The sequence below is a fragment of the Vombatus ursinus genome, unplaced genomic scaffold (assembly GCF_900497805.2).
Source record: "Vombatus ursinus unplaced genomic scaffold, bare-nosed wombat genome assembly UNPS02000580.1, whole genome shotgun sequence".
Classification (NCBI taxonomy): Eukaryota; Metazoa; Chordata; class Mammalia; order Diprotodontia; family Vombatidae; genus Vombatus; species Vombatus ursinus.
In genome coordinates, this window is record NW_020940358.1 from 30,113,166 (window position 1) to 30,182,355 (window position 69,190).

The window sequence follows — 69,190 nt, forward strand, 5'->3', positions numbered from 1 at the left end:
CCATTTTTAGGGAAGGGACTACCAGACTCGATGACAGTAAGATGAAATTCAGTGGGCATGATAAATGTCACTGACACAATAAACATTTAAATGTTTGCATGAGCCAGACACTGTAAAGTCTCAACACTTGGATTCAAAAACATCACCTTCAAAAGTACAAGATTGGGGAGGCATAATCAAATAGCAGTTTGTCTGAAAAAGAGTTAGAATTTTAGTGGACTGCAAATTTATTATTAGGGCAGCCAAGTGGTACAGTGGATAGAGTGCCTGACCTCGACTCAGGAAGACCTGAATTCATATCCAACCTGAGACACAAGCTGTGTGACTCTGGGCAGGTCACTTAACTCTATTTGCCTCAGTTTCCTCATCTGTAAAATGAGGAGAAGGAAATGGCAAAACCACTCCAGTATCTTTGCCAAGAAAACTCCAAATGGGGTCACAAAGAGTCAGGCACAACTGAAAACAACCGAACAACAATGACAACAAAGCTTATTATGAGTCAGCAGTATGACAGGGCATAAGCTAATTTGATCCTGAGCAGCAGCGAGAGGCATAGCTTTTAGTAATAAAGAAGTGATAGTTCCTTTGTACTTTGGTCAGTAAGACCATATTGATTGTATCCAGGTCCAGGAACCACAGTTTAGGAAGGATATTTTAAGAGCTAGAGAGTGTCCATAGGAGAGCAACCAGGATAGTGAAGGGTCTGGCATCCATGTCATATGAAGATCATTTGAAAGAATTGGGCATGGTTAGACTGGAGAAGACTCTGGAGGAGAAAGAGAGAAAGAGGAAAGAGCACTGGCCTTGGAGTCAGATGATCTGAGACCATTCTTACCTTTGACACTTTGGGTAAGTCACATTACCCTGGGGCCTCAGTTTCTTCAATTATAAAATGAGGGGGTCGAACTAGAAGTCCTTTGAGGTCCCTTCCATCTGTAAGTCTATGGATCCTCCTCTAATATGGCCGCCTTCCAGTATTTGAAAGGTTATTGTGTAGAAGATGGATTCAATTTGTCCTGTTTAGCCAGAGTCAGATTCAGAAGCAAAGAATGGAAGCTACAAAAAGGGGGTGGGGGGGCACAGATCAGGAAAGACTTCCTAGAAGAATTTCCTAAAAGTGAGTGTGCATTGGAGGCTTCAAGCTCAAAAAGGTTTGATGACCACCTGTCAGATATGTCAGAGGAGGTTCTGTCACATATGGATTGGACTAAAGGGCTACTGCGATTTCTTCTAATTCTACAACTTGTTTGAGTATATCCATTGGCACTTGAATGTAATAATTATAAATGGCAAGCGGACTAGAGTAGGCTAGAGTGAAGCTCATAGACAATGTATCCTCCAACCTCTCTGAAGCATCTCAAAGAGTAACTTCTTATTCCCATAGTCCTTTGTATCTGTCTGTTACAATCTGAACACAGGTTGGTTTTGTTTTTGTTTTGTTTTGTTTTGTTTTGTTTTGGTGGGGGAAGGATTTGTGGAACCAAGAGTTATGGTGATAATGAATGGAATATACCAAAAACAAGATCCCTATTCAAGATTCCTGTTCCATTCAAAAGAGACTAAACAGAAGTCCACATGCATTTGAGAAATTGATGACAGACAACTTTAGCAGCACTATTCCCCCCCCAATATCCAGAAACAAAAACTGGAAAACGAAGTGAATATCCATCAATTGCTGAACAAATGATATCCAGTATGATAAATTATGTTGGATTTGGAGTCAGAAAATCTGGGTTCAGATCCCAGCTCTGCTACTACTAACTATATGACTTTGAGCAAGTAAATCTCTGGGTCTCAGTTTCCTCATCTGTGCAATGAGGGGGTTGGGATAGATGACTTTCCAGCTCCAAATCTAGTAATACTTTGATCCTAAGGGACCAGGAAGATGTATAATCCTTACTCCTTATATAACAGAAGGCATTTTTTTTTTGTTATTGTTGTTGCTTTAAACCCAGGAATCCAAGCTTCCTGCTACCTGATTTTCATTAAAAGGGCTGAATCTTGAGCAAGTGAGTCATTGAGAATTCTCTTCACTCACCTTCCCAATGAGGGACCGTCATTGTTGAGAAGGGAGGAAATGAAGTGAATGCTTTAAGGCAGAAAAAGAAATATCACCTAACCTGGGGAGTGGAGTTAGAGGGACCGAAGTCTTTTTCCTTTGAAGAGGAGGGGTTGTAGGAGGAAGTCGTCTGGTTCCTAGAGGTTTCTGACTTCTGACTTCATCCCCAGCCTCAGGGAACTGAAACCCCAGCAGAGTCCTGTAGAAATTGGCCCAGACATTGTGAAACCAAGTCATCCTTTCAGAGTTTCCAGTGGGGGCTCTTGTGCACATGAAGCCAAGGGGCTCAATGACTACTCTGTCATGAAGGTGAAGAAAGAGTGACCGACAGTCCAAGGAATTGGTGGACTCAGACTGTTGAGAATCAGGACACCCGGGTGCCACTCTAGTTCAGCAGGTTCTCAATGACTGTTTACTTCAAGAGATCATTCTTTCATGTCTCCTCAATTGAAAATAAAAAGACCTGCCCCATCCCCCCCTTCTTACAATTAGCAAATTGTTAACAGGGTCTAAATCCCTATCTTAAACTAGTAGTTTTGTGGTTTTTTTTCCCTTCATGGAAGGTAGCTGGGAAATGTGCCTTCAACTGGCATTTTGGTGGGGGGTGGGAGGGAGGGAGGAGAGAGCCCTCTTTTTTTTATTTACCAGCAAAAACATTATTGTTACTGAAACTAAATTCTGCTTTTTCCAATTATATCCACTGCTCTTCTGGTCTCCAGTCTTTAGATGCCAAGTTTTAACCCAGAACAAAAGTTGCTGTCGGAGCTGATTTATAATCTCATGAATATAGGGATTTATAACCCAAATCTGCTGACGGGCCTGAAACTAGGTTGCCCCTCCTGGGTGCACCATGCACCCAGGCTGTGGCTGTTGCAGTAGCAGGATGAAGCTAGGGCCAGAATCCACACTTCCTATCTACCTCTTAACCTTCCTTAGGGGGCTCAGATTAACCCAGCTCCTGGGAACCTGGGGGGGAGGGGAGAGGAAGGTGTGGGTGGGGAATGGGAGTGGCTACTAAATTGAAGGCTCTTCCTTTTTTTCCACCTTCCTACTTTGTGCCTGGACTTTGAAGGGTTTTTCTTGGACCTGGGGGAATTGACTGGTGGGAAGGAAGAAAGACTGAGACACCTCCTCAGTAAGGCTGGGCCAGAAATTATTTTAGAGCTGATTTCTGGATTTGAATTCTCCTCCCCTTCCCCCAAGAGACTCCTGTTAGGTTTCTTTTATCTGAATATCTTGGCTTAACCAATTTTTAACCAAATTTTCCAGGTGTCCCTGGAGGTAAAAAAAAATACATTTCAAAATGAATGGCCTCAATCCATGCCCTGGGCCATGCCATGATGGTGCTGAAGTCCAGACCCTAAAGTTTTTGTATTTTTTTTTTATCACTGGGCTGAACTTGTTGATTAGGGCAGACAGTCTTTGTTCCTCTCTGGTTGTGGATGTTTGAGCCTACCAGAACTTCCCCCATGGAAGCTCCAAATTTTTTCAGTGAAAAGATTGCGGAAAGGCAGGATCCAATGGGGAAGAAATGATAAGGGAATGGCTTCTGGAATAAGGAAAGTCTGATTTTAGTGGGAACCTCTCAACCCTAGAAGGATCATCTCTCCCTGTCTTCCCAGAATGAAGATAAATCTCTTTCGATTTCCATCTCTGCCAGAAGCTTCTTGCCATGTGGCCTGTGAACTGTTTTGAAATTCTCAGACCCACCCAACCTGGGTTTCTGAGTCCTCTAGCAGCTTTCTGGGAGCCTCCAGCTTTGCCCTAAATCCTACGGCCTGCCACAGCAGCAAAACATCTTTTTTTGGGGGGGGGAGTTTGAAGAGAATTGGGTGAGTCAAATCCCCTGCGGCAAATGCTAGTTCCCCCCCCCCCCCAACAGGCAGCATTATAGCCAGTGGGGTTGATTGGGAGAAAGACGTCTGTGAAGAAGTAAAGGGACAGCAACCCCGGGAGAGGGCAGCATCTGACTGGGAAGGGGGCGGGGGGATGGGGAGACAGTTGACTTCAGGGAAAAGTGGGGGTGCTTCAGAGGTGCTGGCTGTAAACAATCTCGGGAAACTCTAGGTGCGAGGTGACCCAGTGGGCCATTGGCCCCCAGTTGGGCTGGAACTCGGCTCAGCCCCCTTTCTTGGCGAGCTCTCCCATCCCTCCCTCCTTTCCTCCCCCCACTCTGGGTCGGGGCCTGACGTCAGGAGGGGGAGGTGGAGGGAACTGGAGCTGCCGAGAGGGAGCGGGAGAAGCAACGGCACGGGGAACCCCGCGACCCGGAGCCGAGCCGAGAAAGGGAGAGGAGCCCCGGGCCAGGGAGGGAAGGAGGGAGGGAAGGAAGGAAGGAGGGACAGAGAGGGAGAGAGTGGGAGGAAGGCAGGCTGGGAGGAGGAGGAGAAGGAGGAGAGAGCTGCCGCCAGAGCTGGAGAGACGCGAGGGCGGCGCCCGGGGATTTGAGCCGAGAAAAGCCGAGCGAGCTTAAGAGGTAAGTGGGACCTGAGCTGCGCGGGACGGAGCGGGGGGTGTTGAGGGGCTCTTCCCTGCGCTCTGCGCCGGGGCAGGCACTGGTCGCCAGGAGCTGCTTTGTGCCCTATCCATGGAACCACCCTCGCGGAGGAGGGGCTGGGTTTGGGGGGCCCAGGATGCTGTGGCGCCCCCATAGCTCTGGCACAAGTGTTCCCGGGGGGCTCTCCCCCGATCTCATCCCTCTGACGCCGCGTCACCCTTGGCACAGCGCGCCCTGAGCTCGGCGCTCCTGAGTGACCTAGTCCAGTGGCTGAGGAGGCGGAGGAGAATTGCTAGGGTCTTAAGAGAGGCACCCGGATCCTGCTTTCTTGCTAGGGTCCGATATCCAGGGGAAGGTCGTGTTGGGGCTGCCTGTGAACCGAGGCAGGTAGCGTCTCTCCCCTTTAATATTCTTGAAGACCCCTGACTCCTCCTCCCCGGTTGTCCTCTTTTCCCCTCGGCTTGGTCCCAGCTGGCCCCTGAGAGTTGCCCCCCGTCTCGCTCCCCCCACCTCTCGCCACTAGCGATGGAAAGTTTGGGGCGGGCTCCAGCTATGGCCGGTGCCGTGAGATCGGATTTCCCCACGGTACCCCCCCTTTCCTCCGCCTCCAGTACTTCCCGGGGGGCTGAGCCCGCGAGTGAGTAGAGTGGATAGGAGACAGGCTCTCTCCCCTAGACTCCCGAGTCCCTGATTCTGAAGACGATCTTTTGCTTGCTACGACTCAGAACCCAGAGAGAGGGTAGGTTGCTTGCTCCAGCCTCCACCCCCTAGGGAGTTGTGAGCACCTCGGGGCGAAGTGACCGGGGCGGGGGAGGGGGATCTCCTTCTGGATCTTGGAGCACCCACTTCTCCCCCTCCCCGCATGGATCTGTTGCGGGTGGGAAAGGGGTGAGAGGGTACTGGCCGCTGTTCGTGAGTTGAGAGGAGGAGCTGGGGGAGGGGGCGCCGTTGTTGGACTGGATTATGCGGGCTAGCTTCTTGGGCTCAGCTCCTCCCTGAGGTAGTGGGGGGACATATAAGGAGTAATGGGGGGTCTAGGGGGTGGGGGAGGAGTAAAAGTGCCCCCCCCATGTGCTAGGGTTTATGCCGGCAGGGGGCGTACGCTGGCCATGCCTCCGCCACGCTCCCGGCTCCGCGGCTTTGTTTGGATTCAAATCCCCGGAGCTGTGGGGTGGGGGTGGGGGTTTGCAAGCTCTCTCTAAAGACCCTTTTTTGAGGGGAGGGCCCCACCTCCCGTGTCACCCTGCTCCAGGACATTACCTGCTCCTCCTCCCCCTCCTCCCACCCCAGGATGAGGGAATGGTGAGCTGCCCCTCCCAGAGGCGAGGGTCCCCGGGGTGAGCAGTCCACAACTTGGGGATCTTAGCCCAGCCTTGGTTCTGTGCTTGCTGAGCGCCAGGTCCGCCCCGCCCCTCCAAGCTCCCTTCAGGTCCTAGGTGGAACCCCCCTTTCGTGTCGTCTTTGTATGAACAGAGGGGAGTTGTTTGATTAGCGCTGAATCCTCCCGGTTTTCCCCCTACTCTTTTGGCTGGTGTCTTCCTGGGAGGCTGCCCAAGGGACCGACAGGATGAGGCCCTGGTCATTTCCACGCCCATCCCACCCACTTCCTGCCTCCCTTCTGGGGGGAACAAAGGGGGATTTAGTAAGCTGGGCCCTGTCACCTCTAGGCCTGCACTCCTGTTCTGCTTCTGTGCAGCTGGTCAGGTCGAGGGGCTGGAGCTATTGTTTCTGTCCTGTGGGAAGGCAGGGTCAAAGGTGGGGGGAGGTAAAGATGACAGGCTTCTCGGTCACAGCTCCTCAAATAAGACCCCTTGGAAAACTGAATGACTCCCCTCCTCTCTAGTGGAAACTGGGCAATTCTGGGTGGACAGGAGTTGACAGAGCTCTTGAGATGGGATGGAAAGCTGGGAGCTTTGGAGAGGCTGGTCCTGCTTCCAGAGCAGATAAAAACCAAACCATTCAATAGTGGAGAGAGGGTGGGAGGAGGGGCTACTTTCCCCCCTTTTTATTTTTTAAACAACTTCCTGTGGAAGGGGGAGGGGAGGGGCAGGAGGAGAGGGTTAAAGCCAGGAACTGCTCCTTGGAGTCTAGGAGGATAGGAAGTGTTCCCCCCCCCACCAGCTGACTCAGCCACCCACCCCCCTCCTAGATAAAGAGCAGGAAGACCTTTTGGGGGGAGGGAGGAGAAAGGAAAAAGACTGGGACCACCCCTCTCAATAAAAAGAACCACTGGACCAGAGGTAGTGGTCTTAGGTAGATACCCCTATCAGGTGGTTGGCTAGTGCTTGCTTTGTGTGGTCTTTTGAATTGACCACTCCCTGCAATTTCTGATTTGCCGTCCCTGGCCCTGCTCCTGACTCTTTCTCTTTCCTTAGGTAGGGCTTCGGGTGCAGAGCCAAGGGCCAGGGGGCAGGCACCATGGGCCCATGCTTGGGCATCTGGCTGGTGGCATCGGCACTGCTGGGCCTGGGCTCTGGGGACAATGCCTGGTGGAACCCTGTGCCTAGGAAGACCGTGTCCTATGGGGGTGAGTGCCTCAGGCTGTGGGGGACAATGAGTAAGTGGGGAGTGGGAGGAATAAGCAAGAACTGCTTCTTTCCCTCCACTCTAACTCCTTGCCTTGTTCTCTGATCCCCACTGACTCTTGGTGTTGCATGCTTTCTAAGAAACCTTTGTGGGTAGCTCAAGGGACAGAGAGACAGGAGCAAAACAGAAGTCTTGGGGTCTCTGCCTGACATTTTCCGTGCTCTTGAAAGCATCAGCCCTCTCCCAGGCTTGGCTGTTTCTGTTATGTTGAGAGGTTTTATATTGCAAAATCACTTCCCTGCATTCTATGCTTCTTGAATACCCAGGATACTAAAGTTTACAGCTTGAAGATGACCAGTCCAACTCCATTAATTTGCAGATAAGGAAACTGAGGCCTCCAAGGGGTGGTGATTTTCAAAGCCACAAAGGTAGTAAGTCACAAACTCTGGCCTTGAACTTGCATACTCTGATTCCAAAGGCAGTGTTCATTCCATTGTACCAGCTGCTTGTAATGCTGGAAGACTAAGGAAAAAACCTAGAGCCAGTGCGAGGGGAAGGCTGTAGGATGTACAACCATACTTCATCCAGTTGCTACTCCACAGCCTTCCCTCCCCTCCCCCCCAGTACTCTAGGGAGCCTGCTTACCTTTTCAACTTCTTATTGATCAGAGCCCTTACTTCCTTTCTGTAGTGGCACACCAGACACAGTATGAGACTGACAGGGGGCCCCTGTGGTAGCTTCCTTCCCTATTTCCCCTAACCTGTGGCAGCCAGGTGATGTCAGGTGTTTGTGTCACCTGTAGGCCCTGGGGATCTCAGGATGAGATCATCTCCCACAGGCCCCATGTTGGATGGTAATGAAGCCCTCCCATGCCAGCCTGTGTCCGGCTACGTCATTGGCTCTAGAGGCCAAGGGGATGGGTAGAGAAGGACCCTGAGGACAGACTGGTGGCTATTTTGAGGACCCGTGAATGAGTGAATGCTGTAGACCAGCTTTGCCTGTTGTACTTTCCAGGTGACTAGGGGCAAAACAGGCTTCAGTACCTAACTTTTGGCCTAGGCCCCTGTCCCATTTTTATGTCTTACGCTCCCAAACTTTATAGCGCCCTGATCTTCTTTCTGCTAATGCCTTCTCTCCTCTCTGTCTCCAGCCACTCTGATTTCCTTCCCACATGTTCTGTCCCCCTATAGGGATAGGGACTGGGATCTGTGATTTCATTGGTATAGGGAACACCTAGGTGAGGAAACTCCTTTACCTATGCGGATGCTCACCTTCGCTGCCTTCTTAAAATCTTAAGAAGACGTTAACGTTAAGATGTTAGTGTTGAGATGTTAAGTGACTTGCTTAGGATCACATGGACTTTGCGTCAGAGATACCTGACTTGACCCATATCTTACTGGCTCCAAGGCTAGCTTGTTAGCTTTATGGTTTCAGCTATTGTGGGTTCTAGTTACCATTTTCTACTTTCGTATCCATTGTATCTCAGGAGGGGAATAGTTCAGTGATGGAATTGGGTCTCTTCTGATACTGTGACTCCATTTTTCCAGCTTTGCACCCCATTCTTGGGTGAGGGCATAAGGAAGGTCTTATAGATATCACGTCTAAGGCCAGAGCCTGGCTGGACTCTAGCATCAGATGGGTGTGCAAAGGAGGAAGCGGGAGTGGAGGAAAGGAAGTTGGGAGGGGGAAGGTCTCCCCTCACCGGAGGTGCCGCTGACCCTGAGCGCCGTCTGTCTGATAGCTTCCTTTGGCTAGAGGCTGTGGCCGGGATATCCTTCCTTCCTCCTTACTAGTTATGATTTACTTCCTCCCAAGCCTGGGAAAGGGTGAGAGACCTAGGTGGAGCTTCTGGGAGCTGAGGGCTGCTCCTACCAGTGCCTCCCCTTGCTTAAGACTGGTAAAGCACCACGAACTGCTTTGACTGTAAGGTGGGAGCTAATAATAGTGGGGAAAGTGGGCAGATTATTAATTTTGGTTTTTGCAGGGGAAGCTAGGAGGTGACAAGCACAGGGGAGAGCAAGGCCTCTGCCTTCTCCCCACTCCCTTCCTCTCCACTGACCACCTTCATTGTCACACAGAGTTGGCAGCTGTGGTGAGGCGGTTCTCTCAAGTGGGCATCCAAGACTTTCTAACGTTGACCCTGGCTGAGAGCAATGGGGTTCTCTACGTGGGGGCCCGAGAAGCCCTTTTTGCCCTCAGCTTGGAGACCCTGGAGCTACAGTCAGCGGTGAGAGGCAGGAGAAGTGAGAATGACTCAAGGTGGAGGGGACCTGGGGTTTGGATGGGGATAAGGCACATTGAGCTAGTGCTAATTGACACCTTCCCCCCACTTTCTCCTTGTCCCTAGATCACATGGGAGGCTACAGTGGAGAAGAAGGCTGAATGTATCCAGAAGGGGAAGAGCAACCAGGTGGGAGATTCTTATGGCATTGATGGGCATGAAGGATGGGAGAACAATGGAGGGGGAAGTTGGAGACCTTAGGTCCCTTTTCTGAATATCTGATCTCACTTTATTTTTAAGAACTTACGTTTCTTCCTTCCCCCCATGCTTCCCGTGCCCTCACTGTTGCTTTCTTTAGCTGTACTTTGCCCCATGTCACTTGCCCTTTGCCCTTTATAGAATGTTTCTCTCTTCCTAGACGGAGTGTTTCAACTTTATCCGCTTCCTGCAGCCATACAACTCTTCCCATTTGTATACCTGTGGTACCTATGCCTTCCAGCCAAAGTGCACCTACATTGTGAGTACTGTCCTCCTGAGAGCCTGCACTCCTTCTCGAGACCTCTGAGACTGCTGCCTCTAAGTCTTGGTCTTCTTTTCCATCCTAGGATGTACTCACCTTCTCTCTGGAGCATGGGGAGCTTGAGGATGGGAAGGGCAAATGTCCCTATGACCCAGCCAAAGGCCACACTGGCCTCATTGTGGGTAAGTGGCTGTACCTTGATGGACATTGGGATCGTAAGGAATTAGCCCTTGTTTGTGATGCTCATCTGGAATCCTAAACTGGGTTATCCTTTGTCTCCCATAGATGGTGAGCTATATTCAGCAACACTCAACAACTTTCTGGGTACAGAACCAGTAATTCTGCGCAACCTGGGGCCTCACTATTCCATGAAGAATGAGTACCTTTACTCTTGGCTCAATGGTGAGCCCTGTGATGGGAGCTTGGCTGGTGGGGTGCTGTGTGTCTGAAGGATCAGGGACGACCTCGGCTCTGAGATGGAGTGGCCAGATATTTCCCTGCACTAACTCTTCCCTCCCTTTGCCAACAGAACCCCATTTTGTTGGCTCTGCCTATGTGCCAGAGAGTGTGGGGAGCCCCACCGGTGATGATGACAAGATCTACTTCTTCTTCAGTGAGCGGGCCGTGGAATACAACTGCTATGCAGAGCAGGTGGTGGCTCGTGTGGCTCGAGTGTGCAAGGTACACAAGTCAGTAAGATGGGACACTGGCTGGAGGAGGGAGCCAGGATAGAGGTCTGAAGAGAAAGCCGCAAAGGCCGGGCCTTCATCTGGATGCTCAGGCCCTCTTAGAACTGCTGGAGATCAGGGCTTCCACAGGGACGAGTTTGGTGAGGCTGCCTCATTAGATTCCTTCCTTCCCTGACATAGGGAGATATGGGAGGGGCACGGACACTGCAGAGGAAATGGACCACATTCTTGAAGGCCCGGCTGGTATGTGCTGCTCCTGATCGGCAGCTCTACTTCAATCAGCTTCAGGCCCTGCACACGCTGCGAGAAGCAAACTGGCTCAATACAACCTTCTTTGGGGTCTTTCGGGCCCGATGGTAAGTCAGAGGAAGGGATGTCCAAATCTGGGAAAGAGCAGCAGGTTAGGGAACACTGAAACATCCAGGTAGTCAGCTGTCCTCTATCCAGGTGCCAGGGCAGTAATAACCCACATTTCTGAAGTGATTTAAAAATCAATAAGGGAAGAGAAGGCTGAGTATCAGATATTGTTGCTATGTAAGCATTTCAGGGATCTTGGGCCTGGGAGAGCAAGTTGAGTACTAGGTAGCAGCAGAAGTGTGAAATGGTGAAAAGAACACTGGCTTTGGAATCAAAAGACATGATGTTTAGACCCTGGCTATGCTACCACCTTTGTGACCATTTAATCTCTGTGGGCCTCAGTTTCTTCAGCTGTAAAATGAAGGGTTGTACTAGATGATCTTTAAGGGTTTCTTTTAGTTTTAAATTCCTGTGGTCCTAAGAATTATGTTGGGCTTCTAATTCTAGAATGTGTTCCAAATTCTGAACTCTGGAATTTTGTTAGTTCTAAACTTAATGTAGGTAGAGCAGCAGTAATAATTTTTTTGGCCCAGACCAGTGATTTCACTGGTGTAGGGGAGCTGCTGGTGAATGAGATGTGTTTAGTTTTAGGTAATTATCTGCCCAGGGTGACAGAGCTAGTTATGTGTTAGAGGTTGTCCCTGAACCCAAGTCTTCCTGACTCTGAGGACAGACCTCTACTGACTACAACAGAATGCCTCTCAATGATGACCACATTTCACATTTATATAACAATGTAAAGCTTTATCAATGAACAAAAATGTATTATGGTGCCAAGCACTGCAGATACAAAGACAGAAATCCCTGTTCTTGAGGTCATGTAAAAATATGTACAGTATTAATAGAAAACATATACAAGGTAGTTCAGGGAAGAAAGGCTCAAGCAGTTTGGGGATCAGGAAAGGTTTACAAATGCTTTCCAAGTAGCAGTCCTGTGAGGTGCATAGCATAATTATGACATCTTCATTTTCTAGGCCCAGGGAGGTTGCATCACAAGGGGAATAAGTATCAGAGCCAGGACATACCCACATAGGGCTTCTGCTTCTAAGACCAGTATTCTTTTCGCTAAACCCCTCTCAAGAGCCAGATTTAACATTTTCATCTCCTTCCTTGCTCCTCAGGGGAGATGTGGACCTGTCAGCTGTGTGCCAGTACCAACTAGAAGACATTCAGCGAGTGTTTGAGGGGCCCTACAAAGAGTATCAGCAACAAGCACAGAAGTGGGGTCCTTATACTGACCCAGTCCCTAGTCCTCGGCCTGGCTCAGTGAGTCTTAGATGTCCTTGAGTCCATGGTGGGAGGAAAGCAGATGGCAGGGGACCCTTGTACTTGCTGCCTACCGCTGGTCCTTGGGCTGGGAAGCCTGCTAGTGGCTACCAGCCCTACCCTTGGGGATGACAGTCTTCCCTCTCCCCTTTCCCAGTGCATCAACAATTGGCACCGACGTCATGGCTACACCAGTTCTCTGGAGTTGCCTGATAACACCCTTAACTTTGCCAAGAAACACCCCCTGATGGAGGGACAGGTGGGACCTCGGTGGGGTCGACCCCTGCTGGTGAAGAAGGATACCAATTTCACTCACCTGGTGGCTGATCAAGTGAAGGGGCTTGATGACGTGACCTATTATGTGCTGTTCATTGGGACAGGTATGGTTTTAAGAGGTGTGGGATTAGAGGTATCAGGGGTGTCCTCTATGAAAGGGATAACATATGAACCTTTACTTTTTTCTTTTAAAATGTTTATTGCAGCTCTTTTTACATCACTGTCTCTTCCCCAAACCACTGTACCATCTCCCACCCCATCCCCCAACCCCTCCTTTCTAACAAATGTAAAGTCAAAACAAAACAAATCAAAACTCTGGCTGTTTCTGCAAATGTATGCCTCATTCTGTACCTATATAATCCACCACTGTTCTATTGAGAGGTAGAAGGCATGCTTCACTATCAGCTTTCTGAAGTCATGACTGGATACTGCTCTGATCAGAGATCTGGAGTCCTTTAACACTTTTTCATTTTACATGCAAATCATGCAAATTCTGGTTTTGTTCACTTTGCATCAGTTCATTTAGTTCATGCGAAATTGCTTGGAATTCTTCACATTTATCATTCCTTATGGTACAATAATAATTTCATTACACTAATATATCACATTTAGTTCAGCTATTCCCCAACTAATGGGCACCCACTTTCCTCTTAGTTCTTTGCCAATACAAAAAGTTCTCCTGTAAGTATTTCAGTGTGTGGAACCTTCCCTTTTGTCTTTGACCTCCTTGGAGGTATATGTCTAGTGGTGGTATCACTGGGTCAAAAGGTATGTACAGTTGAGTGACTTTTAAAGTATAATTTCAAATTGTTTTCCAGAAGTTGGATCAATTCAGAACTCTACCAATAAGTACATTAATGTGCCTGTCTTCCCACAGACCCGTCAACATTTGCCATTTCCATTTTTGCCAATATGATTGAGTATAAGGTGAAACTTCAGAGTTGTTTTAATTGGCATTTATCATTAATGATTTGGAGCATTCCTTTATATGGTTGTTGAAAGCTTATATTTCTTTCTTTGAAATGCTTTTGACTTGCCTGTTATTTGACCCCTTATTTATTGGGGATTGTTACTCCCTTTTTTCTTCGCTTTGTTCGCATCAGAGGATGGCTGGCTGTACAAGGCTGTGAACTTGGGTGCTTGGGTCCATGTGATTGAGGAGCTACAGGTGTTTGATAAGGAATCAGTAGAGAGCCTTGTCCTGTCCTATGATAAGGTAGCACCAACTCTCTATATCCCATTTACTGATACCTAGACCAATTGTATCTTCCTATATTTTCATCTCTTATTTTATTTTCCTTTTACTCCTTTCCCAAACCTTTTCTTTTGAAGTTCTCTTCTCTCTCTAAGTCACCCCCTGGGACTAAGAACTTCCTTCTCCACCCTTTTACCCTTGCTGTCTCCTAAGGTTCTGACTTGTCTCCTCCCTCTGTCTTTTATTTTATTTAGTCCTGGCAGCATTTCTGCAGGGAGTGGGCTCCTGATGACCCTCTTCTTTCCCTGCCTTCCCCCACAGAAGCTGCTCTTTGCTGGTTCACGATCACAGCTGGCTCAACTTCCCCTAGCTGACTGCAGCAAGTACAGATCCTGTGCTGACTGCATTCTTTCCCGTGATCCCTACTGTGTTTGGAGCACCAACACCAGTCGATGTGTGCCCCTTCATGGTCACCTTAAGTGAGTTGTACTCCATGTCCCAAGAGGGTAAGAAGTGGAGAGCTGGAGTGGTGGGTGCTCTTCCTAACTCTGGCTTCCCCCTCCCTTGCTAGATCTCCATTTATCCAGGATGTGGTGAATTCAAATACAGGCCTTTGCAACCTTCGACCTAGCAAGAAAGGTAAGTTGCCTTTTTGTTCAAAGGCAGGTGGAATGGTATCTACCATGATTATATTAGGTACTACAGATTATTCTCTATGTAGAATATAGAATTCTCTATATAGAATGTTCTCACTTCTAGAAGATTACTGAATTGGGTTGAGTGGGCAATGGCGAGAAGTAGCAGCCCATGTCCCCGCTATCCCCAAAGTTTCTTACACTAAATCCTCCTATTATTCTTTCTCCTACAGTTAAAATCACTCCCAAGAACATCACTGTGGTGTCAGGAACAGATTTAGTGCTCCCATGTCGCCTCTCCTCCAACCTAGCACATGCTCGTTGGACTTTTGGGGGCCGAGAACTGCCAGCTGAGCAGCCTGGGTCACTGCTCTATGATGTCCGACTGCAGGCCCTGGTGGTATTGGCAGCCCAGCCCCGCCATGCTGGTGCCTATCATTGTTTCTCTGAGGAGCAGGGAGCACGGCTGGCTGCTGAGGGCTACCTGGTGGCAGTAGTAGCTGGTCCATCAGTGACACTGGAAGCCCGAGCCCCCTTGGAGAATCTGGGGTTGGTATGGCTTGCAGTAGTGGCCCTAGGGGCCTTGTGCTTGGTATTGTTGCTTCTAGTGTTATCACTTCGACGAAGATTGCGTGAAGAATTAGAGAAAGGGGCTAAAGCAGCTGAGAGAACACTGGTATACCCACTGGAGTTGCCCAAGGAGCCCACCAGTCCCCCCTTCCAACCTGGCACTGATACTGATGAGAAACTCTGGGACCCAGTTGGTTATTACTACTCAGATGGCTCACTAAAGATTGTACCTGGTCATGCCCGCTGCCAGCCTGGTGGAGGACCCCCCTCGCCGCCTCCTGGAATCCCAGGCCAGCCCCTGCCTTCTCCAACCCGACTTCACTTGGGGGGTGGACGCAGCTCAAATGCCAATGGTTATGTGCGACTACAGCTAGGAGGAGATGATCGGGCAGGACCTGTGCATCCTTTGCCTGAGTTAGCAGATGAACTGAGGCGAAAACTGCAGCAGCGCCAGCCACTGCCTGACTCAAACCCTGAAGAGTCATCTGTATGAGAGGAGCCCCCCCAAAATGGGGGGGTGCAGCTCCGACTTTTGCACAGGCACCAGCTACCTCAGGGACATGGCTGCAGGCACCCTGCTTTGCCTGGGATAGACAGGGAATTGCCTTGTCTAGTTTGGCTCCTACCCAGCAACCTGCTCTGCCATGGGGACCTGCCCTGCTCACCGTGGGCTCTGCCATGTGGGTTTGCTCTGTACTGGGTTTTTGCCTTCTGGTCACCAACCCCACAAATGGCCTCTTCTTCCTTACATAGAGAGGAGGCCAAGGATCCTGCAGACAGACCTTTGGCCCCAGCAGCCAAAATCTTTTCAAGACAGAAATTCCAGGTGTGTGTGTGTGTGTGTGTGCACATGTGTGTGGGTGTGTGTGTCTGTGCATATGTGTGTACGTTTGTATGTAATGTGACTTTCCTGTTTCTGTCTAGTCTTCCCTGGCCTGGGGTCCTGCTAAGGGCTTCTTCCTGGACCTATGAAGGGGAAGAGGCCTGGGGTTGTACCACTCTGCCTTCTTTGCCCCCACCTGCCCAGAGGCCTGTGATGGTATATAACCCCTTCTCAAGGGAATGGGGAATAGTGGGGCAGAGATGTACATATGGGGGTGGGGAAGGGAGGTAGGGTTGTACCCCCTTATGAAAGTAAATGCTCAGGGGTGGGCCTGGGCCTATTCTTAGGGCTGTGAATGTTTTAAGAGTCGGGAGGGAGGTGGGGCCCTTTTGTTGGGGGTGTGGGGAGGGGTTCCTACTTGGCCTTCTGGGGCTCAGTGGTATTTTATACTTGTGGGGAGGGAGTGGGAAAGGAGGGGGATTGTAGCTTATCACTACAGCCTCTCCCAGCAGGAGGAATAGGGGTCCTGACAGTGTAATTTATTGTGTCCCTGCATATTTATTTGTTGTAAATATTTGAATATTTTTATATTGCAAAATAAAACAAAAAATAATCCTAAGCCCAGTTGCTGGGGTGGTTGTCATAGATCTGTTTAGACCCTTCTAGAGTTTGAAAGCAGGGAGATGTGATGATGGCTAAGCACTGAAGGGAAGGCTTGGTGGGAAAAGGAGCTGGGAGCTCTAAGGAGCTAAGCAGGGGGTGGACGATGGGGGGGGAGCCCTTCCTTGTTCCAGAATCATAGGGTGGCGAATTGGACTGTCGGCCCTCTGCCCTGCTGTGCTCTTTGTGGGGAGCGGGGGCAGCTCTGGCTCCAGTTGTTTCCCACAGTGGTGGCCAGGAAGCTGGGAACCAGGCAGCCACAGCCTCTTGGGAGCCAGCTTTGGCTTTGGGCCAATGGGAGAGGTCAGGGTAATAGGAGGTGGGGGTGGGGATAGAAGGAAAGAGTGAGACTTCCCAGAAACTGTTAAGGATTAGAGGGAGGCAAAGGAGGGTAACTTCCTAGAAACAGAGTAAGGCTGTGCGTGTGTGTGTACATTGGTGTGTGAAAGGTTGGGGCTCAAAAGCAATTTAGGGAAAGGAGGGAAGATCTTAACCCTTTAGGCACCAGGGTGAGTGATGTCTGGTCTCCAGCCTAGTCTAACTCCATAAACTTTGGCTTGAATGATGACCCCTCTCGAAGTACAGTCATATTTTCTGTCCTACTTCTCTCTGACCAAAAATCCTTACCAACTGCTTCAATTTCTATGAACACTTAGAATTCGTCCTTCCCCTTCCCCAGTACAAATTCAGGAGTTCAGGAAAAAAAAATTCCTATTAAATGGAATTGAGGGTGTGAGTATTAAGGAAGTCAAGTTACTACATTCATTTAACAAATACTTAATATGAATTTAATTTATTGAGTGCCTACTATGTATAAAGTATTACAAGTTTGATTTCAGGGAAGAAACATACATACTTAAAGTGTGACGTTCCCTACCTTTTAATGTAGTTAATGGAGATCACATGTACACACCTAACTACTGAGCAGTTTAAAGTATATTTAAGAAGTAAGGTGTGAATGCTGGATGGAGGAGATCAAGACTTAATAGAAATGGGGGGATTTTGATAGGTGAAATATTAAAAGTGAGTGGGAGGAAAGGAAGACATGTTTCCAAGGGGAACAGCTTTGGGTAAAAGTGCCCAAAGACAGGAAAGGCAAATTTTATGTTTGAAAATTACTTGAGGGTTTTGTAGGGTAGCAGTTTGACATAAGACTATGAAAAGCTGGTAGGGCGCAGACTGTGGTAATGGTAACTCTTTGATGTAAGAGGATCTGGGGTTCCCTAGACCTTAGCTATTAGCTAGCACAAAGGAATACCATTTTTTGAGAACAGGCAGAATTTTGACATCTTGGACAGTTATCTCACTTAGCTTCCCCTTTGGAACGATCCTGTGGGCTTTGGGGGAAAAAGGGACTATAATTCACTGAGAGGTAATAGTGATAGATATAGTGGGATGAACACCAGACCTAGAATAAAGAGATCTCATTCATTTTACAGATGAGGCAACTAAGGCCCAGAGGGCTTAAAAGTTACAAATTTGGTGGAAAGGGCCTTAGCAGTCATCTAATTTGAGCCCTAATACAAGGTCCCACAGGTGACAAACCTCAGAGGCAAGGTGCCAGTGCTCTTTCCACTATGTCCTAGGGTGCCTCCGTAAAATGATCAGGCGTAAAGTGATCAACCTCCCACACCCGTAAAAGGAGACAATGTATGCAAAGTGCTGTGCAAACCTTAAAGGATATACAGATGCAGCCTATTATTACCTATAAAATGGGAAAAACAACACTGGTATTGCCTCTTTGCCTTCTCTCAGATTATCTCCAATTTAGCAGGTATACTTATATACCTGGTATGTATCTAGCTTTTTGCATCTTTACCCCATTAGGCTGCAAACTCCTAGAAAGTAGAGCTGTTTTAGTCTTTTTCTGTTGCCCCCGTGCTTGGCACAGCGCTTACACACAGGAGGCGCTTAATAAATGCTTGCTGACCGGCCTGTACATGTGTAGTCTCCTATCAGAAGTACCCCGGGGCAGGCCTCATTCGCAGTGCTGTTAGAGGCCTGTGAGATTATCATTACCAGGACAGTAGCGATCCCATGGTGGTTTTGGGTCCGTAAGGGTTAGGGTGGGTTGCCTGGGCCTCTGCAGACATTCTCGCTGTCCAGCCTGAGGCCCTGTAGGAGAAGCACATCCCACGGGCTGGAGCAGGATCGCAGGCGCAGGCGCAGTCCTGACCGGAGCCTCCCCGCCCCTCCCTCTCCTCCCAGTCCGGCCACGCCCCTTCCCGCCACTGACGATCCTAGCGCGCCCTCCGCTGGACACAGGATTTCGGGTTCCCCACGTCCCGCCCCTTCTCCCCCGCGACTTTGATTGGCTCACGGGGCCACACCTTCGCCTTCCGATTGGTCGTCCGAGACTGGCATCGGACGGTAAGATGGCAGCTGGCTGCTCAGTGCACCTACCGTAGAAAGTGTGGGGTCCGGGCTGGGAAAGCAGAAGAGTCGTTACCTCAAGCCTCAGCAGGCTGGCGCTCCGGTTACCTGCGCATGTCCCTGTCTGGCTACTGCCGGAAAACCACTTTGGCGACTAACAACAGCGTGAGCTCCGGGGTACAAGGGGCGGCAGGACGCAGTGACGCATCGTGACGTACGCGTTCCGACGCAGCGTGACGTGACGCAGCGTGACGCAAAGGCGCTCCCATCCCCTCTTTGCTCCTCCGGGGCTGCTTAGTAGCTCTCTTAGGGTGCACTGCCTCCTGAGGATATGGCGGCGCCCCGAACCTGCGGGGACGCCTCCTGTTGCTCTCACCAGAGCACTGTGCCCGGCGTGCAGCAGTCCCTGGAAGAAATGGACTTCGAGAGAGGTGGGGGGGGGCAGGAGCGAGGCCGCTCCGCTCGAGTCTGCAGCGGGAGGCCGCGGAGCTTTCGGACAGGCCCCGGATGTGTGGAAATGAGGGACAGCTCCAGCCCTTCATCCTCACGCTGTCTGCATCCTCTGCATCTACTGGCAGTGGGACCAGTCTATCTAGTATCCTACCAACACTAGAAAGGGGTTTAAAAGTTTCTTTAATGTATTTTTTTTTCTGTATAGCCGAGGAAGAACAGAGGGATTACAGGTGGAGGGACCTCAGCCGTCATCGACCCCCTCCCCCCCTCCCCATGGTTGTTCAGAGGCAGAGGTCTGAGCTCTGAGCAGTGCTGGCAAGTGGGCAGGCCTCTGCTCAATGTGGATTGGATTAAATCCAGTCATTTCACTTCATCAAACACTTTATTAAGCACCTACCAAATGTACCGGGCACGGTGCCCCGCTCTGGGCTACAAAGACAAAAACAAGTTGTCCCTGCTTTCTAGGAGCTTATTGGGGGGGAGGGAACAATAATAGCTGGAGGGATTAAAAATTTAGATTTATATATGTATATGTCCTATGCATGTGTATGTACATATACGTCTATGTCGATGTATATGTACATACATGTATGTGTATGCAGGATATATATATATGTGTGTGTGTATATATATATATATATATAGCCTGGTTCACTATCTCCACGTATATATGTGTGTGTGTATATGTATGTATGTATATGTATAGCTTTAGCTATTACCATTCTCGTGTTCTGTTTTTGAGGTGAGAGGGTTGGGAGGGGGAGAGGAAGGCATTGTCCCTTCCATGTGGGCCATAACAGGAAAGATAGCCTAATACAGTGGAGAGAAGACTGACATGACAGCCACTTACTCTGAGACCTTGAACAAGTCACTTTTCTGGACCTCTATTTCCTCCTTTCTACAATGAGGTGGCTAGGTTGGGGGGGCACCGTATGTTTAGTTCCCTTCTAGTTTTTACCTGCTATGACACCTATGAATGCCTTGTAACCTTGTCCTGATTTTCCCTTTGGGTCTCATCTGAAGGGATGGTAAAAGTGTTTGGTTCTAGCTGACTCTTCATGACTCCTTGGACTATAGATTGTCCATGGGATTTTCTTGGCAAAGATACTGGAGTGGTTTGCTATTTCCTTCTCCAGTGGGTCATCTTTTTCAGAACTCTTCACTATGACCTGTTCTGTCTTGGGTAACCCTGCATGGTATAGCTCATAGTTTTATTGAGCTATGCAAGCCTCTCTGCCATGACAAGGCATTGACCCTAGAGGGATGGTAAAAGTACACTTGGATTTTTTCCCTTATTAGACTATAAGTTTCATAAGGGCCTTTTTATATCTAAACTCCTGTTGTTAAACTTTTATTTCATTGCTTTATAATAAATTTGATTATTCAGATGTTAAAGAGTAGAATTAAAATCACTGAACAAAGAACTGGACCAGTTTCTCTCAAGTTCTGCCTCTTTGCTCCTAGCTTCCCCTGCAAGATATAATAAACAAAATCCAAGGCCTTAGGCTTTAAATCTGGAACTTGGAGGTCAAAAGGTAACTGACCTTGGAGAGTGGCAAAAAATGAAATCCATATGTCTCATGCTCTGAAACTCTTTTCGCAGGAATCTGGTCAGCAGCACTGAATGGAGACCTAGGACGGGTGAAACATTTCATTCAGAAGGAAACAGATCCCAGTCAACCTGACCCTTCTGGATACACTGCCTTGGTAAATTTGACATCTTAAAGAATTTGAGAAGAAATAATCCTCTTAGGTTCTAGATTTGGACAAGGCAGAAGGAGAGGCTTGAATTAAGGGAAGAAAGGCAACTCTAGAGAAGGGACATTAAATCAGCACAAAAGGACTTACTAGATGGAAGAGAGTTGTTAAAAATAATTCAGGGAGACAGAGTCAAGATGGTAGAGTAAGAGGAAGCAATTGAGCCTAGCTTGCTACTATGTCTTCTCTACACTGATCTAGAAAACACACCAGTCCACATTCTGAATGGGAAAACCAAGAAAAAGTCACAGTGAGTCATTTTTCCAGCCCAGGGCAGCTTTGGAGAAGTGTGCAGACACTGGGAATGGGGGCTGGCTAGGAGCTTGGATGGTGGTGGCTGGAAGCATTCTGAGATCCAGGGACAGAAAAGAGATCTCAGAATTAGTACTAGGTGCAGAAATGTGTTCCATCTGGCAGCTGTGTCACCTATTACCTGGGTTCTGGTCATAGATTCAGGACAGGGAACATCTGTCAAGAACATAGGCCTCGTGCACTGAATAAGGAACAAGTTCTGAAAACCTACCTGTATGTGTCTGATCCCAAAAACATAGAAGAAAGGCGTAGCCTTTAGCCCAGAGTCTAAGCCTGCACTGTAATAACTTGGGCAAGAGTCCCAGATGAAAAGGGAGTTGGCAGTTTAGTTGCTCCATACCTGCAGAATCTCCCAGTGAACTAATAGTAACTGAGTCTGATAATAAGTAGTCTTCTGAAACTCTTATCCATACTGAAGCCAACAGACTCAAACAGGGTCAGGAAATTGAAGAGCTTAGTCTAAGACAGCAGTGAACAGATCTCTCCCCAGATTATACCACTTTGGGAGCACTGAAAACTTGCAGGTTCTCAGACTGAGCTGTGAAAACAACAGAAGGATTTAAAAGGATAGAAGTGTAGGCCAGACATCCCCAGGATTATAGAGCCCAGCACTATCATAAAGCCTGAAGTCAAGAAGTAAGCTGGAAGAATGAGTAAATAAAAAAAGAACCCTCCACCATAAATATTGTATATTGTATATTGTATATATTGTAACAGGAAATTCAAGACACTAAAAAGAAAAAGAATTATTTGAAAACATCTGCAAGCAAAGCTTCCAAGAAAAATGTAGCTTACACACAAGTCCAGCAAGAATTCCCCAAACAATTAAAAGTTAAAAAAAAAAGAGAGAGCTAAAGATGATTTTTAAAAAATAAACAAATGAGAGCTATGGAAGAAAGATTAAAGAGACTCAACAGCTTGGAAAAACAGGTTTTAAAAAAAGAAAACCTTACCAAAGAAAATAATTCCTTGAAAATTTGAAGAAAATATGAACTATCTCATTGGAAAAACAACTAACCTAGGGGCAGCTAGGTAGCGCGGTGGATAGAGCACCTGCCCTGAAGTCAGGAGGAACTGAGTTCAAAATCTGGTCTCAGACCAAACACTTGACACTTACTAGCTGTGTGACCCTTGGCAAGCCACTTAACCCCAATTGCCTAAAAAAAAAAAAACTAACCTAGAAAACAGATCAAGGAGAGTTAACTTAAGAATCATTAGACTATGGATCGAGCACTGGCCCTGGAGTCAGGACCTGAGTTCAAATCTGGCCTCAGACACATAACACTTTCTAGCTGTGTGACCCTGGGCAAGTCACTTAACCCCATTGCCTAGCGCCCGGCCCCCCCCCAAAAAAAGACTCGTTAGACTCTTGAAAGCTCGGAATAAAGAAAGAACCTAAACATCATACTTTAAGAAATCATGAAATCAAACTATCCAAATATCTTAGAACCAGAGGCCAAAGTGGGAATTGAAAAGAAGCCATTGCTCACCTCTGGAAATTCCCAAATGAAAATTCTCAGGAATATTAGAGCCAAAATCCAGAGCTCCTGGGTTAAGGAGAAAATATTGCAAGTAGCTAGAAAGAAACAGTTCAAGTACTGAGGAGCCACAGTCAGAATCACACAGAATTTAGCAACTACCACATTGAAGGAATGGAGAGCTTGGAATACCCTGGAAAAGCGGGGTGGTGCTGGAACAATTGGGGAAGGGGAGCATCACAGTAGTAATTTGAAATGACAAAAATTTTTAAAAAACATTAAAGAGTTAAAGAAAATAGATTGGAGGGAGGGGAGTGTTGAGTAATTTTTTTAAAAATAGGAGCAGTAGGCCAAATAAGTTTGGGAACCTCTGTAAGGGTAAAGGATCTAGGTTTACAGCCAAGAGTAACCTAACCAGTAAAACTGAGTATAATCCTACAATGGGAGGGGGAGGATGGACCTTTAACAAAATAGAGGTCTTCAAAGCATTTTTTTTTTTGGGCAATTGGGGTTAAGTGACTTGCCAAGGGTCACACAGCTAGTAAGTGTCAGGTGTTTGGTCTGAGGCCAGATTTGAACTCAGGTCCTCCTGACTTCAGGGCCAGTGCTCTATCCACTGCATCACCTAGCTGCCTCTCTTCAAAACATTCTTGATGAAAAGACTAGAGCTGAGTGAAAAATCTGACATGCAGACATAAGAGTCAAAAGAAGCATACCCCCAAAAAGATCAGAGAAAGGAAAAGGATTCATATACAAAAATATTGTAGCAGCCCTGTTTGCGATGGCAAAGAATTGTTAATTGAGGGGATACCCATCAGTTGGAGAGTGACTGAACAAGTATGAGAATGTGATGGAATACTATTGTGCTGTACGAAATCATGGTGGGCATAGTTTCAGAAAAACCTGGGAAGACATACGAACTGATGCAAAAAAAGCAGAATCCGGGGAACAATTTATGCAATAACAACAATATCATAAAAACTGTTATCTCTGAAAGATTCAGTAACTGTGATTAACATGGTTAACAACCTTAGTTCCAAAGGACTTATGATGAAATGTGCTTTCCTCCTCTAAATAGAGAAGTGATGGACTTAAGAGTACAAATTGAAGGATATTTTTCTTTTCTTTCCTTTTTATTTTTGGACATGTATGATTCAGGAATTTGTTTTGCATGACTACAAACATTTGTGATGAATTTTGTTTTTCTTTTCATTTGGTAGGGGAGAGGGAGGAAGGAGAGAATTTGGAACTGAAAATAAAACTGAATTAAAAACAGAAGATGAATATTTGGCCTTTTACTCCTTTATTCCTATTTTTCTCTTCCTTCAGAGTTGACTCTTAGGCATAAGGGTAAATCCCAGTTCTGATTTCCATTGACTTGATTCCCTATAGCACTATGCCAGTCGAAATGGGCACTATGCTGTGTGCCAGTTCCTCTTGGAGAGTGGAGCCAAGTGTGATGCTCAGACACATGGGGGTGCAACAGCTTTACACCGAGCCAGCTATTGTGGGCATACTGAAGTGGTTCGACTACTGCTGTCCCATGGAGCTAATCCAGGTGTGGCAGATGATGATGGAATGACTAGCCTACACAAGGTATATATCAATTTTCAAACATTCTTGCTAATTAATTGGAATGAGGGAAGGAGGGATCTGTGTCATGAATAGTTAAATCAGGTAGGGATGATAACTAGTAGCTAGGAATTGGCTTTTTTCAACAGTTCTCCCTTTGGGATAATGACAAACAAGGTAGTAAGGAAGAAATGGCTTTAGAACCAAGACAGGTAATCCATAAAGCAGTCTATACCATTGTCAGAATTTGCCTTTTATCCCTGGCTCTTTGGTGGGAAAATCAAACCAGAAAGAGAATCAAACTGAAAGTCACTTTATTTCCAGGACATTAGAATAGTGACTGTCTTCTTTTATGAGATAAGGTGGTTCTGTTGGGGTTTTGGGGGCACAGCAATGAAGAAACCTCAGGGAAGAAATGTCAGAACTGATTTAGTATGTCTTAGGAAAACTTTGATTCCCTCTTTCTCTTCCTGATGGTTGTTTTCCTTCACAGGCTGCTGAGAGAGGTCACTTGGATCTGTGTTGCCTCCTGCTGCAGCATAGCCCAGCTTTGAAAGCTGTTCGAGACCGTAAGGCCCGGTTAGCATGTGACTTACTGCCTTGCAACAGCGACCTTCGAGACCTGCTTGCTAGCTGAATAACCAGATTCCTGTCTCAGCAACAATTCTGGAATCTCGATCTTCTACCCCTGCATTCTATGGAGTGGGAAACTGAAACTCAGGGCTTGTGAGACTGAACAAAAGAGATAGGACCGTCCTGAGGGAGGTCACTGCCCAGGCCAGGAAGGGAACTTGGTGTAGGTGCTCAAGTCTGACAGGTGATCATATTCTAAATTAGCACATGTGGAAACAAGCTATTTCCCTAGTTAAGAGTCGGTACCAATGACCAGATAATTCTTTAAGGGGAAACAGCTTCTTCTTTCCCACACCCCAGAACAACCCTTTTTCTTAGAGTAAAATATTCTCCTCTGATACCCTGATAACCCAGTGAGTTAATCTTCTTGTTATGGGGCAAATAATGAAAAATAGAGTCAGACTTATTTTTACTTTAGTATTTTGCTGGCAGTCATAAGCAACTCTTCAGTGCCTTTAAAACTGAAGGCAAGAAATCATCTAAAATCTGTCAAAACCACCAGGAAGCAAAGTGTTAGTGGGCCGCTTGGACATTAAAGCATTTGCAAGGAAAATAGCTCTGATGGTGTTGCTCATTTTGGACTACTTAACTTGGGTGAGAATTCAACAAGCAGCTTGGTGTAATGGAAAGAGTGTTGGATTTGGAGTCAGAATCTGGGTTTAAATCTCAGCCCCATGACTACTTTTGTCATCCGTAGATGAGCTGGTTAGAGAAGATGATGTCAAAGTTCTCTTCCAGCTCTGAATCCAGCTTTTAACTCCTTGCTCAGTGAATCTCCCTTGGTCACTCAATATTAGGAACTTCAGCTTTTTGTCGTTCGGCATGTGCCCCCTCCCCCCGCCCACCCCCAGGCTTTGCAGTCTTCTGTTGCTCAAGTTATGGAATCATCTTTCTTTAGCATCCGTTTTTCCATTGAAGGTCAAGATTTTAACCAGCCAGATAAAGAATTGGACTAGCTCTAAGAGAAATAGGCACAGCTTATTTCAGGGGAATCAGGGAAGAAAATTATGGAACTGGATTTTGTGGTTGTTAATACCTAACAGGAAGAGAACTCCACAAGCTACAATTTCACTTGGTTCAATTATGAGAAAACGGTTCCTGTTCATGGACAGAGGCCACACAAAGACCTACTTTAAATTGGTTGGGGAGCTTGCTTCTTGCTGCCTATTCCTACGAATATAGGCTTAACATTTTTAATAAAGGAAAACAAAGTGCTCACTCCATAACCTAATGATTTAGAGATTGATAGTGTGCTGTGTGTCTAGAGTTTGTGTCTGTGGTCATTATCCTTGTTTTGGAATGAGTACTGTTGGTGATGGGGTTAAGCATTTAGCTTAAGAAATTCAAAATTGGTGATTTATAGGAGAAGAAAAATAGGGAGATGTTGGAAAGAGAGTTATGGAATTATCAGGCAGCGGGGAATAAAGTGCCTTGGTCAGTCATCAGATGAAGTTAGTTTCTTCTCTTGAGGCGACACTTCTGGGTTTAACAGGCCCTTGCTGAACACCCTATTGTTTCTACGTAGTTCATCAAAGGCATAGAATCTTGCCTCTTTCTTGGCAAATATGGTGTTATTTTCACACCCCTTTTGGCATTTATGCTGCTGTAGAATAACATGGGGACTATTAGCTTAGACCTTGTGACCACCCCTGTTTAAATCTGGGCTTGCTGGATGATCATTTGTAATTATGGTTCTGCTATACTTACACTCATAATACACTTGGGCTAGACTCCCCTGGGTCATCTCTGCTAAGATTGATTTGCCAGTATTTAAAGATGCCAAATAGAAGGTGTCAGGGAGTAACGGGATATGACTGATTCAGCTCCTAACACCACCATATCCTGGCCTCAGCGGGCCCTATTTCAAGGCTGGTATTTTGGTTAGTTACAGAACCACTGAACTATCTCTGACCCTGTGAGCCTTGGCTTCATCCCTGGCCCCAAACTGGGCCCTTCCTATGCCCTCTATCTCAGTGGCAGAGTGCTGATATAAAAAGCAAACTGCCACTCAGCTAGCCATAGTGAGGGAGTGAAGAGCAGGGGGGGGACCATGGATTTCATCAACATTCAGCAATTGGTAAGCTGGGGGCTATGGATAGTGGGAAGCTCTCAAATTTCTTTTACATCTTAAAATGGGAATTTCATGTAGGGAATCCCAGAATTTACTGTTTATACTTTTGTCTCAGAGAAGTTTTGTTGTTGAACTAGAGTTTAGGTAGCAGGAAGAGGAAAATATTTCATAATATTAATGCTAACTAAGCTGGCAATTACTTTCTACTTTCCCATTTTTCCCCATCTGCTCATGTTCCAAAGTCCTCACTGAGATGTTCCTGTGCATTGCCTGACAGCAGGCCTACACAATCTGTGGCTGCCACTTACCATCCACCAGGACTTGCTGCCCACCAAGATTCCTCCTCCATACAAAGGATTTTTTTTCTATATTTTTCCACAGGCCACCTAACTCGTTTGGCATAAGCACCCCTGGGGCTGCAGGTTATGCAGGTCTGCCCTATAGCTAGCCCTCTTGACCGCCTAGAAATAGCTGTGTTTAATTCAGAAACCCGTTCCTTTGTTGGTGAGGAGTACTTTAGGAGTCATTAATTGCTCAAGCCTATCCCCTTCCCCAAGGTGTTATCTTAGTTCCAGTGTGTAGAAGACAGAATGTGTTGTTCGTCGGGATAGAATTGTTAGGGTATCGTGTGTACAGAGTACCTCTGATTTTTTGGGGAGTCCTGCCCTGAACCGTTAGGATTAGGAGGACTGGGGATGCCTCGGGCCTTCTGGCAAACGTATCAAGCCAGAGTGGTGTCCTGTCTAGAGCCAGATTCCTGATAGTTGTTGTAGGAATGGTAATGACTCTACCCTAGGTTGTACTAAAGAGTATTCGAGTAGCAAGGGCCCTTAGAGATCATCTAAGTGACCTCATTTTGTAGCTGAACAAATCAAGCTCCAGAGAAAACAAATGAGTTGTCCACTATTGTATGTATAACTGCAGGGATAGAGCCATGAATCTCCTCTTCTGTCACTCCAGTCCCACCTTGCTTCCGGGCCTGCAGTGGACTTTCCAGGGAGCCCAGGGCAATGGAAATACAAAGGGGTTGAGGGTGGGGTGGGGTGAAGTGTTATCAGTCAGCACCAGTCGTTACTTCTTGGCTGAGATAACTTAGTTGAGACAGTGTATAGTTACGGTGACTGAAAGGTCAACACAACTTGTGCAGAAACTAGACCCAAATAGAAATTCCTAAGGCAGGGGTTCTTAACTCGAGGTCCATGGACTTGTTTTTCAATATAACTGGTTTACTTGTAATCCTCTGTATTTTACTTCATGCATTTTAAAACATTCTGAAGAGGTTCACAAGCTTTACCAGATTGCTAGGAGCAAAGTAGAGGGTCCATAACCCAGAGTTAAAAACCCCTGTTCTGAAAGTGCTCTATTTTACCCCGACCCAGATCTCATCTTTATATCCCTTCCTTCCCACTGTTCCCAGCCCCTCAGCAAGGAGTAAACAAGAATGAGTTTGTCTCCTGGAATAGTCTAGGAATCTGCACTTGTGCCCCTGGGGCAGTCTGCCCCTGATAGCAAGCTGGGGAATGAGTGATGAGCTGTCATCTGTTCAGCATGTTGGAAATGTTTTCCTCCCCTTATGTGACCCTACCCAATTTCAGGAACAAATGTGGCATAAATAGAACTAAGATTATGACCCCCTGCAGGGACAGGTGCAAGTGCACATGGCTGTCAGCCACTCCCCAGATCCTCAGGAAGCACTGCAGTTGATGAGAACCTGTCCCTTTTCTGAGCTTAGCCACAGATCCAGGGGAATCCTGGCTCCCTGGTCCACCAGGCAACAGTTTTCAGAGAACTTTCAGAAATTTCCTGACACCCTCTTCTGCCCTTTCCTCACAGATAAATGGTGAGAGAGCCGAGGGCAAAGTCCTGGGAATCGGACATGGAGTCCTTGATCCTGGAGGCTGGAGAGGTGACCCTGGACTGAGTCCCCAGGAAACTGTGGCCCTGGAGAGGCAAAAGTTAGAGGAAGAAAAAAAGAAAAAAGTGAGTGCGTGTGTGTGTGTGTGTGATACAGTGAGTGAGATGGCTGCAGAGCTGCTACGGTAATGGTGTATACAGGGGGGGGTATAATGAAGTTATAGCAGATGACCTCAGAGGTTTTCAGAATCAGTTTTGATAGCTGACTATTCTCCCTCGCCAATAGTTTCTACCATCCTCATCTCACATGTTTTTCCCACCCTTATTTCAGCTTGAGGCTTTTAACAATTCCAGGCTCAGGCTTGAGAGCCTGGCTGACTTAGAGAATTTGGTGCTGCAGCGGAAAGAAAGGCGCCTGAAACGGAGGGTCCCTCCCAGGGCACCTAAGCCCCCGGTAGAGGTGAGTGGGGAAGACCAAAGAATGGTGGGAAAAGTACGTTAATAGTGCCCTAGGAACATTTCAGTCTGGGCTCAACACTAAAAGTGTTAGCCTGTTTCGAATGATCCATGATTTTATCCTGACTACCCCAGCTGCAGCCTCCATCCCAGCTGCAGCCTGTGGACCTGGAGACATTTCTGAAGGCAGCTGTTGAAAACCAAGAGCTCCTGATTGACAAGTACCTGGCAGATGGTGGTGATCCTGATGCCCATGACATGGTAGGGTAGAGAAATAAGAGAACGTAACAGTCTTTGACATACATTTCAAACCTAATTATCAAAGGAGTCACAATTCCTTAGTTCTAATCCTCTTGGAAGGGTAGCCATCCATACATATCTCCGTTTCCTCTCTCCACACCCAGTTTCACCGAACAGCCTTACACTGGGCTAGTCTGAAGGGTCACAGCCAGATTGTGAACAAACTGTTGGAGGCGGGTGCCACAGCTGATGCGCGAGAAATGGTAAGTTGGGAGGAAGAGCTAGAAGATCGGGGATCTCTTTTCTTCCAGTGGGGCTGAACTGGGAAAAGTTGGTCATAAGGATGTCCTTTCTGAAAACCTTAGGACTTTCTTTTACAGTTGGACCGGACACCTTTGTTCTGGGCCTGCCGTGGAGGACACCTAGAGATCCTTAAACAGCTACTCAACCAAGGGGCTAACGTCAATGCCCGGGACAAGGTAAAGGTTCTGGCAGGGAATATAGAGGTGTTATTAACTCAAAGAGTGTCAGTGCTGGAGAGCTAATGTGGTAAGTCCTACAATGAAAAAGTTTCTTTGCATGGAGAAAGGGGAAATTTTGTGTATTGGGTTTAATATGGCAAGGTGTTTGGGTGAGGTAAACTGTTTGGCATTAATAAATTCCTAACATAAGACTTGCCCCTATCTAGATTTGGAGTACACCCTTGCATGTGGCTGTTCGAACAGGACACTGTGACTGCCTTGAACACCTTATTGCTTGTGGGGCCCAAACTGATGCACAAGATAAGGTAGGAAAATTGTCTTAGTAATAGAGAGTGACTTGAGGATGTTATGATTAAAAAAGAATGATGCAAGGAGCTAGCTGCTCATTGGCATCACCTGTTGTCTTCGTGGAGTTCTATAATTGGAAACTATTTCTTCTCACCACCATTTCAATTGGTTCATTACTCATATTTGGGAGAGATAGGAAGGTAAAAAGGGTATGGAATAAAGGGAGGGCCCAACTCTTAACATGCTATTCCTATAGGAGGGAGATACAGCCTTACACGAGGCAGTAAGGCATGGCCGTTACAAAGCCATGAAGATGTTGCTGCTCTATGGGGCCAAGCTGGGTGTTCGTAATACTGTGAGTATGAGAGTTGGCCAAGGGAGTTTTCACTCAGATGTGGGGGGTTGGTTTTCAGGGGAGAATGAAAGTTTGTATTTGTGACTGTTCTTTGTTCTCAGGAGGCAATGACACCAGTACAGCTAGCACGAGATTGGCACAGAGGCATCCAAGAAACACTACGGGCCTATGTTGGGCATCCCCGAACTCGTTGCTGATGACAATGACAGACCTTGTAGAGGCTACCACCATTCCATCCCCTTCCCTTTTTTGTCTATCAGTTATGGGATAGCTCAGGTGGTCAGGCCACAAGTTGGGATTTTCCCAACTCTATTCCCCTGTCCCATTGAGCTGTTCTACTGTACCAGGCAAGGTTAATTCCTTGGCCTTTTGTTTCTTACCCCTCTCCTCCCCTCAATTCCTAGTGATCTATTTAGTAAGGAATATTGGTCCAGATTATTTTCCTTGCCCTTGAATTCAATCTTTCACCTTCCCTGGTAGCTACCTCAATGATTAGGAAAAAAAAAATTCTGTTAGAAAAAGCAAGGTCAGGCTTCAGGATGGACATTGTCAAGCACACATGTAACTCTAAGGGGTGTCCTATTTGGTTTGAGCTGGTCAGAGACAAGCTGTTCAGGTCAGTAAAGAGATTATAAATTTGTAAAGGTAGGAGAGAAGACACTCTAAGTTCTGTGAGTGGTAGCAGTGAGGTTTAAGATACTCACAAAGGTGAAGTTAGGTAGGTGAAGACTGAGGGGATGGGAACCATCTGGTGGTCTATCAACCATGGTCCCACAAAAGCTATTCAGAAGCTTCAGGACCAGAGAATTGTGCCCTTCAGCTTGTGGGTGACCTCAACTGTATTACAACTTATATAAGGGCTCATGCTCATTAGCAGCAATCCTGATGGGGCATGGTGTGGCTTTAGAAAGTTTCAGTCTTAAGGATTCTTGAGATGGTTGTTGGCTTTTGCAGAGTTATGGTGTATTCTGGGATTATTCATTCTATGTATAAAACAGCACACCCAAACCCTAAGTCCATAACCAACCTGGTTGCTCAAAATTCCTCTAAGACTGACAGATGAGGGCTAGAACCCTCCGCTGCCCCAGAGGAGTCATCTCTCTCTGCCCCTGGGCTTTGGTCAGAACTTACATGATTTGGTTCATTTTCTGTTCTTGTCAGGGTATTAGTGCGTGGTCTCTTGCTCTGTGGTTACTTGTGGCCCACCCAAGATACTTGGGGTGGTGGCCTGTACTTGCAAGGGTTGAGGCTGCCCTGTAACATGGCAGGTAGGAATTTGGAACTAGGGTAGATTTCCATGGTTGTGGTGCCACCTCTCTCTACTGCTTGTCACAGAAGGAAGTATGCCTGCTATCTTACGTATAGCAAGGCAATAGGAGAAAAGGCTGGCTGCAAAGAAGATAGTGGAACTGAGTATATAATACATTCTGGATACTTTCTCCATATATTCTTTTTATACACTGAAAATGTGTATTATGAAAATACACTTTTCTTAGTGGTTACTGGGGAGTCTTAAGGCAAGTTTCTACTGTCCTTACCACTAAAGTTTCTGATTTCTACGTATTGCTGGTCCAGTACTGCTGGTCAGGCTAAGATCCTAGCATCACCAGAGACCTCATCTTCAAATACCTTGCTTTAGCCCCACTGACAGAAGATAAGGGAAGATGGAAGCCCAAAGAAGGACAGGACCCCTCTCTTAGCCTGTTAAGTGCTCTGGGCCAGGCCTAGGTTGAAGGCCTGGATTACATATCCTTATCATGACAAGTGCCACTGTGGCTGCTGATTTTCTGTCTTAGGCTCCTGCTCCCCTTGAGCTTTAAGGCTAGGGTGTCCTCCATGTAGGATGAGAGCAAGACAAAACCACCCCTGTAGGTTGAGGCCATAAAACCTTCCACACACCAGCAGCCTGGCCTTGCCTTCCAGGCTGTGTAGCCTACAGGGCTGGTGCCAGAAGGAATAAGTTCTGACACATGATTATGGCAGTGACTACTCCAAAGTTAGAAAATGGAAAAATGCAATAAGAGCAAATGAAACATTTTTGTACGGATCCTTTTTTTTGGTTGTTGTTTTTCATTAAAACTGATTCTCTTTTGTAGCCTGGTTATATTCTATGGTGGTGTGAAAGAGGACAGGGAAAGAAAAAAGATGGAGAAAAACTGTTTACAGCAATCCATTTTTCACTGTTGGTGCCTAGGCTTTGAACAATCGTAATTAGTGTGACATCTTCAAATCATGACTACCTTGTCCTGAATTTCAACCCATGTAGTGCTTCAGTACAACTGCCAACCCAAGCTTAGAATTTCATCATTTACCAGTTAACACTTAGTGGGGGAGGGAGAGAGTGATATTACTCATGGTGCAGGGTGCCCCTGCGCAGGTTTGAGACTCTGGACTTTTTGTGCATAGGCGACTGTTAATCAAAGACTCCTCCCTCTTAGAAAAGATTAAGCGCTAAATCATTTTTTTTCCCTTTTGCTTGCTTCAGCTGACATTTAACTGCCCATGCAGCCCCGCCCTTTTTGGTACCTCATTCCAGATGGAAAGACTACCAAGGAAAAAGGCAAGTGAGTTAAATGACCTCCGATTCCCTTGACAGTATAGAAAGGGACTAGTTTCTTCTAAACTAAGTCTCTACCTTTGCCTTTTAGGCAGTGATCTCTGGTCTCAAGGCTTCCATTACCCATGTAGTGGCAAAGAGTTAGTTCCCTATACCTAAGATTAGGAATTAAGAATCTCTCTCATGAGAAGAGGATCCTACAGTTCAGAAAGCTCTCCCTTCTACATGCCAGCTTCCCAAGGATGTCAGTCACATTAGTTGGTTACACTGTATATAGGACCATTAGAAGCAAATGAAGATGTTAAGACTGGGTACAACAGAGTCAACAGGATGTTATAAACAATGACCTGGGATCACAGTTAAGATTAGATTCAAATAAAAGCACACCTGCCTTCACTCCATATGTGACCTCAAAAAAATAACCAGGATACTATTAGTAGCAACTAGTCCTGGGGTTAAGGGAAGGGAGAAAACTGGGTCCTTCACCTGGGTAGCATGAGGGACCACCTCTAATAATTTAAAGCAGCAAGGCCAAGTCACAAAGGGAAGTATAGCTTGGGGTGGCCAGAGGCAGGAGTGACCTGAACCCTTAGTTCAGAGAGAGCTGAGGGTGGGAACAGGTTGCTCTTTTTATTTGGGCAAACAGCAGCCTCCACAGGAGGAGTTTTGGGAACAGACAGGCTATGCACCTGCCACTATAGTACTTAGGGTTTGGCACAAGAAAGACATAAAAGGGGAAGATAAAAATGTGGCACTGTGAAAAAGGGAACTGCCTTGCAGGCCAGAGCTTACTGCCACAGACAAAGCCTCTGGATCAGCGCCTTGGGCAGAGCAGTATTCTTGGCTCACTCTCAAAGTGCTGCCAACAGCAGGTACTTGGCAAATTAAAAACAAGGTGAATGCAGGTCACAGCCACATGTTAAAAGAGTATAATTTCTGCATTCGCATAGTAAATAATACTCCACTATCATAGCCTTAAGGCTATGAAGCATCCCCATTAAGGGGGGAGGTAAAGAGGGGAAAGGGCACCTTGGGATTCCGAGATGATGGGCTTTTCTTTAATTCCCTGTAGACTCCTGTCCCAGGAGCAGGGTCTGGAGAATGATGCTACAACTGATTCCCATCCCCACAAAAGAGGCAGATTTCTTATCTGCAGCAGGCTCTTAACACTGGCATTAGGCCCAGAGCCCATGTCTCTAAAAGCCACCTAAAACGTGGCCAGAAAGGGAGGGGACAGGTTGGCATGAAGCTACTCCTGGGCTCACTCAAGTTCCCCACTTGCTTGTCCATCCCCAGTTTTGGGGTTGCTTGGCAAGAAGTTAAACTCTTGTGTTCCTCCCAAGACTCTCTTCTGTTGGGGAGTTCGGTCTACTGTTGGCTGTTCCTGAAAGAGATGTGAAGAAGAAAGGTCACGGTCTACCTCCTGAAGATGAATAAGCTGAGGCAGCAACAAAGACAGTAAACTGCTTGGGTAACATCGGGCAGAAAGAGGTCACCTCAAGGTACCTTGGAGATTTCAATCTAGTGAAGGGCTGGGATTAGGAAACAGATTTCTCTTCATAGAACGCAATCCATAGGGTCAGGCATCAGTATCTGGGTATATAGAAATAGTGAGTGGTTCTTTCCATGGTAAAGTAAGTTGAAACTAGAGAAGGCTAGGAAGGTATATCTGGAAAAAAAAGAACCTAGCCCTTGACAAAGAAACAGTCTTGGCTAAAAAGGACTGGTTTTCCCACAGCTCAGTGGGGATTTGGCAGGCATTTTGCCTCTCAAGAGAATGAAAAGCAGTACTAAGGACAGAAAAGTTCAAACACCACTCCTTCCCAGAAGGGGGGCAAATCTGTACAACACCAGCCTTTGCAGGAGGAGACTTCTTGGGAACAGAGGCAGGCTGCCCTCCTACCAGCCTTTGTAACTGGACAGAAATGCCAGCAGGTCTCCTCCAAACATCAAAGGCCTGTTAAAGCCAAAGAAAGGGGGAAAAAATGGAAGGGAAGATATTTACCTTGGGTGTTTTCTAAAAAACAAAAATTCTCACTAGTCCACAGTCATCTATCAACTGCAGTTTCCAACTGTGCCAAAGAGGGAAATGTTTACTGGGAAGGCTGGAGAGAAAGGGGGGATGGGGAAGAGGAGAGAAAGGAGAGAGGAAGATACAAAATATTTAGCTAAAATGGCAGGTCAGTCAGCACATACCATCAAGGACTAGACCAGGAGATAACCATATTTACTCACATAATTCCCACACAATTTATGCCAACTGTTTAAAAATGAGACAGATTTTGCAGGTAAATTGTTTTCTGCTGTCGTGAAATACACCAAGAAACCTAGAGCATAAAATCTCTTTCTGAGATGAGCCTCTGAATTCACTTGGTAGTGAATAGTGTGGATTAGCTATTTTCACTTTGAAAAAGTATTTGACAAGATTCCCTATTGATGACTTTTAAAAAATAAAGATATCAGATAATCCTTAAGAGTTTAAAAATGGCTACTGATATTCTGGCTTTGATAGGAAATAAGTTGACTAAAGGTACATTAATCTGAATGAATAAACATTAACAGCAGAGTCCCACTGGAAATGATTCTAAGACTAGTACTATTTACTTCTCATATAAATTATCTGGAAGAAGTCAAATATAGTAAGATTTCTAAGTTTGCAGATGATGCTTAATTCTGTGTAGTGAAATACCAAGCTAACAGGGAAAAACCCAAGAAAGGCCTCACAAATCTGCATTAATGATCAAAAAAGGGGCTGCTGAGCTTCACTGTGGCATTTGTTGTTAATCAGGAAGAACTATTAAAAAAACTCTTCAGATAGGGCAGTCAGTTAAAAGTGAGGGAAAGGAATTAAGGTGACCACAGGTTGCTCTCAAATCAGAACTGTCTGAATGGTGCTCCTTTAACCAGAAAGGTCACAAAATTCTGGGTAACATTCAAAACAAAAGTGAAAATTTTTCTAGACTTCTGCACTTGTGAAACAAAGGAGAGCTTAACTATAAGGGAGATAAAGAGAGATTTTTTCCTAGGTGGATTAGGACTCTTCGGTCTGAAAAAAAAAAAAAAAAAAGAGAAAGTATATAATTCAAGTTTTTAAGTTCTTGAAGGGTTATGTTCAATGTAAATTCAGAGTTGCTGAAATTCCAATCTAGTACAATTAGGGACACTCTTGAAACTCAAAGGATGAAGCTTTAAGGAAGGAAAAAAAAATGACTGTGTTACATAATGCAGCCCCCAAGGGATGCCAGAAACACAAAGTATAAAATAAATGTAATAAAGCTTTGGGTTCAATTCACAGATAATATATAATGAATTAAAAGAAACTAGTCTATTTTGATAACATGGCTAATCTATAGGATTGACATCTTTCACAAAATGTCCCTTCTTGTCAAAAGACTGAACACTACAACAATTGGTCAAGACATCTCTGATGTTTAAAATATACTTTTAACGATCAGAATGACTGATGCAAAGGGTTCAAAAGAAGCTACAGTCCTAATAATTGTGTGGGAGAATATGAGTAAAGACAGTACCTGTCAGCATTTGAAGCAGTAGTTACTTTCCCTTTACACCATCCCTAGGGGCAACTCAGGAGAATCTATGGGAGTCCCAAAGTTTTGTCTTTGGTTCCTACTTCAAAGCTCACAAAAAAATAACACGATTATTCAATTTCTTTGATTATTCTTCCAAGAAACATAGATTTCTGGGAATGCTTAATTTTCATGCCTTTTATCACACTCTCTCATATATTATCCCTACCTTTTCTTTTATAAAAGCTTGTGTCCCATTCTCCCTTGACTACTTCCCTTTATACAACTGGTCTACACACAGTGGGGCACTCTATATTTTACTAAGAGATAAAAGAATTAGATACTACCAAATTGCTTTCATTAGTTGCTTTCCTAGTAGCGATGATTTGTATTGCAATAACCCATTCACATCCTCACCTAATCTCATTTGTAACTAGGTATTTTTGAGTGGATTAGAACTGAAATATACTATAGAGTGATTACACACAATGCAGAGGCCTAAGTTTAGCAGCTAAATCCTAACCAAGTGAACCAACACAAATAAAAACTAAAAAGCTGCCACAGACTTCATATACACCCTACTGGTTGAAGCAAATGGAAATTCATCTAATGAATAAAGGGCATAGCTAATTAAAGGTCAGCTGATGAGAAAGGGGGAAAGTAGAAAGGAGGAATGAGGGGAAGGAACTGGGACAAAGAACACCAGTTAATTGGCTCCAGAGATACCCAAACAGGAAGAAAGTGACTGAGTTTGGCCGTAGGCCAGGGACTTGACTTCCAGTGCCTGCTGCAGGATGGTTACCTGCTGCTGCAACAATCTTGCTATGGAGCAGCTTGGTCTGGCTGTTGGGGACAATTCGGAGGTCCAGGTTCTCAGGAGACTGTGGGGAATTCTGGGCACGTGATGCCATGAGTGCATTGAGGTACTGCAGTCGAGTTACCTAAGGAAAAGAAAGGGACACTTGGCTTCAAAAGTACTACTGTTTAGAATTTTGCCTTACCTAACTCATCACTTGTCCTGTTTAAATACACGATGTATACTGTAGAAGAAGTAGAAAAGGACCAAGATAAGGGGAAAAAAAACCCTAGAAAAACTCTCCATTAAGACCGAATGGAGGAATCTTAAAAACAGAAAGGAACTGTTCAAAGAAATGTTATTTTAGTGCCCTCAGGGGTTACAGCTGGGATGAGGAAGACAGGATAAGGAAGAGCAGAAAGAACAGCAGAATTGGAGACAGGATAAAATCATCATGCTAACACTTCAAAAAATGGAGCTGGAATGCTTTTGTGAGCAACCAAGAACAACCATTCTGGAACCTAAGGCTCATTGTCCAAAAGGTAGATAAAATTAGAATTTTACCTCAGTCCCATAAAGAAACATGACCAGGTTGGCCTAGCCTCATTATGAACACAAAAACTCGTTAAAACCAGCACTGATGAGTTACATGGACCTTCACCTTAATGAACTGCAGGTCAGAGAGGGCCCTCACGGTGTAGTCAGGACAATACGTAGAAGAGTAGTGGGTACTCTCTGCTGGCTCGGACTGCTGGTCACGTCGGCTGGGCCGAGTTGAAGACACTGGGGACTGGTGAACTGGTGAAAGGCAACAATCAGGAGTGTACAATCAGTAAATTGCACATCCACCTTGGAAGGGGGTACCCTCAAGTTTTTAGAAACCACTCCATTAAAAAGCACACTAGAGAAAAGGCTGACAAGAACTTTGAAGAGATGAATAAGGAACAGAGCTTTCCCCTTGGAGGTGTGCAGACAGGAAAGGAATCTAGCCTTCTCAATGCACTAGGCTATCTCATCTTCAGCATACATTCTTTCATATGAACTTCACAATAGTTCTGGGAGGAAGATACTACATATGTTATTATCCTCATTCTACAGAGGAGGAAACTCAGGCCCTAAGAAGTTAAGAGACTTATCTGTGGCCACAAAGCCAATAAGGACCACATGTGACATGTTGCCTAGCACAATTCTTATAGGCACTTTGAGCTATTATCTACATTCCAAAATTTCTTCTGTTTTGGATTGTCACGATAGCAGGAGCTCCTCACTTCCTACTTCCTCTGTTCCCCAAAACTATTTCTTTCTGCCTCAGTACAACTAGACTATTCAGTTTGCATAGAAAAGTGGGAAAAGGGCAGATAATCTCTGAGGACCCATAAACCACATGACCCTATAAAATGATATATTTCTTCTCTCTCTCTCTCTCCCCATACATGCCAGGTATCACAGCAAACATCAATCAACAAGCATTTATTAAGCACCTACAATATGGCAGGCTTTGTGCTAAGTGCTGGGGATACAAAAAAATGTAAAAATGGTTCCTGCCTGTCCTCAAAAAGCTTACAAATCTAAGAGTGGAGACAACATGTAAATAAATAGATATATACATTGTAGGGGAAAGAAAAGAGGGGAAAAGATTAGCAGCTGGGGAAGTGTGAGAGACTTCTTAGTGAAGGTGGCATTTTAATCTGGAGGGCCATGTAACTGGGTAACACGTACACATTTCACTAGGCCAGAATGTTAACTCATTTCTGGTATCTCACCAGAAAGTATATGACAATGAAGGCTGAAAGTAAAGCTCCCAAGGCCTCCACCCTGTTAACTGGAACCAGGGCACAACATGCTGGGAGCCTCAGCCTGGGGGTTACTAATGTCTTGGTGCTCTTACCTGAGGATGGTACTGACAGGGCAGATACACCATAATAAGTGAAGGCTCCATTTTCAAACTTGAGGCCCTCTTTCCCAATCTCCACCTCAACCCTGCCCTGAAGAGAAAAAGAAAACATTAATGTCTTAGGGCTTGTCTACCCTTTTTTTAGGAGGAGACCACCAAAAGGAATTATCAATTTCAGTTAGATATGAAGAAACCAGATTAAAATAATATCTTTGGGGATAGGAGATGAAGAAGAAAACAAACATTTATTAAGTATCTACTATGTGCCAGGCACTGTGCTAAGTGCTTCACAATTATTATCTCATTTGATCCCCGTAACAACCCTGTGAGGTAGATGCTATCATTACCCCATTTTACAACTGAGGAAACTAAGGCAAATAGCGGTGAAGTGATGTGCCCGAGGGTCAGACAGCTAGGAAGTATGAGATCAGATTTGAACTTGGGCCTTCTTGACTCCAAGCCCAGCACTCTATCCACTGCACCACCCAGCTGACTCTGAGTATCCTTATTCCCCAACTCCTGTCCCTTTTCTTATTTTATTGTGGAAAGGAATACAAGTCCAGGGCCTGATATGATGAGGTAGAACCAGTTGAGTTACCTGCAAGATGAGAATGAAGTAGTTAACTGGCTGATTGCGCTGGTACAGGTAATGGTCTGCAGCCAGTCGGTTGCATTCATCAAACTTCACTTCCTGGTTGACACTGGGATGCTTCAGCAGGTGTAGCAGGACCTTCTCTGAGATTCGTAGTGGGCTAAATAAGTCCACCTCTGCCCCATGGTGGGAAAAAGTGACAAGCGTCCATGAGGGGCCGTAGCCACTCAAGCTTCCACTCCCAGCTGCCCCCAGGCCTACCTGAGGCACCCTCATACCAGACCAACAAGCTGGAAGTGCTATAGGATTTGAGAAAACTGGCTCAAAGTCCACAGAATCTGTGATGCTGGAAGTGGGCCACCTGACTACAATTCCACTAGCCTTGCTGGCCACAAGCCTTGGGCCTCCCCCCCCATCAGCTGGCCTGCCCCTGCTCTGAGCTGATACAAAGAAAAATTCCATTGCAGGTAACAGGAAAAGGAAAACATGTCTTTACCTCTAGGCTTCCTAGGCCTTGATGGTTTATTTGCTCAGAACACAAGGATTTCCCTGTGAATTGTGAATGGGGTTGGAGTGGGAGAGTCCCAGTCCCTATCCTTTAAAGTCTTTAAGCCTCAGAAAACGGAAGGTAAGAGGTTCCACATCTGGTCAGTTACCCCAAAAGGCAGTGCCTCTTCAAGCCCTTGATCAGGGGAGAGCCCAGGGATGGTGAGTAAGAAGGAGGCGAGGATCCTCTTCCCCTCACCTCGGGAGAGGAAACGTTGGGTGGCCAGGAGCAGTTGCGGGGAGATCTTCACTTTGTGCTCATTGTCAGACCCTTTGAACAAAGAGAACTCCTCCTTCTTTCGCTCTAAAGGGGCACCCAGACAAGTAGGTTTCTTCTTCACCTTGTTTTCTCCTGATACAGGATTAAAGAGCATAGTTAGACATTAGCAACTAATTTTGCCAATACATTCAAGTTACTCCTTTACCATGTTTTCCTTCCTACCAAGAGCTATGGTGCAGAGAGGTTTGGCAGCATCAAGATATGAAGAAGATGGCTGTTTCACTCACCACTGCAGAACAGCTGCCCTTTGGGCTGGATATAGCTGCCATTCTAATCACCTGATAATTCTGGTATTAGGTAAGGAGAAGGAATGGGCACAAAGGACATGCCAAAAGGTAGACCTCCCTATTTGGAACTGATCCAGGATAGTAACTTACATAACAAAGCAACCTAGCGCATCAACACGGGAATCTTGGGCCATTAAAATTGCACTTCTTGGGGAAGCGAGGTGGCGTAGTGGATAGAGTACTGGCCCTGGATTCAGGAGGACCTGAGTTCAAATCCGGCCTCAGACACACAATACTTACTAGCTATGTGACCCTGGGCAAGTCACTTAACCCCACTGCCTAGCCAAAAACAAAAACAAAAACAAAAAATTGTACTTCTTGTGAAGGGAGTACTTAACAATCAACAAGTGTAAACATTAATATTTAAAACAATGACATCATTAGATCTGGTAGCTCAGTGACCACGTTGCATCGAGACTTCAAGCATGAGAAGGAACATGGAGCAAAATATTATTTCAAGATAATCACCATCAGTGAGTGATTCAATGCCCCAAGGTCATATTTGGAGTTCCAATTCTGTCAGGTAAATACCAGCCCTTACCCCCAATAAACAGTTTTATAGGATATGATAAAGAGCTCTAAGATCAGACTGCTCAGGCAGGATAGTGATAGTTATACCATAAGCACCTTCCAAAAGTCATATGCTGGAATTAGGCCAAAATTCACAGAAGCAAAGAACACAGGCTCTCTGTAGAGCATAGAGTTGGGCTGTAAAAGAACTAATTTGTAATGACAACACAGGAGCTCAAAATGGGGAAAACCAAAATGGCTCCAAAAAGATATCTCCACCTACCATCTTGATGATTACTAGGGGGGAAAACCCAACCCCAAGATTACTAAGGGATCCAGAACAGAAAATGGTCTTGCAGTCCATTGTGGGAAGAATAGTGGTTTTGACATGAGGACACCAGGTATAGTGCCATCTTGGGAACTTGAAAATATTGGTCATAATCACAGGGAGACTGAAGAACCTGTTTACCAGGACATTTGAAAATAGCTCGGCCAACAACAAGAGAAATATAAGTTCATTTGTGTCTAGGATACTTGAATACCCCTGTAACTTGAGAGAAATTGGATGAGAAAAACAAAACAAACTCAGAAAGGAGTTAACTCACCATAGTCATCAGATTCATCCAGGATCTCTGATTTAATTATCTCCTCAATGACATCCTCCAGTGTGACAAGACCCATAACCTCATAGAAAGGGTCTCCCTCGCCTTCATTGTTCACCTTCTGTACAATGGCCAGATGTGACTTCCCTGTGGAACAATATGCTGTTGTCATGGTGGCAAACAGAAAGAAGCCTAGACATGCTGATCTCACAACGTTGTAGACTACAAGTACAGGACTTAATAGCCATGAAAGACTCTCGGGAATGAAAGGACAGCACGGAAGCATACAACTGCATTTGAATCCTGACTCAAAACACTCATTAAGTCAGTGACCCTGGGCAAGTCATTTTAATTCTGGGGCCTCAGTTCCCTCATATCTAAATGAAGGGGCTCAACCTGAAGACCTAGAGGTCATTTAGGACCTTTCCAGCTCTAAATATATGAACTTTCTGAGGCTCTATTTTCTCAACTACTGCTTAGTATCTCTAACTGGACATCTATCAAGCCATTTTATTTATTTTTTTTTTTTATGTCCCCCCCCAATTATGTATAAAAAAAATTTTTTAACATTCTTTTTAAAAAAATGCTGAGTTCTAAATTTTCTCCTTCCCCTCCTCCTATTTCCCTGAGATGGCAAGCAATTTGATGTCATACATGCATAATTATGCAAAACATATTTCCATATTATAAGTCATGTTGTAAAAAAACAAAACAAAACACAAACATCCCCCTCCAAAAAACAACCACACACAAAAATAAAGTGAAAAATGTTTCAATCTGTACTAAGAATCCATCAATTCTTCCTCTGCAGGTAGATTGCATTTTTCATCATGAGTCCTTTGGACTTGTCTTGGATCATGGCATTGCTGAGAAGAGCTAAGTCAATGATAGTTGATCATCACACAATATTGCTGTCACTATGTACAATGTTCATCTGGTTCTGCTCAATTTACTCTGCATCAGTTTGTGTAAGCCTTTCCAGGTTTATAAATATATTTTAATATCCAGAGAAACAAAGGCTTAGAAAGATACATCCAGACCTCTGAAATCCTCTCTAACTCTAAATCTATGACCCAACGATCCCTGAGAGAAAGAACTGTTGTCATACATTTTATGTCCCCCTTAGTACCTAGCACTGTGTCTGTCTTGTATCAATTTTTAAAACTTATTAAAATAACAAAATGACAAGGGAAACTGACATGGATTAAATTGATAGGTTTAACTGATTTGTTCCCAATCTGTTTGAGACTGTTATGAGAACCCAATATTATTCTCCAATGGCCTTAGCAGGCTGAAATTTGAAAAGCTGGGACTAGACAGGACGTTACATAGATAATAGAAGCCTAAAGTATAGTTTGCAAAGAACACTGAAGGCTGAAAAATGCCACAAAAGCAATGTTTTACAAAGAGACAAATTCACTTTGTAGTACAAACTGATATGCTAATGAGGGATGGAATAATTCAACTTAGAATTCTTCCTCAAATTAGTTTTTTCTGTTAAACTGAAACAATCACATGCACTGAATAAACATTTATTAATAAGTACCAGCGATGTACCAGGCATACAAAAATAAAAATTGAACAATCCCTGCCATCAAAGAGGTTAACAGTGCATCCCAGATATGAGGTGGGGGGAAAGGAAGAAGACAATGACTAGCTAACCTCTAAAGTCCACACCAGTTGGACACTATGACCCCATGATCCCTGAGGGTGGCGACTGGTCATACGCTTTGTAATCCCTCCTAGACCTAGCACTGTTTTTTGTAGCAACAGCACTTTTGTGACATTTCTCAGCTTTCAGAACAAAAGACCTAAATGCAGACTAGATGCAAAGGCACACAAGACAGGAGACAGAATGTTCGGCGTGAGGCACAGCAAGTTGGCTACTCTGGCTTGACCACAGAGTGAGTGAAGGGAAGAAAGTATGTAATGAATGAGCTTGCAAAGGCGAGTCAGAGCCAGATTTCAAATGGCTTTAAATGAAAAAACCAGGGAATTTGTATTTGATCCTACAGACAAGAGGAAGCAGAGTCACTGAAGCTTTTTAAGCAGTGGAATGATATGCTCAGACTGATACTTTAGGAACATTATTTGGCAGCAATGTTAAAGATAGATGAGAAAGGAGAGAAACTTGAGGCATACAGACTAATTAGAAGGCTACTGCAATAGTCAAAGAGGTGATGAGGCACTAGTGTGAGGCAGCAGAAAAAATACTGACCTTGCAGTCACAGTACTGAGTTTGAATCTAGATTCAACCATTTACTAAACCTGAGTAAACTGGGCAAGTTATGTAACTTAGGCCTCAATTTCCTCATCTGCAATAGAAGGTTGAACTAGATGGCTTCTGAACCCCTTCCCAGATTTACATCTACGATCTTAGGGACTGAATCAGGAACAGTAGAAAGAACTCCACTCCATGAGTCAATGAGATTTGAAAACAGACTGGCTTCAGAGAGAAAGGATGAGTGAGTGGAGTCCAGTGAGAACCTAAACAACTACAAGGATGGCAGGGCCCTTTACAGAAACAGGAAAGTTAGGAAAAGGGGTGGGTTTGTCAAGGAAAAATTTTAAATTCTGTTTTAAATGTATTGCTTTTGACAGAATAAAATTATCTTGGAAAAATTCTATCTCTATTATCTCTACCAAAATTTTCAAACCAGTAGCACTGTAAATGAGTAATGGGATTGTTATTTGTATTTTCTTTGAAAAGCAAATCACCACCCTCTAATTCATTTTGGTGTACATACAGATTGCTGCAGTTTTCTTGGCACGAGGTGTACTTGTATTGAGTTGCTGCCTGACAGAGGAGGGCAGAATGACAGAAATTAGAGCTTGGCCACAGTAGGATTCTCTCCTTACTCTTATCATTGTTAATCTTTCCATCTATGGAAATATGTTTTGCATGATTGTACATGTATAATTTATTTTAATTGCTTGCCATCTCAGGGAGCAGGGAGGGAAGGAGAGAATTTGGAACTCAAAATTTAAGAAAAAATTAATGTTAAAAACATTTACATGTAATTGGGGAAAAAAAATTATTAAAAAAAAAAAAAAAAGATGGTTCACAATACTTGATTATACTGTGTTAGAGAACTTTTCCAGCATATTATGGACTTGCCTAGCCACATTGCTCTCTCTGTATCTTACCAACTATGTGGAATTATTTAAGAATTAAAAGTGACATTTTGCAGGATGTCCTGATATTTTTATGGAGAAGTGGGATGGGAGATGCAAAGAAGCCCGTTGGTTATGCGTCTGCCACTTTGAGATTAAGCCCTTATTCCAAGTTTAATAAGTGCCTGCTAGTGGCAAAGATGCAGAATGAACCCTGCAGCTCTTACATTTTTCTTGCCCCTATGACATTTGTGTTGGGGAAAGCCCAATTATTTGTGGAAGTGCCATTCCCAAGTCAGAGCCTCAAAATGGCCCTACCACACAAAGCGAAATCTATTTGGAAAGATGGAGAACTCTAGCATGTGATTTTGAGCAAATCCTTACGAATTTTGGGAACAGTCCAATGGGTCAAAGCTCAGGGATGAAGGGAGGGTTGCACAGAATGTTACCAAAGGAAAAAGGGCCCACCCCAGGCCAGTCACCTCAGCATGTCAACCAGCTGCAAGAAGCCAAAGCAGCAACTTCTACACAAGATCCTTCATGCAAAGTTATTCTTGTTTTTACAAAAGTTCCAGTCAGTCACTTACCCCATATGACCATGAGTAAACTGTGAAGCATAAAGAGCTTTTTAAAACAAAAAAAACCCTGTATTAATAAAAATAAATGACAAATTATTAAAATATTCTACCTGAGAAACCTAACGTTCAAAGTGGTCATAACCCAAGATATGAGAAGTAGAAACATTATGAAAAGGAACTTGGCTTGAATGGGCAAAAACTCCATCTCGAATGACTTTTGACTCTTTCTTTGTAGGGATGCGATTACAACTAATGAAAACTTTACAGTCTATCACACAGATCAACTCAATATATTCTTACAAAATATTATATTTGTGAACTAGGCATAAATGCCAATACGTACTTTTTGTAACATGTATCGCCATTTAAAAAAATTATGCTGCTATTGTCAACCCTAATATTAAAAACAACCAGAAAACTTCACCTTATATAGTTCTGTTATAAAAAAGATTTTCAGGGGCTAGTTCAATATTAGGAAAACTATCAGCATAATTGATCATATCAACAACAAAACTAACAGGACATCACATGATTATCTCAATAGATGCAGAAAAAGCTTTTGACAAAATACAACATCCATTCCTATTAAAAACACTAGAGAACATGGTAATAAATAGAGTCTTCCTTAAAATGATAAGTAGCATCAACCTAAAATCTTCAGCAAGCATTATATGTAATGGGCATAAGCTAGAAGCATTTCCAATAAGACTGGGGGTGAAACAAGGATGTCCATTATCACCACTGTTGTTCAGTATGGTACTAGAAACATTAGCTTTAGCAATAAGAGAAGAAAAATAAATTGAAGGTATTAGAAGAGGCAAAGAAGAAGCAAAACTATCACTCTTTGCAGATGATATGATATAGTTAGAGAACCTTAGAGAATCAAGTAAAAAACTACTTGAAATAACAAACAAATTTAGCAAAGTTGCAGGTTATAAAATAAACCCACATAAATCATCAGCATTTCTATATACTACCAACAAAGCCCAATAGCAAGAGATAGAAAGAGAAATTCCATTTAAAGTTACTCCAGACATTATAAAATACCTGCTGAAACAAACCCAGGCACAATATGAACACAATTACAAAACGCTTTTTCACACAAATAAAGTCAGATCTAAACAAATGGAAAAACATCAGTTGCTCATGGGTAGGCTGAGCTAATATAATAAAAATGACAATTCTACCTAAGCTAATTTACTTATTCAGTGCTATTATCAAACTACCAAAAATTATTTTACAGAGCTAGAAAAAATTATAACAAGATTCATTTAGAAGAACAAAAGGTCCAGAATATTAAAAAAAACTAATGAAAAGAAATGCTAAGTAAGGTGACCTAGCCATTCCAGATCTTAATTATATCATAAAGCAGCAATCATCAAAATTACTTGGTACTGGCTAAGAAATAGAGTGGTGGATTGGTGGAATAGGTTAGGTATGCAAGACACAGTAGTCAATGATGACAGTAACCTACTGTTTGATAAACCCAAAGACCCCAGCTTCTGTGATAAGAACTCACTATCTGACAAAAACTGCTGGGAAAACTAGAAAAGAGTATGGCAGAAACTAGGAATAGACCAAAATAAAGTCAAAATGGGTACACAATTTAGATACAAAGGCTGATACTGTAAGCAAACTGGGAGAGCAAGGAATAGTTTACCTGTCAGATTTAGGGAGAACAGAAGAATTTATGACCAAACAAGATATAGAAAACATTATGAAATTGAAAATGGATAATTTTGTTTACATTAAATTTAAAAGTTTTTGCACAAACATAGCCAATGCAACCAAGATTAGGAGGGAAGCAGAAAACCGGGAAAGAATTTTTACAAACAGTGTCTCTGATAAAGGCGTCATTTCTAAAATATATAGAGAACCAAGTCAAATTTATAAGAATACAAATCATTCCCCAATTGAGAAATGGTCAAAGGACATAAAAGGGCAATTTTCAGAGGAAGCAATTAAAGCTATCTATAGTTATATGAAAAAATGTTCTAAATCACTATTGATTAGAGAAATGCAAATCAAGACAACTCTGAGGTACCACATCACACCTATCAGATTGGCCAACATGACAAAACAGGACAATGATAAATGTTGGAGATGTGGGAAAATTGGAACACTAATGCATTGTTAATGGAGTTGTGAAATGATCCAACCATTCTGGAAAGCAATTTGGAACTATGCCTCAAGGGCTATAAAAATGTGCATACTCTTTGACCCAGCAATAGCATTTCTAGGGCTGTATCCCAAAGACATCATACAAATGGGAGACAGACCCACATGTACAAAAATACTTATAGTAGCTCTTTTTGTGGTGGCAAAGAATTGGAAATTGAGGGGATGCCCATCAATTGGGGAATGGCTGAAAAAGTTTTGGCATATGAATGTAATGGAATACTATTACGCTATAAGAAATGATGAGCAAGCAGACTTCAGAAAAACCTGGAAAGATGTGTATGGACTGATGCAGAGTGAAATGAGCAGAACCAGGAGAACGTTGTATACAGTAACAGTCACACTGTGCAATGACTAACTTTGATAGACTTAGCTCTTCTCAGCAATGCATGATCTCACACATCTCCAAAAGTCTCATAATGGAAAATGCTATCCACATCCAAAGAAAAAACTACGGAGTTTGAATGCAGATCAAAGCACACTATTTGCTCTTTTTTTTCCTCCTGTTTTGTTTCTTCTTTCTTGTTCCTCCTATTGGTTCTAATTCTTTACAACATTACTAATATGAAAATATGTTTAATAGGAATGTATATGTAGAGCCTATATCAGACTGTATGCCATCTTGGGGAGGGAGGAGAAAATTTAAAACTCAACAGCTTATGGAAGTGATTGTTGAAAACTAAAAATCAATTTAAAAAATAAAGAAAAAAATTTAAAAAAAATTTTCAGTATTGAGAGCTGAGGAAAGATCTGGACAGATACTAGTGGTCCTCTAAGTAAGGTATAGTTTCTAAGATGCTCTAAGAACCACGCAACTGTATTTCCTGAGGGGAAAAAAAAAGATCTAACTTATTAACACTCTAAATAGCTATCAAAGTGACCTGACTGGTTTCAACTGTTTAGCAACTTTTTGACTTAAAATTATACGCAACTAAACCGGGGGGGGGGGGGAGAAACGTGTGGCCTCAAGGTCACATGTGGCTCTCTGGTCCTCAAGTACAGCCCTTTGACTGAACCCAAACTTCACAAAACAAATCCCCTTAATAAAAGGATTTGTTCTGTAAAACTTGGACTCACTCAAAAGGCTGCACCCAAGGACCTAGAGGGCCACATGTGGCCCTGAAGCTGCAGGTTCCCCACCCTTAAACTAAGCATTTAAGGAGCAGCAAGTAAGAACACTGAAAATCAGGCTAAAATCCAGGTTCTCAAATAGAAATATGGGTCAGGTTGCTCAGTCCTAATATCTCCTCAATCTGGTTGCCCTTGAACAATTTCAACTCCATGGCAACAAGCCAAGGGCTGCAGTTTTGAAGAAAGCAGGGCTCCTTTGTAGGAAAGCTCCACAAAGTGTTCTTTTTTTTTTGGCGAGGCAATGGGATGAAGTGACTTGCCCAGGGTCACACAGCTAGTAAGTGTCAAGTGTCTGAGGCCACATTTGAACTCGGGTCTTCCTGAACCCAGGACAAGTGCTCTATCCACAGCGCTATCTTTCTTTCTTTCATTCATTTCTTTCTTTCGTTCATTTTTTCTGGCGATCTTCATACAAAGCAAAATTCTGTTAAGTCCCCAATCTAGAGACTGTGAGGATGATCAGGAAGGGTTCTCTGTCCAGGAAAGGGGCTTTCCCTCAATAAGAAGTAAGAAACAGGCAATGTTCTATGAAGGAATGAACATATGATCCCTGGCCTCAGAGGAAGTTGTTGAGTCTGGCTCAGGACATTTTTGTGCATATTCCTTCTAGGAATGCTCCCAACTTACAAAATGGTGGATAGATATAGAACAGGTTATTTTTTAGAACCTCATGTGAATGCCATAGGAGCAATATAATAATGCTCACTGCTCAAGAACATTCTAAAAACAGGTTTAATGAAACAAAAGGGGAAGAGGAGAAAGGAGGTATTGGAATGAAAAATGAAGATTGACATCTACCCAGAGGATTATATTGGCTAAGAGTAGGATGGAAGGGGTGGTAGAGAGGAGAAGGCTCCAGGATACCAACTGAAGACACAGATCAACTTCCCTAAGACGGCCTTTCAGCATCAGGATGTGATGCTGCCAGCAAGACAGCAATCAATCCACCACATATAAATCAGTAAGAAAAAGAGAAGCCCTTCAGTAGGGGACTCCAGGATCTTATGTGTACAGAGACACACAGAGACACACACACACACCCCTCCCTCCCTACATGGAAAGGTAGCACACTTTAACAACTTTTAAGTCTCCTTAAAACCATTTTGCAGTTGCCACTATACAATCTCATCTCCCAGGTTCTTAATAAGCTGCTGCTCCAGAAGCTTAGGAGGGTGGTTTGGCTGGGGACAGCTGCTCCACTGAGTTCCCGATTCCTCACATTCCTCAAGACCAAACTTTGGGAAATTTTCTTAGTGTGAAAAATATCTACTGCCTGGCAGAGTATCTTCTAGGCAGTTGATCTACCTCTTGGAAAGAGGCTGAAGGGATGGCAGGCACCTTTATAAGAAGGCTTACTGGACCCTATGGGTAAGTTGTATGCATGTGAAAACTGAAAAGGGAAAGGTTCCTTTGCATCATCAAAACCACACTTTGGAGATAACAAATACTGACAACCAAATAACTGTTGCGATAGCTTTTTTTAACTTGACCTGTGATTTCTCCAGTAGAGGAATTTTCCAGGGATGAATTCCCTTTACCAGTACAGATTGACAACTACTCTGCAACTTATAGGCTTAGTTATAGGCAACTTATAGGTTGAAGCACTGAGAGATAAAGCGCATATGTAGTGCTGTACTTAGTCTTAAAAGAAAATCTTTCAATGTTTTAAGGATCTATAACTTCATCAATATGGGAACTCCCTCTACCAGGGTCATAAAACCAGTTTGTGTCAGAGGTGGCATTTGAACTCAGGTTTTCTCAATTTTGGGGCCAGCTCTTTATCTACCATACCATGCTACCTCTTTTGTGATATATTATATCACTTAAAAAAAAAACAAACCCAGAAATGAAAACAAAACCAACCCCCTCCCCCAAAACCCACATCTTTCAAAGTTTTAAGATTCTATAATTGAATGCAGAAGTCTGAGTATTTCTTCTACCAGAGATGACCATCCTATAGCCAAAGATTCACCACATTGCAGTCACTCTGGTGACTGGCTCAGAGAAAATAGAGTCCCCCACCACAGGACAAATACTCAAAAGCCGTAGCAACTTGGTGGTACCCTTCTGTGACTTACATTTCATTGGAATAGCCTTTGAGAACTCATGGTCACCTCCTCACCACAATTAGGCAGAAGAATAGGATTTCAGCTGAGGCAAAAAAAAAAAAAAATGTAGCAGAGATTTAAGAAGGTACACCACAACAAAGGATGAAAGTCCTAATAAAAGCTTGATTTAAAAAAAAAAAATGACCCCAACTCTGAACCTGTAGGAAATGCCAGATAGGCATAACAAAATCCCCCAACCTTCTTATCTTCCTATTCACCGATTCTTCCTCAATTCTGCTATACTACAACTTTGAAGGTGGGACTGGCTCCCCTAAAGCTGTCCTACCATTATTCTATACTAAAATTTTAGCTCCTAGACCCCAGTGCACTACAGCAGACAACTAGTCACTGCTTGATTTCATGAACCAAGATCACTGATTACTGCAGGAAGACAGGGAGGCTTAACTAACTAGAGGTGTTGACCAGAATAACCTATGGCCATGCATTAAAATTAGTTGGTCTCTCCCTCCAAACCCCCAAGACAGTCTAATCTTTGTATGAGACAGGAAATTTAAAGAAAAATTCTTCACACCATTAGTGCTAAATCAGGTTTTTAAAAAAGTAGTACAAAAAAAAAAGTAGTACAGTGACAGGTAATTTGAGGGGAAGGAATGTATCCCAGAGATAAAACATTCAAGAGAGCCAGAAGGATGGAAAATTCTTATCATGTTGCTTATGAGCAACAGAACACTCCTGTCATTATACTGGTGGAATTTCACTTACCAGAAGGGCAGACAACTCATGCTCCACCCCAACTACAGTATTCTGCATGAAGCTCGAAGGTAGGCAGGCTGGCTGGCTATCTATCTCAAAGGCTCCCCAAAGCCTGTTGTTCTGCAGCACAACTATAGTATGCCAGGCAAGAAGGCATCAAGAATTTTTCAAGACAAATCAATGGTTCTCATCAGTTTGATCAGAATTCTCCAACAAAATATCTCCTATAGAAATTGGTACTGGCATAAGAACTAAAAACTTTTGTTTTAAAATGACATATCAAGCTACTTAATGAGTAAGGGCAATGTAATTATTGGACATATCTGCCTCAATACAGAATAAAATTCGGATTCTCATAGCCTGAAGTCTTTGCTCATTCCCAGTTTATCCAGTTAGTTTATGGTCTGATACTACATCAGTCCTTAAGGCATAAGCCTACTCAGTGGCCGGAGGCTTAATTCCCATTCTAGATCTCAGGAGTACCAGTCACCTTTTCTAGGTAAGAATAACACCTCAAAACGAGCCAGAAGCCCTAATGAATCTATCAACAGATCTCAAGATGATAGATCTAGAGTTGGAAGGGCCGTAGAGGCCAAATAATCCACCCCCCTCATTTCACAGATGAAGAAACTGGGGTCCAAAGAGGTTAAATGACTTGCCCAAGGAATTCAGGTAGTGTCAGGTGGGATCTGAACCCAGGTCATCAGCCTCCAGAGCCAGGGCTCTTTCCCTAAGTACTACGCTGTCTCACCAAAGTCACCTACTGATAAAATCTACAACGTGTGTAGACAAGAGGAAACATAGGGCATCATGCACCCCTTATTTCTCAGGGATTCTGACAAGTTTATTCTCTACTCTCAAAGAAAAGCACAGATAAATGGGGGCAGTAATCTGGAGGGAAGGGAAGGTGCAAAAGTCATCACACTTAAAGTTAGAAGAAAGACAAAAGCAATAGTGCCATCAGTAATGTTGCTTTAGATAAAGAAAAATAAAAGTTCTTTATTCTTTAGAAAGCCTTAAGTGTTCTTATTCTAACCTCTGTAAACAAGACAGCAGAGGCAGCCAAGTGGCACAGGGCACAGAGGGCTAGACTTGCAGTAAGACCTGGCTTCAGAGACCTAGCAGCCCACCTAGCTGTGTGATCCAGGGCAAGTCACTTAACTTCTCTGTGCCACAGTTTTCCTGCCAGTAAAAAGGGGATAATACTAACAGCACCAATCTACCAGGGTGGTAGAGACAAACCAAAGAAAAAACATATCTAAATGCTTTGTAAACATAACATAAACTTTAGCTATTGTTATCATTACATGCCTTCAACAGTATCCAAAGTTCCCCTAGAATCAGAAAGGACCAATTTAAAGATAAACATATAAATGGGCTCCCTCCCCTCAAGGGTGTATAGAACTTTAAATTCAAACTAGGAGCTTGGTTCTATTCCCAGTTACAGTTAAGAAATCCTCAGTTCTGACTAACAGGGAAAGAAGGGAGGAAGGGGAAGAATACTGGAATCATACAAAGAATCAAGCAACCAAGAATTTAACTAAGGTGAACTGAATTACGATGGGTGTCCAGGAAAGAGCACTGGATTTGAAGTCAAGAGGCCCAAGTTCAAATCCTAGCTCTGCCACTCATTAACTATGTCAATTTGGGTAAACCTCTTCACTTCTTCTGGGTTTCAAATTTCTTATCTCTACAATAAAGAGAACGGAATAGTCTGATCGCCAAAGTTCCCAAATCTATGGCCATCCAGGGCACTAGGACCATTAGAGCCCTTTTGTTTCTGTTGACCAAGGTCTTCGATGAGTTCTTTTGACTCACAGGTAGGGCTCTAAAATCTATGATCCTGTGCTCCATGAGACCCAGAAGTGGCGACTTGCCCAAGGATCTTGCCCCAGAAGGAGCTCTGAGCTTCGGACCAGGTCTCTTAACACTTCTCTCATTATGGCATTTCCCTGTTCCCTGACCCCTGCCTTCGGCTGGATTATCTTACTGAATTTCTTTTCAAACGAAACGAGGTAGTGAGACAGCTACAGGGCAGAAGGAAAGCTAGCTTTGGAGATAGAGGATTTGAGCTCAAATTCCAGCTGTGCCACTTGTGTGATTCAGATTCCTTATCTGTACATGAGGAAGGTCGAACTAGATGACCTCAGCGGTCCCTATCAGCTCCGGAATCCAAAATCCTATGAATACACAAGTGCATTCAGACCGGGGTACATCCTTCCTAAACCACTGGCCCCGCCCCACTCCACTCTTCTGAGAATCCCATTCTAATCCCGGTCCAACTCCCTCCAGAAGGAAGCCGCAGTTCCAGGAATGGCAGCACCAGTTACCTCGTTTGAATTCCTCCAGGACGGCATCCAGCTTAGTGTCATTGAAGACAAAGTGGAGTGGGTGGTTGTAGAATCGGATAATAGTGCTGAGCGGGGTGCAGTCCTCCGGGTCCACGAAAGCTAAATCCTTGAGGTAGAGCATGTCCACGATGTTGGAGCGTTCTTCCTCGTACACCGGGATGCGAGTGTAGCCGCTCTGCATGATGGTGGACATGACGCTGAAGTCCAGTACGGCCGAAGCGTCCAGCATGAAACAATCCTTCAGCGGAGTGAGCACGTCCTCCACCGTTTTGCATCGCAGGGCCCCCTTGCTGAATTCCTCCCTCACGAACTCGTGGTAAGTGTCAGTGCCCCGGGCCAGATCCACCACCCGCTCCCGCAGTCGCCCGCCTTCCTGGCGCAAGGCCAGCTCCAGGAGCTTGCCCACGGGCAAGGCCACGGGGAAAGTGAGCAGGACTGCCAAGCGGGTGAGCCCCAGAGCGCGCGGGGCCAGGCTCAGGCCCCAGCGGCCGCTGACGGCCGCGGGCGCCACCTCGCCCACCAGGTAGACGAGGCCCGCGCTGCCCAGCACGGCGGGCACGGCTCTTTGACCCACGGCACGATAGAGAAGCACGGCGAGTGCTGCCTGGGCTAGACTGGCCAACAGCAGTAGCGCGCACAAGGCGAAGCTGCCCCAGCGCCGCACGGGTTCCAAGCGCTGCGCGGCCGCCCGCTCCGCCTCGGAGCCGCTCTCGCGCAGCACCTGCACCTCGGCCGGCTCCAGGGCCAGGGCGCTCAGCTGCAGACCCCGGGCCAACGCCGCCAACCCCAGCAGCGCGGCCGCCAGCAGGCCCAGCGCCCAGGGCAGCAAGGGCGCCTCCTCGACGGCGAGCGAGTCCCCCTCGGCCGCGGGCGTCCAGCTCCCCTGGGGCCCCCCTCGACTGCACAAGCGATAGCGCGCGCCCCCCGCGGGCCCGCCGCGCTCCACGCGCACCGCGAGCAACGCCGAGTGAGGCCGCACGGCCTCGGGGTTCACGCTCAGGGGCGCCCCTGCGCCCCCGCGCGCACCCCTCTCCTCCGATTCCTCTCCCCCCTCCGGGCAGCCCGAGCCCGCAGGAGCGAAGGCCACCCAAGGCCACGAGCGGTTGGCGAAGCCGGAGCCAAAAAGCCGCAAGCGGAAGGCGGCCCCGGGCGCGGCCCGGACCACTCGGCCCCGGGCCCACACTGGACCCTCGGTCCTGTCTCCGTCCTCTTCCAGGCAGAAGCCCAGCACCCGCGGGCCTGACGCGTCCCCGCCAGCGGCGCAGCCCAAGCAGAGCGCGGCGAGCACCCAGCGTAGGCCGCCCGCCGCCGCCGCCGCCGCCGCCGCCGCCATCACCAGCCACCCCCCTCTAGGTCGCCCGCTCAACCTACCCCCGGGTCCCCGCCTCCCTCCGGCCAGTCAACGCGCCTATCCGTGCCCCTCTGGCCAATAGGAAACGGAGGAGGGCGGAGCGTCGGGAGTAGTACTAGGCTGCGCCGCGTTGTAAACAAGATGGGGGCGGGGGACAGGGAGGGGGGCGGGGCAGCTGGGGGAGTTTGGTTTTAAAGAGGTGACAGGCTCAGTCACTGGCTATTAGGGAACTGAGTTGGGTCGTGGGGGCGGGGGGAGAGGTCCCAGTTTATTCTATTAATTTAATTTAATTTTTTAAAATTTTGGGCTCGTTGTTTTAGAATTCTTAAGTGCAGAAGCACAGCATTATATCTCCAGTCTCCCTGCCTTTGCACGGGGTGTCCATCTCTTATGCCTGAAATTCTCATCCAAGCTTAAGGTACTTTCAAAGCTTAATTCAAGTGCCACTTCCTATTGGAGACCTTTACTAAATTCCTTCAATTATTATTAGTTGTTGTTGAGTCGTTTCAGTCGTGTCCGACTCTTGTTGACCTCATTTAGGGTTTTCTCGGCAAAAATACTGGAGTGGTTTGCCATTTACTTTCTCCGTTCGTTTTAGATTTGAACTCAGCTCTTCCTGGCTCCAAGCCAGGCACTCTATCGGCAGCACCATCTAGCTGCCCATATTCCCACTGGAGACCTTCCCCGATTCCCCCAAATTATTAGTGCTCTCCCCTTCCCCCCCAAAAAAACAAACCCCAACCCTACCTTATATTTATTTAGTATATATTTTATATTTATTTATCAGTATGTGTCTTGTTTCCCTCTAAAGGAATGCAAGCTCCTTGAGGGCAGGGACTTTTTGTTTTGTCATCATCATCCATTATGGTACTTAATAAAGGCTTGTTGAATTGAACATCTAATAAGAAGAGTATTTTTTATAAAGGTTCCAGTGACTCACGAAAGGCCAAGCCATAGTGGTCCTAGAACTGGGAAAGCCCCATGGAACAGGTTTTTGTTCTGTAGATTATATGAAGCAAGCTGATCAGCTGTTGGGTACCTGAAACCCAACACCTCCAGAAGTCCTCACTTCCAAGAACTTTAACAACCTCTGAAGGCACTTCGGTGTAAAATGTTAGTAAGCATACTGATTTAGAAGAAGAGTACTCCTGGGTTCTGTTCAGCCCTGCCACTGAATAGCCCTGTTATCATAAGGTTATAGATTTAGAGCTGGAAAGGATCTTAGGGCTCATTGACAACCCAGCCATTTTACAGATGAGGAAACTAAGGCTGACATTGTTGTCCAGTGTCATAGTTAATAAGTATATGACACAGGATTCAAACTCTTCCTCCTGACTCCCAATTAAATTCCAAATCAAGAAATCTGTATTAACTATGTCCTATGTGCAAGGCACTAAGGATGCAAAAAAAAATTTTTTTTTCATGGCTCAGTGTTTGTCCTCATGGAGCTTATATATTCTACCTTTCAGGGCATCCTTGCCCTCTTTGGTCTTTGGTTTCCTTGTTTGTGAAATGGGATTGGACCAGACTGTCTCCAAGGTCTCTTCTATTTCTAACAACACTAGATAGTTTTATTTTGTTTTGTTTTGTTTTAAACTTAAATCCCAGGAAGAGACCCTGAAAAATCAACGGACTAGAATCAAGGCCAGGTTCACTAGCTCAAGAGTGACCATTTGAGTTTCAGGGTCACTAAGATCATTATTACCTTGGATACTGCAGTCCCAGATGCAAACTGTATACTTTTATTTTTTCTATGTTGGTTAGCAATTATTAGTTAGGAATCATGGAATACAAGGCAGAACCCTGGATTTGGAGCTAGGAAACCTGGGTTGGAATCCCCAGCTCCGCTACTTAATAGCTGTGTGACTCTGGGCAAGTTACTTGGCCTCTCTGAAACTCAGTTGCTTCATTTGTAAAACAGGGCTAACTCCACTACTTCCCTCCCAGGACTGCTATGAAGAGTGGATTTTATAAGAGTAAAATGCCATATAATGAATGATAATGATGAAACTGCACTGGTAATGCTGCTGAAATGGTCAATAGACTTTGGGAGCTCCTAGCTTAGGGTGTGTGTTGTAGGCAGGACAACCATTTAGAAAGCCTCGGTGGCTGAGAACAGTGTAGTAGGAAAACACAAGCGAGGTAACTGTTTCACAGGAATGTACTCTGGAGAGAAAAGGTTGTTTGTTTTGTTGAGAAATGTTTGTTAACTGTTAAAATATCATTTTTAAAAAAAATATGACCAAGCTGGAGAAGAGAGCAAAATTATGCTGGCCAAAAAGAATTTCAAATACCACAACCAACTGACCATTTTGAGTGGACAGACTCTTGGTTTTTACTCACTGCTATATATGTATGTAACAGGGTACATATGACAGGACATTCTCAGTTACCCTTCCTGATCCTGGTCAAACAAATGAGGTGTCTGGGGCCAGGGCTGAAAGGACTCCCAGAAAATCCTGAATGGACCTTTGGTCCTCCTTCCCATCTCGTGACAGCAAGTAGAATGCTGAATCAGTTCAAAGAAGAAACTGCTTCCTGCCAGCTCTCCTTGCCTTGACTCTTCTGCAGGGCAAGCAGCTCACTCTCTCAACTCCCTGTGAAGTGTTGTATGGAGGCGAGAGGTGAGCTTTCCACCTACTCCCACATGGAGAATGGACTCAATTAGGAGAGCTTGCATCTGGACCTATGGCTGATTTGTTTCCTTTTCTGAACAAGTAATTATCAACCTCAAGGTAGAGGTGTCAAGGCTCGGGAGTCAACTTAAAAGTCCAAGAGGTCCAAAGGGACTGGGTTTATTGAGTGAAACTGCCCGGCTGCAAGTGGAGTTTTTTGATCAAAGATGACAAGACCACCATCAGCTCCATTTTACCAGGTGTTACACTGGTAGTTGTTTGGACAGTGGAAAGAGCTCGAGTGAAATGTAAAATGTCTCATACGCAGCCAGACCTGCAAACTATTTTATGTTGTGATGAAGCTTAAGTATCAGCCTCCCAGAACACTGTTAACAGCAGGTATTGCAAAATGCTGTTCTAAGTTGCTCTGTCGATGTGAGCTGTCTTTTGTGTAGGCATACCTGCATCCTTGATTCATAATACACACTGAATACCTTTTTACTATCCCTTTTTGGAGAAACATCAGAGATGAGCCAAAACCTAAGCTAAATTGTCCTGGGTTACTAGGATTAAGGTTTGAGCTGAAGAGTGTGAGAAAAGGGATCATAGCCCCACTCTCACTAAAGCCTGAGCTCCCAGGACTGAACTCAGTCCAGACCACATGCACAGGTCTATAGTATATGGACCTTGTAATGGAGAAGGGAGTGGGCAAAAGACACCAGCCCCTGTGGACCCAGAGGCAGTTCCTTATTGTTGGAGAAGTAATTTTCTTCTTCGCCTGATTCCCCCAGAAGAGGAGCTATAAAAGAATATTAGGTACTTAATAAACACTTATCCACTGATTTGAGATTACTTAATATTACTGGGAATTAACAAACTTGGGAAACATTTAAAATGTCATTACCCAAAGACTTCTAAGAATCCAGCAGTTTTTTGGTGTTGGTGATGCACCTGGTCTATCCCTAACTTCTTCCACTTACAACCCCTTTCAGACCTGCTTCTTTGTCCTCTTTCTAGGACCAAAGCACTAAGCTAGCCATTAACCAGTCCCTTGTACCTGGACTGTTGCCCATTTGTTTCCTTCTGGATTTCTTTAATTACAGTCTCCACCCCTTCTCAGAAGCATCTTAATAACAGTGGACATTTATAGGCTTAATACTTACATAAGGCACTACAGGCATTACTATCTTCATTGTATAGATGAGGAAACTGAGGCCCAGAAGAAGTTAAGTGACTTGCCTGGGGATATACAACTTGTAAATTGTTTAAAGTAGGACTCAAAACCAGGTCTTTCTCTTGACTCCAGATACAAGGTTCTTTCCTTCTCCCACAATTTCTTATCCAAAGAGATGTGGTCATGGAATATTTAGAGCTGGAAGGTCAAGCCCCTACACTTATAGTTGAGGGAACTAAGAACCAAAGATGAGAAATGACCTAGCCAAGGTCAAGAGGAATAAATGACAGAACCAGAGTTAAAACCCAGGTCCTCTAACTCCCAAGTCCAGAACCATGCTGCCTTGAATTTAATTTCATGGGCCAACATCTGCCATTTTTTAAACTCCTGTGCCAAAAGACCAGACTTAAAAAGACCTTGGTGGAATGTTAGAACTGCAAATGACCTTAGAGATCTTCTATTGTTGTTCAGTGGTTTCAGTTGTGTCTGACTCATCGTGACCCCACTGGAGTGGTTTGCCATTTCCTTCTCCAGCTCATTTTACAGATGAAGAAACTAAGGCAAATAGGATTAAGTGACTTGTCCAGGCTCACACAGCTACTGGTCTGAGGCCAAATTTGAACTCAGGAAGATGTCTTCCTGACTCCCAAGCCTGGCACTCTATGCACTGTACTACCTAGCTACCCCAGATATGTTTTAGTACAATCCATTCATCTTCCAACTGAGGAAACTGAAGCCCAGTGAGGGGAGGTGACTTGTCTGATATCACACAGCTAGTATGTAGAAGAGTGGGGACTTGAAACCAGATTTTCTGACTCCAAGCCCATGCCAATTATATGATATCATCTGTCTCCTCTCCATGTTGATTACATTCCTGTTCCAAACATTGTGTTAATACTTAATTACTTAACAGATCCAGAATACCTGTCCTGTCACTGGGAACAGAATTACTAAAATTACTAAAATCTGTCTGCTCTTCTGAGATTGTTTGTCCCCTGAACTTTCAGGCAGTTCAGAAGGATTTCAAACTCACTGAGATCTATACATATTTCGTTTTTATTACCAATCAAAAATAAATTCCATATCTCGTTTAGCAAATATTATCAGCTTTGTGACAAAAGACACAGACAAAATGAAACAGCAAAACTCCCCGAGAGTCAAACTTATAACAATGGCCAAAAAAAAAAAAATCACAAAAATATACAAATTAAAATCTCGCACAAAATAAATAGGAGTTATTTGCAATGTTGGATATGACCTGTCTATTGCATTTAAATGCTGTCTACGAAGATTGATTTCAGTTTGTAGGAAGAAGCAGAGATAGGACAATTCCAGTATGTAATTCAGGCCCAGGAAGAAAGCACATGAAGGAGAAGGTGAGACCAGGTCATGGGAAGTTGGAAAGCTCCTCCTTCCTCCACTGGAAGGAGAAAGTTTTTGGACCAGAAACATTTGGGAATGCTGCCTGACCATCAGCAGGAATACATTGTCCAGAAGTTGGGAGAAAGGAGCATCTGTTGGCAGTAACCATATGTTTAAAAAGAGGTAGGTGTGGAAGTGTGTGTAATCTGCCTCGATTTATTCAGCACACATCCATTTGGTTCAGAAGAATGACTTTTGCTTACCCTGGCTTACACCATAGGATTCCCTTGCACTCTAACAGGTCTCAAAAGAATTCAAGCCTTGTCACCTCCTGGCTGAGGATAGTCACAGATGCCCTTGGAGAATTAAGGTGGAATTTCCCCACAAAGGGCCTTGTGGCTGACAATCCATGGAGGTCGCTGACTCTAGCAGGAGAGGAGTGAACGATGCAAACTAGGGAAAACGATGCCCCCTTTGTTTTCAGATGACCAAAAAAGGGCAGACATCCATGACAGAAGATATGTCTTGGTCCCAAGAGATGGGATTCTTTAGGCATCTGGAGAACAGAGCACCTGAAGGCAGGACTCTGTTGGCTGGGAAATGGAATAAATAAATAAATAACACCTTAAAGAAACCATCTACTCTCCACATGGTTCTTGGGCCCCAGCTGTTCTTTCCTTCTGAACAATAGGCAATGAGCCACTTGGTCCCAATGCATCCCCATCAAGGAGATCTAAAGTTCTAGGATAGGGCCAAAAAGAAGAGACCTGCAGAGAGCTTCTGGGAAAAACTTGACCTTCCAGGGCTACAGTACCATTAATGACATCCATAGAATTTAGGATGACTGTTTTAAAGCAGGACTATCCAGACAGGGCAGGGAGCTTTGTAGATGGAACAATTCCCTCCCTGAAGGAAATGCAGAAGCTGTCAAGTGACGAAGAGCATCCTGCCTTGTGCTGCAGTGTAAGGGACAAGGAGACCTCACCTACCTCACAGTTCTCATCTCCAACCCTTGGGAGGGGAGGCAAAGGTATTTGCCCTGGTAGAAAGATAAATCTGGATCAAAAATAGGGAATATTGAAATCTGGGATGGCTCCTCCCAGGTCAGGAGTCTGTCTTTGACTTGGCTTCTAAAGAACTCGTTATCAGCAACACAAATGCCCCAAAACAATCTCACTCCTGAAGGGGTTATTCCCAGACAGGCCTCCTTCAGTTTGGATGTTCTTTCCATTTGGGCCAGGACTTTGGTTCAAGAAAGGGCAGGGGCTGATGTTAATGACTCTAGACTGTAACACTTTCAGTTCTCATCATAAGGGATCATCACAAGAGTAAGGGGTAGGTGCAGGGGGAACCATGTTATCAAAAGGAATGAAAGAGTTATGGCCCAGTCCACTAGATACCCTGTAAGAGCCGTTTTGCACAGCTCAAGGAGTTCTGGATTTGGGAAGATTCTGGCCCATGGCTTTGCAGAAGCTCTTCCCCATACCTCTATTTATTGTGTCCTTGATCAAGGGCTTTCAGATGCTGAATGTTGACCATTCAGAAGCACTAATCTTCCCCAGTTCTAAGGAATAATCCCTCAGTCACATGCCTAGATAATTCTGTCTAAAGATCTTAGGTTCCTTGGCTGATGCATAGGGTATGATCCCCTTCTTCCAGCAAGCCCCTAGGATGTGACCCATCAGAAAGGCCTGGAGAGGAGGCAGCTGGGTCCGGAGATCCCTGAGTCAGGGAAAATAAGCTAGAAGCTCAAGGCTAAAGGGAAGGGAATTATGGCTATTGCTTCCTGGGGAAGAAACCTCATATGAGGCAGTACCCCAAATTTTCTTTAAAAAAAATTTAATAAAAACTCCTAATCCCATTATCCCAACCCCATCCCACCCTCCCCCCAAAGTGAAGTTTAGAAAGAGCAGCAATGAGCTTTCTTTAGAAATCCTCTCAATTTAAAAAAAAAAAATCCCTGCCTCTTCCCAACTGTTCCCGGGATCTGCCTCTGGGCAGTACTACCCAGGCAATCCTACAGAAATTCCAGGCAACCTGTATTCCCTGGAAGCTCCTCGAAGGCTCCCTGTGGAAGGGCAACGTCTTCTCCTTGCCTAGGACAGGCTAGGGAACATCTGCTTGGAGAGCCAGACAGGTTATCAAGGGAGTGGCCAGGGCCATGCTCCCCTGTCTGCTCCGCTCCCTCTGTGGATGTGGGCCCACTAGGGAGGCCCCCAAGGGATTGGTGGGGGGCCCCGGGCCCCCCTGTCACATGGGGCTCTCACAGGAGTTGTGGGTGGTCTTGTTCAGATGAACATTTCGATCATTGAGAAGGCTTGTAGTCTCATCAGTTATCTGCAGATCTGACTTCTCTGACAAGAAGCCTTCAGCAGTGACATTGTCTACAGGAGTCTGGGGGCAGCTCTCCATTCTTGTGGCCATCAACCCATTCTGATACTGCTGCCGTGTGATCTGTGAGGGGAAAGAGTCACAGTCATGGAAAGTAGAGATCTCAGCTGATCATTAGGCTAGTTAAGAATGAAATACAGTCATTTAAAGCCGAATAGAGAGCAGAGAGCAGATCCAAGGAAGAAGATAAACCCCTTGAGGCTAGAATCAGTCAAGATACTTGTTTCCAAGAAAGACAGAAATCCACATAGCCAGATCTAGTTGGGCAGGGGAGCGAGGAAGCCCAAGGGGATGTGCACAGGGTGCTAGATTGGGCGTGGTTCTCACCTTAACATACTGCAGATCTGTGAGAGCCCGGACACTGAAGTCTGAGACATACTGGTTTAACGAGTTGCTGGCAGTAGCGGGGTTTATAGAAGAAATCAAGCTATCTGTTCGATCTTGATAGTGGAGGGAAGATGAACGGCTGAGGTTACCTGGGTAGGACATGGAACGGTCTGTAAACAGAGTTAGAAGCATCAAGACAAGGATCTTCCCTCACCTCCCAATCTTACTCTTAGCAGGCAAGAGAACAACACCAACTTTGCCTGCCTCAAGGAACTCAACTCTTCAGGGTCTATGGGACTCATTGTCAAAGATCTCCCACGATTACCACATACCACATACCACATGGGCTGGGGAAGGAAATGGCAAACCACTCCAGTGTCTTTGCCAAGAAAACCCCAAGCAGGATCATGAAGAGCTGGACAGGACAACAACAAACAACAGCAACAACAACTCATTCTCTATTACTTCTCTTACTCAGAAACTAATCTCCTCTGCTATAACTTCCATGGCCTTCTTTGGGACTCACTGTGCTCCTCGACATCTTCATCTCATACCTTCACTACCTTGAGATCAGAGACGCCTCTTTTTTTTCTGAAAGGCATCAGACATCTTAAAGATATCCCTGGCTTTCCCCTCCAGCACTAGCTGGAGTGCTCTCATGGCCCCAGAGACACCAGGCTTAGATCCTGAGGAAGCATGGGGAGGTAGGGCGCTGGACTTGGGAATCAGGAAGCTCTCATGAGCTGTGCGACTTTGGGTAAATCACTTAACCTCTCTGTGCCTCAGTTCCTTTCTCTGTAAAATGAGGTAATTAAGACTCAATAGCCCCCCTAAAGTCCCTTCTTGCTCTAAATGTGATCCTATAATCTTCCTTTCAACTATCATCTCTTAGCAACTCCTTCTTTGTAGTTCAGTCCATCAATCTACGTCACCCTAGCCAGAGCCTTGTTGTTGTAACCTGCTGGATATCCTGGGCACTCTTCCTACTCTCTCAAGGTGCTCAATACATGACTCATAATCTTCCCCTGGCTTAATATTGACAGACTTAGCAATATATACACTGATAAATAGCCTCTCCAACACCTTGGCCTTCAAGTTCATCATCCCCGTCAGCACCAAGAATATAAACCTTTACTTGACCTCAGTCACCCAAAGATAGGCATAACTTAAATTTCAGCATTTCCAATAACTGTGCCATTTCCATGATTTTAAACTCTGAAATTTTACTCTTTGGTCATAATCTCTTGTATTTTCATTTCTCTCTCTACTTCACTCCTCCTAAAATGATTCTTTGTTCTCAAGGAACCTATGATCTTTCCACTGCTCCTTTTCTCCCAGTCCATCACTGATGCTCTGGCTTTCCTCTCCTTCAGTTTTGATCTTATACTTAAAAACCATTTTAACTATGCAATGTCATTGTCCTTGGCTCTGGATTCCCTTGTACCCTTGACCTATTCCACCCACATGCTATGGATCCTTAACCCAGGAAACTACTTGCCATCTACATTCTGATCAAATTCCTGAGCTCCTGAACCCTCAATGGAGGAAATCACATCAACTAACACCACCATATTGCTAAGATCCACTATAAATTCATGTTATCAGATCTCAACTGGGCAATTAATTTTGCGTGGTAACTCTTTTGTTCTCCCTGACTAACCTTCTAACCCCTCCCCACATCACTGGTTCCAAACCTTCTCTTCTTCAGTCTCCCAAGGTGAAGACACTTCCTCTGATTCTTCTCAGTGAGCTATCATCAGCAACAAGCTCAACTCTGCTCTTTTCTAGTCTCTTCTTCTTTACCCTCCCTTCCATTCATGACCTCTGGAATGCCTACTTTGTCATTGAACACACACACACACACACACACACACACACCTCTCCTTCCATCTTCCTTTCATACTCTTTCGACTACCTGGCATTCACAGATTCTGTCTAGACTGTATTCTTGCCTTGCCTCTACAGGGCTTACTACTCTTCTGTCTCTCAACACACTAAGACCACCTTGCTACCTATCTATCTGACATCAACCCTATTCAGATCCTGGTCACTATCATCTTGGTCATAGTCTTCCTCTCTATCCCAACCTCTGCCCTAATATTGAAGAAGTTTAACATATACATGCATGCCCTTGAAAACACTCTGGCCTCCCACCTCATCAACTTTCTCAACTTATATGACCACAGTTACTGACAAGGATGGTCGAACACTAAATCTCATTATCACAAATAAATGTACTACCTTCAGTAATGATCCTGGATTCTGAAATTCATAACTTCCTATCCTTCCATCTCTTCTGCCACATATTCCTCCAAAATGTATTAATTATTCTTCAATTCACTGTGGCATCTAGTCTCCACAGCCCTCCCTGGTTCCTCTAAGTCTATCATATTTATTTTTGTGTACCTTTCCTTGCTTCACAGTGAGCTCCACAAACCTGTGCTTTAAAGACTATCACATTGGCAGCTGTGTGCGGGGTAGATTGGAAAGGAGTTACTTTAGGCAATTCCAAAGCCACTGTAGTAGTGCAGGTGAGAAAGGATGAGGGCCTCTCTTAGGGAACAGATCATGTGAATGGAAAGAAGGGGGGGATACAATAGATGCTGTAGAAGTAGAATCAATAAGACCTGGCAAGTGACGGATTTTACAGGGTGAGTGAAGGAGAGTGTGTAATCAAGAATGACCTGCTGGTTGCAAAGCTGAATGACTGGAAGGACAGGGGTATCCTTGGCAGAAACTAGGAAATTTTGGAGAGGGCTCAGTCTTAGGGCAAAGATGATGAGTTCTGATTTGGACCTCTTCAGTCTGAGATACATGTGTGACAACAAAGTGTCAAAGGTACCACTATTCTTTCAGCCGCCCAGGTTACAATCCTGGTAAAAATTAATACCTCAGCTCCTCCCTCTTCTCCATCCCACATGGTTCAATCTGGTTGATTCTACTTCTATAGCATCTCGACCTCTACCACATCTCACATCTGATCTCTCCTCTCTACCTCACACAACCACTACCAAGTCCTCATCACTTTTTGCCTAAATTATTGAAACGGCTTCCTGACTGGCTTCCCTGTCCACTCCAGTCTGTCCGACACACAGCTGCCAAAGTGATTTTCCTTAAAAGCAGATCTGATCATGTCACTTCCTACTCCATCAACATCAGTGTCTCCCTATTGCCTCTAGGATTAAACATAAATTCCTATTTGAGTATTAAACACCTTTACAACCTGGCCTGAACTTATCTTTCCAGTCTTGTTACATATTTTTCCCCGCTCCTGCACTTGGCTATTTATCCAAACTGGCTTTCTTTCTGTTCTTCACCTATAATGCTTCACCCCTCATCTCTGTGCCTTTGCATTAGCTGCCCCCTACATCTAGAATGTACACTTTCTTTACCTGTTTCAAAGACTTCTTCTCTTCTTCCACATATATTCGTGCATTTGCTTTGTCCCCTGTTCAGATTTAAGCTCCTTGGGACCAGAGATTGTTTCACTCACTGTAGTTGTAACCCTAGTGCCTAGCACAGTGCTTGGCTCATAGCTATCAATTTAATGCTTATTGATTGACTGATCCAATTTGATGCAGGATTGGAATCTGGGAGAGAGACTTGGGCTGGAAAAACTGATCTGGGAGCCATCTGCATAGAGATGAATAAACTCATGGGTGCTAAAGAGGTCACCAAGAGAAAGGATAGAGAGGAGAATCCAGGGCAGAGCCTTGGGGTACACCAATGTAAACATAAATGATTCAGCAAAGGAGACCAAGGAGGAGGGGGTTGGAGGGGAGACAGAAGATACCAAGACAGGAGAATGAAGAGAGGGCAATACCACATAGGAAGAGAGAAGATCCAGAAAAGGGTGGTAAATAGTGTCGAATGTTGCAGAGGTCAAGAAAAATGAGTAGTTGTGAAGGTCATTGGATGTCTCAAATGAGAGCTCATTGGCAACTTTTTAAAAGAATAATTTTAGTTGAGTGACTAGGTAATAAGAAAGAAGGCAGATTGAAAAGGATTGAGAATTGAGTGAGAACTAGAAATTAGTATAGACAGCTTTTTCTAGTAATTTGGCTGTGAAAGGGAGGAAAGACAAAGGAAAAGACAGGATAGTAGGGTCAAGCAAGGTGTGGTTTCTTTTTTGGTTTTGTTATGTTTTTTAAAAAGGGGACAGACCTAAACATGTCAGTAGGCAGCAGAAAGAACCAGTAGTTAGGGAGAAATAGCATATTAGAGACAATGGATGATTCTGGGGACAATTTATCAGAGGGGAGACCTTGGTGAGAAATGCTAGTAAAAGAGCACTGAATAGGGGATGATGGTCTGGAAGCACACTAACTCCCTCACCCTTTCCCTCTTTAGGCTCCATATTACTAAATAATATGAAGACAATAATTTTGCCTAAAGTTATAGAGCCATACACTAAGCCCTATACACCCCTCCCCTTCCTCCTACTAAGGAGAAAACCTCTTTCTTTGAGGAAACTGGGTACAAGTTCAGGGAAGAATTCTAATCCCCCAGAGAACAGAATTAGGGCAAGAGGCCCCGGATTGAGCCAATTAAAAGCAGTACCCTGCAGTAATGAGCAGACTAAAGGAAGGAAGAAGTCTTTGATTACTTCAGTTAATGAGAAGTATCTCTAAAAGTCACCTGTGACCAACTGAAAAAAGAAGAATCCTTACAGAGAGTGCTCAAAGAGGGACAGAATTGTTTTCTGAAAATTATTCTCTACCAGGGCTTCTTAAAGTTTTTCTATTCGAGATCCTTTCAGCGCTCCTTAAACTGTGGGTCTCCAACCCCACACACAGCATTTAGGCCAAAAGTTAAGTGACTACTGTTGTGTTTGAGGAAGAAGACTTAACTGCTTAAACTCTGAACCCTTGCTCAATCTTGACTTCAGAATTCTATTATTTGAGACTATTAAAAAAAAGTCAATTCAAAAATAGCTTTTGTTGGAGATTTTCAAAATCAAAAGGGAAACTGTCCATTTTTGGAACCACCTCTCTAAGCAGAAGATAACTGGATTAGGGTACAATAATTTAAGTTAAAATAAAATGTTTCTGGCAGGTCTGGGGCCCCAAATGCAGAGAATTTTCTTTCACAATGTCAAAAGGCTTTGACATATGGGGTAGGGGAGTACAGGAAGCTCGTGGCAATTGCCTCTGTTTTTTTTAGTCAAGTATGAGGCAGGGTCAGATATAGAATGTCATTTCAGTCATTTCATGACTGAAATGACTGAACAACAACAAATACTGAAAGGATAACAGGGGAGAGGGAGCTGGGGAGGCCGGAAGACAAGTGTGGAACAATAACTATGGAGAGTCTGATTGAGCAGTGGTTTCCAAAAGGCTGTGCAGCCCTGCCCAATGAGAAGATGGGCCACTGCCTCTCAGTCTTTTAATGTTAGCCAACTCACAGGCATGTCTCAAGTATAATCCTACCTTCCCTTTCACCCTTTATATAGTCCAATCCTCCCTTATTCTGCCCCTTCCTGGTGTCGGCCTGAATCAACCATCTTCCTTTGTTCTGTAAACTCTCTCAGCCTCCCATCTTCTGACTCTCAATGTACCACACTGGCTATTCAGGACAGTCATAACC

The 69,190-nt window shown here is 44.7% G+C and overlaps 5 protein-coding genes across 10 annotated transcripts in view; 3 read left to right on the forward strand and 2 right to left on the reverse strand.

The window, feature by feature from the left end:
• The first annotated feature begins 4,400 nt into the window (after positions 1-4,400).
• Positions 4,401-16,258, forward strand: SEMA4C (semaphorin 4C). Of its 5 annotated transcripts, none has more exons than XM_027852099.1 (16): positions 4,401-4,535; positions 5,232-5,295; positions 6,932-7,083; positions 9,161-9,309; positions 9,430-9,492; positions 9,722-9,820; positions 9,909-10,005; positions 10,109-10,225; positions 10,353-10,504; positions 10,693-10,868; positions 11,991-12,135; positions 12,293-12,515; positions 13,515-13,627; positions 13,928-14,085; positions 14,178-14,245; positions 14,475-16,258. In XM_027852099.1, exons 3-16 carry the CDS (start codon positions 6,975-6,977, stop codon positions 15,302-15,304), a joined length of 2,499 nt encoding a protein of 832 aa, XP_027707900.1. In that variant the 5' UTR covers positions 4,401-4,535; positions 5,232-5,295; positions 6,932-6,974; the 3' UTR covers positions 15,305-16,258. The 5 variants fall into 5 exon arrangements, 4 of the variants coding, with proteins under 4 accessions (XP_027707900.1, XP_027707891.1, XP_027707908.1 ...); XM_027852107.1 differs by lacking the exon at positions 4,401-4,535 and adding an exon at positions 4,822-4,943; XR_003568252.1 differs by lacking the exon at positions 4,401-4,535 and having other exon boundaries at positions 4,914-5,295; positions 14,475-15,637; positions 15,736-16,258.
• A 2,669-nt stretch (positions 16,259-18,927) lies between these two features.
• Positions 18,928-26,096, forward strand: ANKRD39 (ankyrin repeat domain 39). Its single transcript, XM_027852150.1, has 4 exons — positions 18,928-19,098; positions 20,724-20,827; positions 24,061-24,264; positions 24,734-26,096. The coding sequence occupies exons 1-4, from the start codon at positions 18,999-19,001 to the stop codon at positions 24,875-24,877; spliced, it is 552 nt and encodes a 183-aa protein (XP_027707951.1). The 5' UTR covers positions 18,928-18,998; the 3' UTR covers positions 24,878-26,096.
• Positions 26,097-28,833: 2,737 nt separating this feature from the next.
• Positions 28,834-32,552, forward strand: ANKRD23 (ankyrin repeat domain 23). Of its 2 annotated transcripts, XM_027852131.1 has the most exons (7): positions 28,834-29,258; positions 29,390-29,515; positions 29,659-29,757; positions 29,875-29,973; positions 30,183-30,281; positions 30,521-30,619; positions 30,721-32,552. In XM_027852131.1, exons 1-7 carry the CDS (start codon positions 29,106-29,108, stop codon positions 30,814-30,816), a joined length of 771 nt encoding a protein of 256 aa, XP_027707932.1. In that variant the 5' UTR covers positions 28,834-29,105; the 3' UTR covers positions 30,817-32,552. The 2 variants fall into 2 exon arrangements, with proteins under 2 accessions (XP_027707932.1, XP_027707940.1); XM_027852139.1 differs by lacking the exon at positions 29,390-29,515.
• A 226-nt stretch (positions 32,553-32,778) lies between these two features.
• CNNM3 (cyclin and CBS domain divalent metal cation transport mediator 3) lies at positions 32,779-55,717 on the reverse strand. Its single transcript, XM_027852118.1, has 8 exons — positions 54,364-55,717; positions 42,214-42,357; positions 40,731-40,883; positions 39,992-40,161; positions 39,388-39,484; positions 38,161-38,297; positions 37,506-37,644; positions 32,779-34,560 (listed from the first exon to the last, which is right to left on the reverse strand). The coding sequence occupies exons 1-8, from the start codon at positions 55,715-55,717 to the stop codon at positions 34,496-34,498; spliced, it is 2,259 nt and encodes a 752-aa protein (XP_027707919.1). The 3' UTR covers positions 32,779-34,495.
• Positions 55,718-62,832: 7,115 nt separating this feature from the next.
• CNNM4 (cyclin and CBS domain divalent metal cation transport mediator 4) overlaps positions 62,833-69,190 on the reverse strand; it is a 63,974-nt gene continuing 57,616 nt past the window's right edge. Inside the window, exons 7-8 of the mRNA XM_027852987.1 lie at positions 63,605-63,774; positions 62,833-63,340 (exon numbers count right to left, since the gene is read on the reverse strand). Of these exons, the coding sequence (XP_027708788.1) occupies positions 63,137-63,340; positions 63,605-63,774 (374 nt within the window). The 3' untranslated portion in view covers positions 62,833-63,136. The remainder of the gene's footprint in view (positions 63,341-63,604; positions 63,775-69,190) is intronic.

What these genes read in the sequence shown, in the direction of transcription:
- SEMA4C (XM_027852099.1), top strand. Translation starts at nt 6,975, where the DNA reads ATGGGCCCATGCTTGGGCATCTGGCTGGTGGCATCGGCACTGCTGGGC. An exon ending in CTAGTCCTCGGCCTGGCTCA is followed by an intron (nt 12,136 to 12,292) that starts GTGAGTCTTAGA and finishes CCCCTTTCCCAG; the next exon opens with TGCATCAACAATTGGCACCG. An exon ending in TTGTCCTGTCCTATGATAAG is followed by an intron (nt 13,628 to 13,927) that starts GTAGCACCAACT and finishes CTTCCCCCACAG; the next exon opens with AAGCTGCTCTTTGCTGGTTC.
- CNNM3 (XM_027852118.1), bottom strand. Translation starts at nt 55,717, where the DNA reads ATGGCGGCGGCGGCGGCGGCGGCGGCGGCGGGCGGCCTACGCTGGGTG. An exon ending in GGATGAATCTGATGACTATG is followed by an intron (nt 40,884 to 42,213) that starts GTGAGTTAACTC and finishes ATCCTGTATCAG; the next exon opens with GAGAAAACAAGGTGAAGAAG. An exon ending in CTGACCTGCAGTTCATTAAG is followed by an intron (nt 37,645 to 38,160) that starts GTGAAGGTCCAT and finishes TCTTTTCCTTAG; the next exon opens with GTAACTCGACTGCAGTACCT.
- ANKRD39 (XM_027852150.1), top strand. Translation starts at nt 18,999, where the DNA reads ATGGCGGCGCCCCGAACCTGCGGGGACGCCTCCTGTTGCTCTCACCAG. An exon ending in AGAAATGGACTTCGAGAGAG is followed by an intron (nt 19,099 to 20,723) that starts GTGGGGGGGGGC and finishes CTCTTTTCGCAG; the next exon opens with GAATCTGGTCAGCAGCACTG. An exon ending in CTTCTGGATACACTGCCTTG is followed by an intron (nt 20,828 to 24,060) that starts GTAAATTTGACA and finishes GATTCCCTATAG; the next exon opens with CACTATGCCAGTCGAAATGG.
- ANKRD23 (XM_027852131.1), top strand. Translation starts at nt 29,106, where the DNA reads ATGTTTTTCCCACCCTTATTTCAGCTTGAGGCTTTTAACAATTCCAGG. An exon ending in ACGTCAATGCCCGGGACAAG is followed by an intron (nt 29,974 to 30,182) that starts GTAAAGGTTCTG and finishes GCCCCTATCTAG; the next exon opens with ATTTGGAGTACACCCTTGCA. An exon ending in AGCTGGGTGTTCGTAATACT is followed by an intron (nt 30,620 to 30,720) that starts GTGAGTATGAGA and finishes CTTTGTTCTCAG; the next exon opens with GAGGCAATGACACCAGTACA.